General features: G+C 34.6%; 2 protein-coding genes and 3 non-coding genes across 5 annotated transcripts; 1 reads left to right on the forward strand and 4 right to left on the reverse strand.

The window, feature by feature from the left end:
* Positions 1-20,717: 20,717 nt before the first annotated feature.
* On the forward strand, positions 20,718-23,412 carry LOC107943791 (uncharacterized). Its single transcript, XM_016877596.2, has 7 exons — positions 20,718-20,860; positions 20,951-21,038; positions 21,120-21,170; positions 21,339-21,390; positions 21,921-21,979; positions 22,567-22,612; positions 23,084-23,412. Exons 2-7 carry the CDS (start codon positions 20,970-20,972, stop codon positions 23,212-23,214), a joined length of 408 nt encoding a protein of 135 aa, XP_016733085.1. The 5' UTR covers positions 20,718-20,860; positions 20,951-20,969; the 3' UTR covers positions 23,215-23,412.
* Positions 23,413-23,577: 165 nt separating this feature from the next.
* LOC107943793 (E3 ubiquitin-protein ligase SIRP1) lies at positions 23,578-24,144 on the reverse strand. Its single transcript, XM_041082110.1, has one exon. The coding sequence runs from the start codon at positions 24,142-24,144 to the stop codon at positions 23,578-23,580; it is 567 nt and encodes a 188-aa protein (XP_040938044.1).
* A 1,450-nt stretch (positions 24,145-25,594) lies between these two features.
* LOC121210407 (U2 spliceosomal RNA) lies at positions 25,595-25,790 on the reverse strand. The gene has a single exon (XR_005905520.1). It is a non-coding gene; the product is annotated as a U2 spliceosomal RNA (small nuclear RNA).
* A 23,592-nt stretch (positions 25,791-49,382) lies between these two features.
* Positions 49,383-49,578, reverse strand: LOC121210428 (U2 spliceosomal RNA). The gene has a single exon (XR_005905544.1). It is a non-coding gene; the product is annotated as a U2 spliceosomal RNA (small nuclear RNA).
* Positions 49,579-52,966: 3,388 nt separating this feature from the next.
* On the reverse strand, positions 52,967-53,162 carry LOC121210440 (U2 spliceosomal RNA). The gene has a single exon (XR_005905556.1). It is a non-coding gene; the product is annotated as a U2 spliceosomal RNA (small nuclear RNA).
* Positions 53,163-72,089: the final 18,927 nt, after the last annotated feature.

Here is a 72,089-nt window from a genome sequence, read left to right on the forward strand (position 1 = left end):
TCGAACATTCGTGCCATTTTCGCATGGCTTAAAGTTTACATGCCATAATTCAAACACAACGTACTAGCTTATACATGCCAAAATGTTCTTCTAAGCCAACTAAGAAGAAAGTACCAAAACTTGCTATCCGGTGTGATGACTTCGATGACGGCCCGACCACGCAAAAAATAGATGAGTCCAAGCAACCTATAATGGGTGACAAGGAAACATCGAGTGAGTTTATAACTCAGTAAGTCATAAGCAATGCACTACCATCTATCAATAACATTATCACAAGAGGAAACAAATGGAACGAGACAATTTACTCCATCCATACCGAACCATACCATAGTTCCTCCAACCTATCGATTCAATTTCATATCAATTCATGCATTCACATTCTAAATACTCATCAATAGGACATTGAAGCAATTTCATAAATCGATTTATTTTCGTTACAATCAAACGACTATACGGCCTTTCACCCATCCTACGATAAATTATATGTACGTGACTTCAAGTATATTTGTCACATAGGTTCGAACTTACCGAGCTCAACACCAAGTATAAGCATAGCACCTATTAGCCACGTACTCAAGACACTTACCCGATCCGCTGTCCGCGATCGACTCAATAGTGTCGCACACATAGTGTCCATAATGATTCACGAATGTATATCGAGTCCGCACACTCAGTGCTATATAATCAACTCGCACACTTAGTGCTACATAATCAAATCGCACACTTAGTGCTACATAGTCAAACTCGCACACTTAGTGCCGCATGGTCAATTCGCACACTTAGTGCATCATATTCATTTCGCACACTTAGTGCAACATAGTCAAATCGCACACTTAGTGCTGTACAATTTAATCCCGCGCACTTAGCACCAATCTCATGGTCATAAATGGTTATCCCGCACGTTTAGTGCCGAGATCAACAACTCAGTACATCTTACCTCTTTTCTTTCATTCAACAATTTCATCATCACATACGTACATGCACATATATATATATGTATATTTATTCATTCCATTCAGCATCAATACATACACATTATGACCATTTGAAATAATACCAACTACATGCTTAATGACTTACCTCGTGTTGGGTAAGACGGTTCCAACTCGACTACTCGATAACCTTTTCTTTGCCTTTGCTCGATTCACCTCCTTTAACTCCTTGAGCCAAATCAATAATTTAAAATAGTCATTAATCGACTATTCAAGTATTACTTTCAGAATAATATATATATTGATTTGACTTTCACACACATAGCTTATAGTAAGCTTTATAATAGTCAATAAATAACTCATTGGCAAATTTTCATTAATGTTTACAACAAAATCACATATTCACTACGAGCTGTTTTCCTGAGCAGTAGTCGCTAAATTGTTTATAACTGGAGCTACAAAACTCCAAATCACTAGCCGTTAATTTTCCCTGAATATAGACTCGTATATCTTCCATCCATAAAATTTCCAGAATTTTTGTCTTGGCCAATCAATACCAGATTTTTCTTAAAGTTTCCCCTGTTTCACTGTTTGACTATTCTGACCACTCTTCACTACGAATCAAATTTCTCATTTTACAAAATTCAAAATGTGTTGTATTTGATCTCATTTGAAACTAGACTCATTAAGGAGTCTAAGCATATAAATTTTATCTTATAATCATTTTTGTACAATTTATAATGATTTTCTAAAAACAGAACAGGGAATCTAGTAGTCATTTTGACTCAGCCCCACAATACTTCAAATATCTCAAGATCGGTAACTCTTTTGTTTTCATAGTTTCTTTTGTAAGAAAATAGACTCTTCAAGCTTTAATGGCATAATTCACTCAGCTTCTAATTCAACTCCTACAAATTATGGCGATTTTCCAAAATCACCTTACTGCTGCTGTCCCCAAACAGATTATTACCGAATCAAATACTAACATTAGCATTGCACCTTAATAGCTAGCTTGCCAAGCCTTAATTTAACATATTTTCATTCAATTTGGTCTAATAACGCATAAATGGGTAAATTACATTTTTACCCCTAATATTTCGCACTTTCACAATTTAGTCTTTATTCCACAAAACACAAAATACACAAAGTTTGGTCACACTCCTTAAGGGCCGAATCTTCCTAGTGCCCATATAAGTCCATACATCTCATTTATTTCACCTTTGAGTCCTTCAAAAATTTGTTTTTGTAATTTAGCCCTAACTACTCAAAATCACCAAAAACTTCAACACAAAACATATTAACCTTTTATAGCCGAAAACCATACTCACCCCCAAAATCGAAATTTCAACATGGTTTACAAAAATCACTTGATAACTCACTCAATATCAACTAAAATTTCAAAAGCTAGTACATACTTCCTTACCTTAATAGTGACTTAAAATGACCGATTGCTCATGTTACCAACAATATTCAAGATTTGAACATGGGCTAAGTAAGGGACTTAGTAACTAGCTTAATACATTCAACAATTTCCAAAAGCTACCATGCATTACATACCTTATTCAAGACTAGAAGGAGTGGCCGAATGTCTTATTTCCCCTTCCCCCTTCTTCTTAGCATTTTCGGCCAAGGATGATAAAAGATGAACAAATTTTTTTCTTTCTTCTTTAGAACATTCGGCCAAGGGGAAATGAAGAAAGATGGACACTTTTTTTTTTTTTGTTTTTCCTTCTTACTTTCACGGCAAAAGGGGAGGAAAGAAACAATTACCACCCATCCTTTCCTTTTTCCATTTCTTTATTTCCCCATCTTCTTATTATATTTTATCCTACATACCTCACTAGGCCAACATGTTCCCAACATGTTTCCACCCATAGCATGGCCGGCCACTACATATTAGGGAGGGGGAATTTGACATGCAAGTCCCCTTTTTCTTCCACATGCACTAATAGGTCCTCATGCATTGACCTATCACATTTTAAAATTTTCTCATATAAGTCCTATTGACTAAATTCACATGCAATCGACTAAATCGAAGCTTGAAATTTTCACACATTCATGATTACATATTCTAGATAATAAACATCGCATTCAAACCTTTCGGTGACTCGGTTTAGCGGTCCCGAAACCACTTCCCGACTAGGGTCAATTTTGGGCTGTCACAACTCTCCCCCACTTAAGAAATTTTCGTCCCCGAAAATCTTACCGGTAAATAGGTTTGGATATCGTTCTTTCATCGAGCTCTCGGTTTCCCAAGTAGCTTCCTCGATCCCGTGTTCGAGCCATAACGCCTTTACTTTCTGTTCGGCATCTTTAATCAAATCAACTCCGAAAATTTTACTTTCACCAAGCTCAGTCCAAAACAATGGTGTGCGGCATTTACGCCCGTACAAAGCCTCGTAAGGTGCCATCTTAATACTTGATTGAAAACTATTGTTGTAAGCGAATTCAATCAAAGGTAAATACCGTTCCCATGAACTACTAAACTCGAGGATGCAACATCTCAACATATCCTCAAGCATCTGAATTATCCGCTCGGATTGACCATCGGTTTGGGGGTGAAAAGCGGTGCTAAAATGCAGCTTGGTACCCAAAGCTTCTTGCAATTTCTTCCAAAATCGTGAGGTGAACCTCGGATCTCTATCCGACACGATAGAAATAGGTACTCCATGTAATCTCACAATCTGAGAGACATACAATTCGGCTAGTTTATCCAATGAAAGATCCGTACGCACGGGGACAAAGTGAGCCGACTTAGTCAGCCTATCAACAACAACCCAAATCGCATCCTTCTTACTTGCGGACAATGGCAGTCCGGACACAAAGTCCATTGTGACTCGGTCCCATTTCCACTCGGGTATCATGATCGGCTGAAGTAATCCTGAAGGCACTTGATGTTCCGCTTTCACCTGTTGACATATTAAACATCTCGAAACAAAGTCGGAGATGTCTCGCTTCATACCATGCCACCAAAACCGACGTTTCAAGTCGTTGTACATTTTCGTGCTCCCCGGGTGAATTGACATTCGGCTACAATGGGCTTCGTTCAGGATCATCGGAATGAGTTCCGAATTCCTTGGAACGCACAAACGACTTCTAAACCTCTAACAACCATCATCATCAATCTGAAACTCTGATTCCTTGTTCGGAACACACTCAGCTCGTTTTGCAACCAATTCACCATCGACTTTCTGAGCTTCACGAATTTGATGAGTCAATAATGGTTTGGCTTTTAATTCAGCTACTAACACATTGTCAGGTAGAACAGACAAGTGTACATTCATCGCTCGCAAAGCAAACAGTGATTTCCGGCTTAAGGCGTCCGCAACCACATTAGCCTTTCCCGGGTGGTAACCAATGACAAGCTCGTAATCTTTCAACAACTCAAGCCAACGTCTTTGTCGCAGATTCAAGTCTCGTTGAGTCATCAAATATTTGAGACTTTTGTGATCCGAAAACACATGGCACTTCTCACCAAACAAATAATGTCGCCATATTTTCAATGCAAACACAATGGCGGCTAGTTAGAGATCATGGGTTGGATAATTTCTCTCGTGTGGCTTCAATTGTCTCGATGCATAGGCCACAACTCGACCTTCTTGCATCAATACGCAACCCAACCCAAGTAGGGATGCGTCACTATAAATGACAAACTCTTTACCCGATTCGGGTTGTACCAAAATTGGAGCTTCAGTCAAATGAGTTTTTAGTTGATCGAAGCTTTTCTAACATTTCTCCGTCCATTCGAACTTAACATCCTTTTGAAGTAACTTCGTCATTGGTGTGGCCATCATCGAGAAACCTTTGACAAATCGTCGGTAATAACCGGCGAGTCCTAGAAAGCTCCGGACTTCGGTAACATTTCTCGGAGGCTTCTAGTTAAGTATGGCTGAAATTTTGCTCGGGTCAACTCGAATACCCGATGCGGATACCACATGACCTAAGAAGCTAACCTCTCTTAACCAGAACTCACACTTACTGAACTTAGCATATAACTGCTTATCCCACAAAATTTGCAACACTTGCCTCAGATGCTCAGCATGTTCGGTCTCATCTCTTGAATAGACCAAGATGTCATCAATAAACACAACTACGAACCGATCCACATACGGCCTGAAGATCCGATTCATCAAATCCATAAACACCGCAGGGGTATTAGTGAGCCCGAACGGCATCACTAAGAACTCGTAGTGACCGTACCTCGTTCTGAAAGCAGTTTTGGGTACGTCCGAATCTCGAATCCGCAACTGATAATAACCCAATCTCAAATCTATCTTTGAAAACACCGATGCTCCCTTTAATTGATCGAACAGATCATCAATACGCGGTAACGGATACTTATTCTTTATCGTCACTTTATTCAGTTGACGATAATCAATGCACAACCTCATGGTTCCGTCCTTCTTTTTCACGAACAATACTGGTGCACCCCAAGGTGAGAAACTCGGTCGAGCGAAACCTCTATCCGTCAATTCTTGCAACTGAGCTTTCAACTCTTTTAACTCGGTTAGTGCCATACGATACGGAGCGATCGAAATAGGCGTAGTTCCAGGTACAAGCTCAATACCAAACTCTACCTCCCGAACAGGTGGCAAACCCGGTAACTCTTCAGGAGAAACATCCGGGTATTCACAGACCACCGGCACCGATTCGGGTTTCTTTTCTAACTCCTTGTCATCAAGTACATACGCGAGGTATACTTCGCACCCTTTCCTTACATATTTCTGGGCCAACATTGCTGATATTACAGCTGGCAACCCCCTTAAGTCCGCAGACTCAACTCGGATTATTTCGTTATTTGCGCACCTCAAATCGATAGTCTTGCTTTTGCAATTCACAACCGCATCATGCGCGGTTAACCAATCCAAACCAAGAATAACATCAAACTCGTCGAACGTCAAAAGCATCAAATCGGCCGGAAAACAGGATTCTCGGATTATTAGAGGGCATCTCTTACACACTTTATCAACAAGTACGCATTGACCCAAAGGGTTTGATACTCGAATTACGAGCTCAGTAGACTCAACAGGTAGAGTCTTACTGGTTGCTAAGGTTTCGCATACATATGAATGAGTAGAACCAGGGTCAATCAATGCAATCACATTAGTATCAAAGAGAGTGAAGGTACCAGTGATGACGTCGGGGGAGGATGCCTCCTCTCGTGCGCGAATGGCACATGCTCTAGCAGGAGTACGGTTCTCGGCTCGATCGGCCGTATCAGAGGCCCCCTCTGACTACCACCCCTGCCTCCTAAAATTCTCGGTGGTCTACCTCTAGATGTCACTCCACTAGGTCTTGCACCTTGAATCTTATTCTTCTCATCCAGCTCCGTGCAATCTCTAATGAAGTGGTCCTTCGAACCGCATCCGTAACAGACCCTGCTAGTAGACTTGCCCCAACATTCACCTAGGTGTCGTCTTCCACATTGGGGACATTCAGGTTTCTCGTGACGATTATTGCCCACACTAGTTACCGAAGTAGCTCGGGAGCCCATCGATGGTCTTGCCCTGATGGAAATTCCCGCAGTCGCCCTCGACTTCTTAATGTCCTCCCTGAACTTCTTTACAGCTGAGAACGGAGCTTTACCCTTCGATCTCTTACGATAATCTCTAGCTTCAAATTCAGCCTTCCTCTTCTCCTTTCCAAGTTCTTCCGCCTTACAGGCTCGTTCGACTAGTGTTACGAATTCTTTTATTTCCAAAATACCCATTAGTAGCTTTAAATCTTCATTCAATCCTTCCACGAATCTTTTGCACATAGCAACCTCGTCAGCTACACACTCCCGGGCATACCTACTGAGTCTTACGAATTCATGTTCGTATTCAGATACAGTCATACGGCCTTGCTTGAGTTCCAAGAACTCCTTACGCTTCTGATCAATGAACCGTTGGCTAATAAATTTCTTCCGGAATTCCATTTGAAAGAAGTCCCAAGTTACTCGCTCGTTCGGGACTATGGAAATCAAGGTCCTCCACCAATAGTAGGCTGAGTCTCGCAACAAAGATACAGCACATTTTAGACATTCGTCGGGTGTGCATGACAATTCATCGAACACCCGAATGGTATTATCTAGCCAGAACTCGGCCCTTTCGGCATCATCAGTTACTATGGCCTTGAACTCCTCGGCCCCACGCTTCCTAATCAAGTCTACAGGTGGCTTACTCAGCCTCACAGGATCAGCGACTGATGGCATTACAGGCTCTTGGGGTGGATTATTCAAATTCGGGAATTGTTGGACAGCCGGGTTGGTTCGGGCATATTGCGCGACCCACTCATTCATCATGGTAAAGAAGGCTTGTTTAGCCCCCTCACCTTGATTATTCGCAGATGACTGAGGTTCAACAGGCGGCGTCCCTTGTGCAGGAGCAGCCGCTACGCTCTCAACGTCATCCGCTAGGGTTCTTTCTACACCGGGATCCATTTACTAATCAAAACAAAAACATTTCAACCGTCGGAAGTCATCACACATTTAAACATTAACATTCGGCATGTATAGCTAGACTCATACGGGCTATGGTAGTCCTAGAACCGACTAAACCATAGCTCTGATACCAATCAAATGTAACACCCCGAACCCGAAACCGACACCGGAGTCGGACACGAGGTGTTAACTGGCTTTAACCCCTTATAAAATTTATTTTCCAGACACAGCCCAATCTGTGTACCAGTTGTTTTAAAAATCATATCTTGAGTTTCGTAACTCGAAAATCAGTTTCGTGATTTTTCCCAGAAACTAGACTCATGTGCCCATCTATGTATGTTTTTCTAGAATTTTTGGTCGGGCCAATTGGTACAGTTTATTAGTCGAAGTCTCCCATGTTGCAGGGGTCGACTACACTGACCTTTGCCCATTACGAATTGGATATCTCACTGCACGGGGCTTCAATACTGATGCCGTTTGTTTCTATGAAAACTAGACTCAGAGAGGAATCTGTACATATATGGTACGACCCCTAATTATCTCTGGTTAATTTATTATGAATTTCCAAAGTCGGATCAGGGAATCCAGAAACCGTTCTGGCCCTGTCCCACAAAAATCTGATTATCTCTTAATATACTGCTCATATGATCTTTTCGTTACTTCCTCATGAAAACAGACTCATCGAGCTTCGATTACATAATTTATTCATCAATTAATTCCACTCCTACTATTTTTAGTGATTTTTCAATCTCATGACACTGCTGCTGCCAGCATCTGTTACGAAAGTAACTAGGTCCATTTCATGCCTACCCTTGATCCAACTCAATCGAACATTCGTGCCATTTTCGCATGGCTTAAAGTTTACATGCCATAATTCAAACACAACGTACTAGCTTATACATGCCAAAATGTTCTTCTAAGCCAACTAAGAAGAAAGTACCAAAACTTGCTATCCGGTGTGATGACTTCGATGACGGCCCGACCACGCAAAAAATAGATGAGTCCAAGCAACCTATAATGGGTGACAAGGAAACATCGAGTGAGTTTATAACTCAGTAAGTCATAAGCAATGCACTACCATCTATCAATAACATTATCACAAGAGGAAACAAATGGAACGAGACAATTTACTCCATCCATACCGAACCATACCATAGTTCCTCCAACCTATCGATTCAATTTCATATCAATTCATGCATTCACATTCTAAATACTCATCAATAGGACATTGAAGCAATTTCATAAATCGATTTATTTTCGTTACAATCAAACGACTATACGGCCTTTCACCCATCCTACGATAAATTATATGTACGTGACTTCAAGTATATTTGTCACATAGGTTCGAACTTACCGAGCTCAACACCAAGTATAAGCATAGCACCTATTAGCCACGTACTCAAGACACTTACCCGATCCGCTGTCCGCGATCGACTCAATAGTGTCGCACACATAGTGTCCATAATGATTCACGAATGTATATCGAGTCCGCACACTCAGTGCTATATAATCAACTCGCACACTTAGTGCTACATAATCAAATCGCACACTTAGTGCTACATAGTCAAACTCGCACACTTAGTGCCGCATGGTCAATTCGCACACTTAGTGCATCATATTCATTTCGCACACTTAGTGCAACATAGTCAAATCGCACACTTAGTGCTGTACAATTTAATCCCGCGCACTTAGCACCAATCTCATGGTCATAAATGGTTATCCCGCACGTTTAGTGCCGAGATCAACAACTCAGTACATCTTACCTCTTTTCTTTCATTCAACAATTTCATCATCACATACGTACATGCACATATATATATATGTATATTTATTCATTCCATTCAGCATCAATACATACACATTATGACCATTTGAAATAATACCAACTACATGCTTAATGACTTACCTCGTGTTGGGTAAGACGGTTCCAACTCGACTACTCGATAACCTTTTCTTTGCCTTTGCTCGATTCACCTCCTTTAACTCCTTGAGCCAAATCAATAATTTAAAATAGTCATTAATCGACTATTCAAGTATTACTTTCAGAATAATATATATATTGATTTGACTTTCACACACATAGCTTATAGTAAGCTTTATAATAGTCAATAAATAACTCATTGGCAAATTTTCATTAATGTTTACAACAAAATCACATATTCACTACGAGCTGTTTTCCTGAGCAGTAGTCGCTAAATTGTTTATAACTGGAGCTACAAAACTCCAAATCACTAGCCGTTAATTTTCCCTGAATATAGACTCGTATATCTTCCATCCATAAAATTTCCAGAATTTTTGTCTTGGCCAATCAATACCAGATTTTTCTTAAAGTTTCCCCTGTTTCACTGTTTGACTATTCTGACCACTCTTCACTACGAATCAAATTTCTCATTTTACAAAATTCAAAATGTGTTGTATTTGATCTCATTTGAAACTAGACTCATTAAGGAGTCTAAGCATATAAATTTTATCTTATAATCATTTTTGTACAATTTATAATGATTTTCTAAAAACAGAACAGGGAATCTAGTAGTCATTTTGACTCAGCCCCACAATACTTCAAATATCTCAAGATCGGTAACTCTTTTGTTTTCATAGTTTCTTTTGTAAGAAATAGACTCTTCAAGCTTTAATGGCATAATTCACTCAGCTTCTAATTCAACTCCTACAAATTATGGCGATTTTCCAAAATCACCTTACTGCTGCTGTCCCCAAACAGATTATTACCGAATCAAATACTAACATTAGCATTGCACCTTAATAGCTAGCTTGCCAAGCCTTAATTTAACATATTTTCATTCAATTTGGTCTAATAACGCATAAATGGGTAAATTACATTTTTACCCCTAATATTTCGCACTTTCACAATTTAGTCTTTATTCCACAAAACACAAAATACACAAAGTTTGGTCACACTCCTTAAGGGCCGAATCTTCCTAGTGCCCATATAAGTCCATACATCTCATTTATTTCACCTTTGAGTCCTTCAAAAATTTGTTTTTGTAATTTAGCCCTAACTACTCAAAATCACCAAAAACTTCAACACAAAACATATTAACCTTTTATAGCCGAAAACCATACTCACCCCCAAAATCGAAATTTCAACATGGTTTACAAAAATCACTTGATAACTCACTCAATATCAACTAAAATTTCAAAAGCTAGTACATACTTCCTTACCTTAATAGTGACTTAAAATGACCGATTGCTCATGTTACCAACAATATTCAAGATTTGAACATGGGCTAAGTAAGGGACTTAGTAACTAGCTTAATACATTCAACAATTTCCAAAAGCTACCATGCATTACATACCTTATTCAAGACTAGAAGGAGTGGCCGAATGTCTTATTTCCCCTTCCCCCTTCTTCTTAGCATTTTCGGCCAAGGATGATAAAAGATGAACAAATTTTTTTCTTTCTTCTTTAGAACATTCGGCCAAGGGGAAATGAAGAAAGATGGACACTTTTTTTTTTTTGTTTTTCCTTCTTACTTTCACGGCAAAAGGGGAGGAAAGAAACAATTACCACCCATCCTTTCCTTTTTCCATTTCTTTATTTCCCCATCTTCTTATTATATTTTATCCTACATACCTCACTAGGCCAACATGTTCCCAACATGTTTCCACCCATAGCATGGCCGGCCACTACATATTAGGGAGGGGGAATTTGACATGCAAGTCCCCTTTTTCTTCCACATGCACTAATAGGTCCTCATGCATTGACCTATCACATTTTAAAATTTTCTCATATAAGTCCTATTGACTAAATTCACATGCAATCGACTAAATCGAAGCTTGAAATTTTCACACATTCATGATTACATATTCTAGATAATAAACATCGCATTCAAACCTTTCGGTGACTCGGTTTAGCGGTCCCGAAACCACTTCCCGACTAGGGTCAATTTTGGGCTGTCACAGGAATACTCGGTCTTGGCTCATCTCTCATAAAAATTCCTGACACAGTGAATGAATGACTTTAAAGATCTCTCAACTTTTACAGTGGATGAATAGTGGATGAGTAAAAAAGATCTAGTCATGCTTCGCTTGTGGGAGTCTTGTATTTTGGATTTGTCTTACTTTTTCTTATTACCTATGTCTTCCATTTCTTGTGCCCTCTTGGACAACACAACAAACTCTTTCAACTCCAATGCTCCTAGCAACATACGAATATCTTCTTTTAGACCCTATTCAAAATGAGTACACATATCGAATTCGGTAGATACTAGCTCTCTAGCATACTTACTACGATGAACAAATTCCCATTCATATTCAACTACCCTCATTTCTCCTTACTTTAGCTCTATGAATTCCTTCTTATTTTTCTCTAAATATAATCGACTGATGTACTTCTTTCTAAATTTGGTCTCAAAGAATACCCAATCTATTCAATCTCTCAAGACTACTGATGTTAATGTTGTCCACCACTGATATGTTTCTTCTTTAAATAAAAACACAACACATTTCACGCTATCCTTGGGAAAACACATCAACTTATCAATGATTCTTTGGTGTTTTCTAGCCAATATTCAAAATTTTTTTGTGTCATCTTTTTTTTTCCTTTGAATTATTCCACTCCACATTTATGGAGTTTTTTCTATCATAGGGTAAGTCACCAGTATCTGATGAGGAATTTAAAGTCGATGTGGTGTTATCAGAGGCATTACAATAGTGGATGGGGCATTTGTTGTTGGGGAGTGGAAGGAGTAGCTCCTATAAAATGTGTGAACCATTAGTTCATCATATTCATAAAGGCGTCTCTAGCATCATTTTCAAGCCTTTGAGAAACGGGTTTACTTCTAGCAGCTCGTTGATCAAAGCGAGAGTATTACTTTCAACCTTATTGCTTACGACTTGATTAGAATCAGTTGACATAATTTACCTCTATGAGAAACAAACTCGATTAAAATCAATACGCATCACACTATCATAGACTATTGTGACATGTATTTCTAGACTCAACTTACACCACGATTTAGTCCTAGAATTGACTAAATCGTAACTCTAATACCATTAAATATAATACTTATTGTCCGATCCGATTATCGAGTCTAAGCTAAAAAATGCTACTCTAGTTATTGGAGCACCAAGCATCAAATAAACATTCAATTCATGATATTGTACACTTAGATACAAGCAAGATAGACATATGATGCAATATATAACTAATTTCAGGACGTACATAGGCTTAAGAATACTCTTATATTAGTCCACTCTCGAATTAGGACCAAATTCTAAGGTTTCAAAATGTTTGGATCGACGTCGTGACTTCATCATATCCTTATCACGATGTGGCAATCATAGTATGTCACGTCGCATGGCCAAGTTGTGATGACATGCCTACACTTGTCACAACATCACCCTCTATGATGGCAACATAACGACGTCAAAAGTCTGAGGTCGCAATGTTGCCCCTGTTTTTGGAAAAATACATATTTGCGACCTAATTCTAGAGTTGTAAATTATTTCTTTCTAAGTGTTCAATCAATATTGTAGAAAATAAGCTATTAAACCATTCTGCTGACAACCAAATCCAAGTAGAGAAGCACCTAAATCAACTTAAGATTATACGATCCAAATATTCAACGTTCAAGCTTCTTTATTTCTTAAGCCAATTAGCCATATTCAAAATACTATTATCTTCAATTCCTATCCTCAATATGAAATTTAAAGACTAAGTAATTTCCTAAACTTGATTTGAACTAACCAAATCTATTGCCAAACCATATAGCATACCTAACATTCAATTCACCATTTACAAATAATCAAGCACTCTAGCTATTTCAAATTGTTCAAATTCAAATTATAGCATACAAATAATTCATGAATAAGATCATTGCTTTCATAACATCATCTTGACCGAATTATGTCTCATTTGGTTTGTAACAGCTCGGTTTTAGCCAAATTAGAACAGTGGTTTCGGAACCAAAAATTTGAGTTCAAAAAATTATTTTAATATTATTTTTTTGGTGTTTATAGCATGTGAATATGTATGTGTGAAAGTTTCGTAATTTAATTTTATCGATTGGATGGTTAATTTGACAAAAGGAGTAAATCGCGTAAAATGCAAAAGTTGCATTCTACTTGTTTAAAATGCTTAATTGCTATGATTTATTAAATGTGAAGTATTTATGTTGTTATTAAACCATTGATAGTAGAGATGGACATTAATGGTCTTATATTTGATGATTAAATAGTTTAATTACCAAGGGTAAAATGGTAAACTATGTATTATGTATAATAAAATAAAACATAAAGCCATCTTTATGTTCATCTTTTATGGCTGAATGAAACAAAGAAGAAAGCTAAAATATGGCTTAAAATTTCGGTACATATTAAGTGATAATACTCTGGAATGACATATTTTTATGCGTTAATTATATGTTTATTTTGAGTATGATCCTACTAATTTGAGCTATTTATGGTTTTTTATCTTACAGGGACTAAATTGAAGACAAAAGGATATTTAGGGGCTAAAAGCGTGAATTTAAAGTTAAATTGGGCCAACATGCGAAGTAGTAGAAAAGTGGTGCCAAAAATACAAATTGTGGAAGATTTTGGGAGCAAAAATGAAAATGAAGAGATTTTATAGCAAAAGACTCTATTTAATTTTTAATTATATTAGGATAATTATTAAGGATTATTATTTAGATTTAGATTTAGCATTTATCTTTAATTATAATTAATTATCTTTAATTATTTGTATTCATCTTTTAAAATTTAATTAGGAATAGGCTAGGTTTCTAGTACTATAAATAGGGGATAAAGTGACACAAATTTGATCATCTTTTCCTGTAAACACTCTCCCCCCATAAAGTTTAGCCTTTTGTTCTTTCCCTATTTTTCAATAAAAATTCTATTTCCATTACATTTATTTCTTTTTCCCCAAAAATCATGAGCCACTAAACTTATCTAGCCAAAGGTTGTCGAAGATCCCCAAAAGGGTTCATGAGGCTTAGAATCCGTACTTAGCCTTCTCAACGAGTATTCATCGTTTCTCTGTATTACAGGGCTGACGCTTCTGTCCATGTCCCTTAAAAAGTGATCTTTTCATCTTGTGCAAAGACGACCGCTTTGTATGTTTTGGGAAGGTTGCACAGTCAGTTTTGTTAGCTTACTGCGTCAAAGGTTGACGAACCCAAGAGAAAAAATGGCGTGGTATTCGCCATTGAGAAGTGATGATCTAGCATAAGATAGTCCCACAAAAGCGATTGTTGGCTAGAGTCAGGTTCCGCTAAATCGTAAGTCTAAATTCTTGGAGCTGGTGGTCTTATGCGTCATCTTCCACTATAACTGGATTATTCTATTTGAGAAGGATCACCTAAAAGCTGAGGATAGAACCCAAGGCAGATTGAGGCAACCGAAGACTGGAATCTCTCCATAAGAACTCTTTTTTCCTCAACTCTATTTATCTCTATTATTTCAATTTTAATTTTCAGAATTTCAATCAAAACTTTTAATTCTGTTTTTATTTTATTTTTTCCAGATCAAATCTTTTAATTCTATTTTTTTTTATTTTTTTCAGGTACGCAGGTTTTCTTGGGACCAACTCTGTCTAGGGTTTCGAGGAACAAGCATTTGTGCAAATCCAGTCCCTGAGGATTTGACCCTACTTCCCTTATACTATTTTTTTCATTATTTTATAGGGATATGATATTTTTGGTGCTCTCAACGATTGCATCAAATTTTGATTAAGCTTTGATTGAGGTATGTTTCGAGCTCGATTTTTGATGATTTCTTTGTTTTTGTGATCGTTGCTTCGTATTCTAGCGACCCCATACCCTAATTTATGAATTGGTTGATAAATTTATGAGTTTCCATTGATGATAGCTTTATTTTTTGAATGTTGATGATGAAAAATGAATATTTGTTGATAGTTACACAAGTTTTATAAAGTGATTTTTGACAAAAAATGTCAAATAGGGATTTATTTGTGAAAATGTTAAAATGTATGGTTAAATGTGTGAATAAATGATATATATGGGCTGATATGTGCACTAGGAAAATTCGGCTAGCATGTATTTGAAAGAAATTGTGTAATTTTTGTGTATTTATGATATAGGGACTAAATTAAATAAATGTGAAAGTTTAGGGCCAAAGTGCAAATTGGCTTAAATATGTGTTTTTGGACTAAATTGAATGAATCAATGAATAAATGAGTTATTTTTGAATATATATAGATCAAGAAAGAAAGAATCCGGAATTAGATTGGGGGAAAGGCAAGCTTATCGAGTAATTTACTCATTTTACTATTTTCATACTGAAGTAAGTTTGTATGTGGTAATTTTATTATAAATGCATGTAAATGCTTTGATGTTACATAAACTGTGATTATGAGATTACGAAGATTGTTTGAATTACGAATACGACACTGCGGATGTGTTCACGATGAAATCGATAAGTGAAACGTCCTGGTTCAACCTTAGGAATAGATTAGGATTGCTAGTGACATGTCATTAGGCTATTGTGTTGGCTTCGGGCCATGATATCGGCACTATGGGTGCGAATGATACCTTGATTTGGCTACGGGCCATGGTATAGGTACTCCAGGATAAGTTACCTTGATTTGGCTATGGGCCATGGTATAAGTACTTATCGATTGTGATCCTTGAGTATCCGATTTCTAATCCGAATGGTTCAACAGGTAAAAGAATGACGTGGTTGAGAAAGAGGTTAGTATGAGGTGATACAGTTACGTACATAACCTATTTGAGTATTACAATAAGAAAGTTCAATGAGATGGTATTTAATCATGTTTTGAGACATGAGAAAGGTTTGTGTTAATGTGATGTTGATTTGGTAATGTGTATATGGTTGAATTACATTTATTTGATGAATTGAATTACTCACTTACAAGCTTACTGTGTGTTATTTGTCTATGTTTTATAGTGAAATAAAGGTAACTCGGATTCGAGAGTCATCGGGAACATCATCGCACTATCAAACACCTAAGTTTGTACTTTTGAGATATGTATATATGGTATATGACATGTATAGGCTAGTTATTGGTTGTGAATATAGCCATGAGACTTGGCTTGTAAAAGTATATGCTTTGTTTTGTATATATAGCTATGAGTATTGGCCTATTTTGGTATGTTTTGGTATAATGTGGTTATGGATTTATAAATGCTCAAATGGTTATATTTTGAGTTAAGTAAATGATCTATATAGTGTGATTGAAGTTGATAATTTGATAAATTATGTGCTTCAAAATTGTTGTTTGATGCTACAAGTATTTAAATAGGTAATTGGCATTGAATTAAGTATTGAATTTGGTTGAAATGGATATAACATGAATTGTGTATTGGATGATGATTTTGGTTGCTTATTTGTATGATGTAATGGTACCATTTGAGTTCTTGTAGGTATGCGTAAAAAGGGTGAAAAATTGGCTTTGCAAATGGTCTATTTTTGTCCACACGGTCAGGGTCACAGGCGTGTGTCTCAGTCGTATGCCACACACGATCATGCTACACAGCTGTGTGTCCCCTGGTGTTGTAATAAATTGAAGTCAGTATGCTCCACATGGCCTCACACACCGGCATGTGACTGTCCGTGTGGCACAAGTCAGTATACCCCCTAAAGGGAACACGGCCTAGCACATGGGCGTGTGACTTGGCCATGTTGCATAAGTCAGTATACCCTACAAGATTGACACGGCTTGATACACTGCCTAGCACACGGGCTTGTGTAGCCACTTCGAAAGGTACACGGGCTAGACACACGGGCGTGTGGTCGGCCGTGTGACCCAAGTTAGTATGTATGCCCTGTTTCTACACGACCTAAGACACGGGCGTGTCTACTAGCCGTGTGAGACACACGGCCTATTCATACGGGCGTGTGACCCTTATATGTTTGAAAATTTTATAAGTTTTTTAAGAATTTTGTATGTTATCGGTTTAGTCCTGAACCATTTCTAAAGCATGTTTAAGGCCTTGTAAGCCCTTATAAGGGACAATGGGATTGTGTTAAATGATGTTTGAGTAAGAATGAATGAATGTATGAATTGTGTTTGAAATGATGTGTATTGATTAGTAATACCTTGTAACCCTATTCTGATAGTGAATACGGGTGAAGGGTGTTACATGGTTTCATACCATAAGTTATAATTAAATCAACCATTATCAATATTAACATAAGACTACCAAACCCCAAAATACCCAAATACTACTAAGGGCTTTTAACTACATGCCACATAGTCTAGATTCAAAATGACTTTATAACTACCATCTCGAGATAGTGTATGCTCCTCTGCTAATTCTGCTTAGAGTTCTGCAAGGTAAAAATCTACAAGGAAAGTAAACAACCAAGGTAAGCATTAAGAATGCTTAGTAACTTCAAATAGAAACTAAATGATACCTTGATTATTAAGGCATAGTTAAATAATCTATTCAGAAACCAACTTAACTATCCTTGGCACATTATTACATAACTATACATATAACAACATCACTAATTAAATGCCTTAGTTGCATTCTAGAATCATAAATAATATCACAATTTAAACAAAGTCATGTAACAATCCATATATCAATCAAGTATAACCAAATACCATTTCATTTCCATTTCATAGTCTAATTTCTATTTTCATTCAATTGAATATTGCCCAATGGACCTATAGTAAAACAAGCTTAGATACACGAGACTAAGCTGCTTACACAACCTGACATTTATCGAGGTTACCTGTCTAGGCTAAACCTGCTATACGTATAACTCGAGAATATGCAACAAATTTTAGATCGTAATAACATGTAAAATAAAATATCTGATCAATCGCGCATATAACCCTAATGACATGCCATACGTATCTTAACATTTTACTAAGTTCACTCGAACATCATTTCCATATAAATGAAAATACCAATTCCTTTACATAATTTATTTTTTTCATTTTTGAGTTATATAATCAATTAATAGTCATATTTACATATTGTATTGATTCCATATAGCCAATATTCACATGAATTTACAATTCAATCCATTTCTAGACATATGTGTCAAATTCACTAATTCTAATCAATTCAAATATATAAACATAAATTCAAATATAATTCATACATAAAATAAAATAGAGTGGTAAGTTCTATATAAACTTACCCTAAAAATTGGGGAACAACAACCACATCCTCTTTTAAGGAAATTGATGGCAACTGGCTCAATGTTCCCGATTCTTGCAATAGCTCCTCCTCCTACATCTCCTTTGTTATTGTTGTTACCATTGCTAGTGTCTTTGTTCTTCTTTCTCTTCGCAACAATAAGGAGTGTCGAAACGAAGCTGAACCTTTCTTCCAAGCAACAAGCTTCATTGCATTCCTCGTGAAGTGCGAACATCGAGGGAAAGTAGAGTAAGATCTTTAATGAGTGAAATTAGTCTAAAAATTGCCACTGAATTTTTTAAAAATTGAAATTTCTCGCTTGAGATCGACATGTCCCGCTTCAAGTACTTAGATCTTCCTCAAAAGCTCTTTTGTTAAAAGGGTTTCCATTTTCCCTTCAAACAATCGAATTCAAAGTATGGATTTTGAAATCTTTCATAACATTTAAATATTTCTCAATCTCTCTCTATGTGACTTTAGAAACTTTCCTCTTCAAGAGGTCAAATTCAAGAGTAAAAAGACTGAACATTTTCTTTTTGAACGGTTTCTTGATTTCTCCGAATAGTGTTTCTTCTTCCATCAGAGCTTCTTTTATGTGTTGTTTCTTTTTCTAAGTTAAAATATGAGGATGAAGATGAAGTTTGAATTTTTGGATTTTTTTCAACTATTTATTTATTTTTTTCTTTTATTTTGGTTCATAATTAGTATTGAGTAAATTATATTTTAGTTCTCTAAAATAGTATGCAACACTTATAATATGGTAAATTATGCCATGTTGCATCCAATGATTGGTGCACGTGCCAAAAAAAAATGTCATGCCAAATTTCCATTAGAGCTTTTAACGGGAGTGACCAAAATTAATGAACTATATAATGTGGGTGCTTAAATTATAAACTTTTTATTTAAGGTGCCTAAAATGAGAACTTTTGATAGTTGGGTGACTATCTGTGTAGTTTACCCTTTAAAAATATTATAATAATTTAACAAGTTTTATTAAATTCCAATTTGCTATTTATATTATTTTTATTTTATTTATGTTATATATAAAGTTTTGTATTAAATTAGTGTTATGAGTTAATTGAATAGCAATATTGTTGTAATATTTTATATTATAATATCTTAAAAACCTTAATCATTTAAAAATTCATCCTATAGTATTTACTACTTTTCAAAATAATTTAAAATAAAACTCACCCAAATAAATAAATAAACAAAATCATTGACAATTTAAATTTTTTATATAATTTATGTTTATGTTTATTTATGTTAATTGTCTCCAAAATTGTTAGTTGTGATTGGCACTAAATCACATAACTTTCAATTATGTGTCATGTATCATTGATTTCATATTGATGCTACTTTTCTCATTTATAATTCTATTTAATAATTTGTTTTATAAAAAAAATTTAACACATTATTATATTCAATTATATGTCACGTCCTGTCATTTCCTCATTCACTCATATTTTATATAAATAATTATAAATTCATTTACTTAAAAATTACATTATCACATTCAAAACTTTAATCGTACTTTACAATGCGTGGCGAAAATAAAACTTAATATAAAATCTATTTAATTAATAATTATATCTAAACTATAATCTAAATTTCACTTTTATTAAAAATAAAATTTTCTTGACTATGAAGTTATGATGAATTTGTTGGATATTAAATTAAAATCACTAAAAAGAAAATTTTTAAAAAAGTTTTATCAAAATCAATTATATAAGTTAAATTAGTTTTTATATTATTCGTAAGCTTTATATTTTAAATTGATAGTTTTTAACAATCACATTATCCAAACTTTAAAATTTTAATCTCGTTTAAATAATATTTAAATTCATTAATTTATACTATTTCTAAATTCTAATTCATCAAACATCACATGTTATGTTCACTTATTATTTTCATATAATACTAAAACATATTAATGAAATTATCATTTAAGTTGAAAATGAAACTTAAAAAGTTCAAAAAATATAAAACTTAAAAATATCAAATTAAATAATATGAATTAAACCTATAGTTTAAACATACTATATGATTAATATCAAATTTTAACTAAATAAATTTATTTGAAATTTAGCTAAATAAATTTAATTGTTGCCATGTGAATGAGATTAAAATTTTAAAACTTTAAAAAATAAATTAAAATTAACCAATTTAAAAATTATACAAAATAAATTTTACCATTATTAGAAAAAGAAAGACTAATTCCACAATTTATGTGTAATAAAAGAGTAATAGCCTGATTTGACCAATTATATGTAAAGGAACTTATTAAAAGATTTCCTTTCGGATCAACTCTCGATCTCTCTTCACACATCCCCGCCGCTTACTGTGTCACAGCCTCGTAAGCCCTCTTTTGCCTTCAAGTTTCCAACAGACAGACCGGGAAATTAATTAAGGTAATTTTTGAAACCTTGAACTCAGCTTTAACATTGATTTCTACTTGAGTCATTAGGTTTTGAGTTGTATTTTTTTTTCTCTTTTTGAAGTTAGAAAAAAAGAAAAGCAATGGAAAATTCAAACCCTCTAAGAAATTTACGTTGCCATCACTGCGCTGGCCCTCTTTCCAAAGAGATGGTAATAATCTTTACGTACATCTTTATCTTTATCTTTTTCCTTGTTCTTTTTAATTTTCTTTTTTGGGGTTCTATGGTGCAGGAAACAAGTGAATGGACTGTTGCTCCACTTGTTAGGGATAGTTTTTCTATGGTAAAAACTCTCCCTCCTTTTCTCTTTTTCTTTCAATGTGGACCCTTTTTTTCGCTTTCTATTTGATCCGTTTTTGGAAATTTGGGTACTTCTGCTTCATCTTTTATTTTGAGTATTTTTATGTTTTGGAGGATGGCTTATTTTGTGTGTTTCTGATTGTTATTTTAGATTGGCTCTGCTGCTGGGGGCACTACAAGCGCATTCTATGGGTTCAACCATGGTATATGGATTTGTTTCTTCTTCTTTCACTGATTAGATATATTTCAGTTGATATGCTTTGATTTGATTATCTTGCTGTAACTTAAGTTTTTATATTACTGTCATGGGCATGGCTTCTTCAATGACTATCTTTGTGCAATGCCTTCTATGAATTGTTGCCTTTTTACAAAAAGTGCTTCCTTTTACACGACAGTAGTGTTCATGTTGCTTACGAAGAATCAATTTCCAAACAAGTTTCGGCATTTAATGTTTTCTATTGAGGTTTGTTTTTTCCTCTTTCAACTTCAAAATTGTGTCATTCTTCTACCGGACTAAACTGAAATTTGATCCTTGCTTGCTCATGGGAGTAAAAAACTCAGTTGTGCGCTGGTGCTTAAAGTTCCATGTTAAAGATTCTATTTCTGCATCTACCATTCATGGTTGTTGCTGTTTGATGTCTATTTGACATGATCAATTAAAAATTATTTTTGATGCCTTGCATTTAGAGAACTGAGTTTAGTTTGTCTTTCTGACATATGTTTCTTGGTGCAGTGATGCCAATAGTCAGGAGGTATGTAAAGGGGCCCATGTGGGTGCATTTCCTTGTTGGTGTAAGTTCTATACATGCCAAATCTCTTAATTTATCTTTTGTTTTGAATTGGATGTAATCTCCAGCCTTAGGATTGGTGCATAGTTTCAGATTTGCTAACTGAACTTATCTCTGGTCAAAAGCTTTCAATGTTGTGGAGGTTGTTCGAGGGTCCCTCAAGTGTTTTTGCCCTTCATTTGTTGAGCTTATCAATGAACTATGTTTATTACTTGGATTTGTGGCCTGAAAGTTAGTTTCACGCTGCATTTTAGACTCTTTTCCTCGATTATGATAAATGATAAGAATTAAACTGTCCTTGTTCAGTTACTGTGCCTTATTGGTAAATATACCAATTTTGATAATCGTCTGTTAGTGCTTTGGATGGGTTGTTTGTCAAGGTTGACACTTTTTCACATCCTTATGCTGCTGCCTGCATGTCAAGAACCGATTGGTTTTTGGCAGTTCCAGCTGGTTCACTACTCACCTTCCAGTCCTACATCCTTAAACATATAAGCTGAACTTTATGTTTATCATACTGCATGCTATGCTCTTGTGTTTTCATTTGATATTAAAGTGTAACACATGTAATCTGTCTTTATTTACATGCAGGCACCACCTGTGATAGTATTCTCCTCTGCTTGTGCAGGGTTGGCAGGTGAGAAAATTTCTCTTCAACGGTCATCTTATGTAATTTTTATTGAAATGATTCAGTTCTTTTGTAATGACACTATTTCATGCATAAAAAATAGGATTTTAATAATTATTTCTATGTTTTCCAGAGATTAGTTCCATATTTAAACACGAATCTGTTCCTGTCATTAGGTTGCCTAGCCAGTGGATTTGTGTTTCTTAATAGAGATGTTGACGATTATCTTTATTGTGTGCTTCAGAAGATTTCTTAATATTTGAAAATATGTTCTATGATTGTATTGGTATATCATTTGTGTAGCATTCTGGTTGCATCTGTCTTAAGTATGTATTATTTATTCATTGTCTCAATAGGATTATAATATCATTCTTGTGTTATAAGATTTGATGAACTCTTGCTTCATCGAATTATGTTTGCTTGGACTAATAGATGCCGCTTGGCGAATCTGATGGTATATTGATTGAAAAAAATCTACAGGTGGTGCTGTTCCAGCCCTAGCTCAACTAGCTTCATCGTCATACCATGCTGCATTCTCGTCTTCTTCTTCATTGCCTCCATCTTCACAGGATGATAAGATGCACAAGTCTAGGACCAACTCCACTTTATAATTATACAAATATATATAGAATCTCTTTCCACATGTTTTGCATTTCTTCTATAAGAGCCTACTGCCTTGAAATTTTGTAATCTTGGAGGACACTTTTTTGTGTTTGTAAATTGTAATATAGGTTTATGTTGATGTTTAATTCTTTTCTTTTCCTGTTATAAGTATTTTTTATGTTATATGATAAAAGGGTTTTTATGCACTTTTTTTTTTACTATCATGTTAAATATACAGTTATTGCACTTTTGCATCATAATTTAATTATGAATTTAAAAACAGGCAAACATGTCTTGGGCTGCAAAGTATACTGCAGAAAATTTTCAGGCTAATGCCACTAAAATCATCTGAATGTAAAAAAAAAAAAAAATCAAATACCATCCGTCTGAGGTGAACTTTCACTCCCTGGCATAGCCTCCGACGATGAAGCTGAAGCAGAGCCACTTTGGGAACCTGGTAAGGCCAGTAAACGATCATAAGGCAATGGATTCGGGATCCAATACTGTCTTCCGGTTCCTAGCCAGTTGCCACTTCGAACATCTACAATGCCAACTCTTCCTTCACTATCGATGGTAAGATTTGCCTCCAACCTGGAATCATCCCAAGGCAGCTGAAACCTGCATACTGGACAAGAGCTATGATGTTCCAGCCATGGGGTAATACATCCATTATGGAATTTATGTTTACATGGCATTTCTTTTGCTTCACATCCAATCTTGATATCCTCCAAACATATAGAACACTGTAAATTGTCATCCATAGTAACATTTGGCATTGCTTCAATTGCTTCTTTCAATGCCGGTGGGGTTCCATACCGGCTCAGATCGTTCTCCGAAAAATACTGTAACAAAAGGTCCCAACCATGTCCTATTAAGTAATCACCGAATGATGCTTGAGCAATCAAAGCCTCGTCATTGAATGGATCAGATAAGATCATTATGTCGTTCCTTTCTCTACCATTTTAAGGATTTTCAAGAGCTGAAGATCTTCTCCTCCTAAACAGGGCTTCAAATTCACTTCCGAATTCATCACCCAATGCATCTTGTGATGAGTTGTTATCATTAATTTGATCCCTACCAGCGATACGCAACTGCGAGCCACCTAAACTGCCAATCGAGCCGAGCAAGATTGGAGCCAAAAGGGAAAGATTGTTAACTGATGCTAAATCAATACCATTGTTGTTGGGGTAATGTCTTATGCTGGACATTTCTTCCACAAATCCGGACTCACATAAAGGGCATTTAATCGCAGGCTCTGTCGTTGGAATCACCATTTGAGAGCATATGTAACACCAATACCTACCTACCATTGTATCCCCCATCTTTCTACAGAACCTGCTTCAAATTAAAGAGAGCAATGAATGTGGTTAAAAGTAAGAACAAAGCAATAATCCTTGGGGAAGATTAACATGAAGTATTTACACACCAAGCTATGCATTTTAAAGAAAAACAAGTAAAGAATCGCATTAAGAAACTAAAATATCATTTGGAAAAAGAAAATTATAAAGAGATGATGTTTCTTTGCTACCTTCAAGATAGAGGATGAGGGAATTTAAGCATATTATGATATGGAAAAGATCATGAAATGAGTTTAATGGTTAAAAAGGGTAGACAAAGAATGGTTTGCTCTCTTCAATTTTCTTCTCTAAACCTGGTCTTAATTTTTTTAGGACATTTTTAGTTCATTACTTCTCTAACCAATCATTTCTATATGCTGCAATTGCATACTATGGTTGATGTTAAAACAAGTTTTGATTCAAAAATAGTGTTGATTGGTTTTTCTTTTTCTTGTAATTCAGCAGTTGGTTGGCTGCATTTCGCTTTCGGTAGATAAACTCAGCACCTCCTCCTACTTGGGCAAGTTCATGATTGATAATGACACATGGCAAACTTAAAAACTTCTTGAAACAAAAATCTTAGATTTCAGATGTTCTTTTAGATGTTGTAAACATATGCAACTGACCTTGACAGAAGGTTCAGGCTATCATTATTGGCAAGGGTAAATCTTATACAACACAAATGATGTCTTCAAAGCATATTCCACTCCATAACATTACATGAAACTTACAAGCCTGGTTGGAACTAAGACTACTCTAAACATTTTGGAGTCCCAAAAAGACCAAATTCGCACAACAAAGCTTACGTCCCAAAAATATTTGGTAAAAAGAAACACAATGACAGCAGTCAGGGCATTTGTAGAAGTACCCCATGGTGAGACAACCTTTTTCCTTGTATTTCAAACCTGTAGCACTATTTTAATGTGCCATATTAAACTAGAAATCCTAAAACTATAACTGAAAGAGGAACCATGGAAAGCAAGAAATAGCTTAATCCGAATCACTTGCCTTCAAATTAAAAGCAAAATAACAAAATTTCAACTTGGATAAGGTGGGGTGCGCCAGGCCTGAGCTATAGTGCAACGCTTAGGCGACGCATGAAAGCCCCAGTAGCAAGCTACTGTGGTGAGCTTTCCCCCTAAAAAAATTAATTTAATATCGTGTGAGCCAATGGCCCACGTATCAGATATTAAACTGATAAGAACAGATACTACACTTGATCTTAGCCAAAAGGCCGAGAAAGGTATGTTTGTTCCAAGCCAAGCTCGCTCTTTTTATAAGAAGTCTCCTGCTTCCTACTGTCATCCGAGCCTGATGTGGGAGAAATAGGCTTTGCTTAGCTGTGATGATTGCATAGGGTTTGTCCTCAAACCTTCCTTTCAAGGCAATGTTATTCAACAAATAATAAGGAAAATGAACAATTATTCAAGAAGCATATTTATTTAAAGTTAAACTTATTGCCTGACATTTTTGAATGAGAATGGAACATGTTAACCATCACAGCGTATATATACATGATGAAATATCAGAAATCAGCTTCTCTCCCTCTGTTGTCCAATGCGAGTTCGAACAATTAATTTTCAGTATGGTGATCTTGGCTTTGCTTAAATATCTTATAACCATGCAAGATTTGTCTCAACAATACCGTCAAAATTTGATATAAGCAAGTTAGAGAGGAATCAAGAAAGGGAGCACTTCTTCATCTAGGAAACAAACAAGCTTTGGCTTTTTGTAAGTCTCTGTCCCCTGTATATGGTTGCTGCTTTCTTGTTAGCTTTCTTAAAGTATTTACTGATTTAAAAGAATCAGGAAAGCCATTTTCTGGAAGTTGTTTATATTTCATGTGGATTTGGGCAGCAAAGTATTCATCCAAATATTCACATATTTAGTACCTCAGCAAAGTATTCTCAAACTTATTACACACACACACTCTCTCTATATTTACATATGTTGCACGCACCCTGTTCATGGACACAGATTTATACCTTGACGTGGGTCCAAGTTTGTAAACAAACTCAAAAATCAACACAAAGACGAACTTACAAACAAAAACGTACCGTCAGCATAATACCTCAACAGCCAAATATTTACTTTGAAGTTACGTGATTGCCAAATTTAGGATAATCTCTTATAAAATCATTCAAAAACAAATTCTATATCAAAATTATATTTAAATTAAAAATTGGGGTTTTTAAATATATATATAGAGAGAGAAATTTACTTACAATATTTTAAAATTAGAGTAGTTTTACCCTCTTTAATATTTTTTTGTATAATTAATATTTTAATAATTCAACATTCATATTTCACACTTCATTCATATAGATTATGCATGTCAAGTTTAGAGTAAATTAAAAACTTTTAACTATTTATTTTATATAAAAAAAACTTCAACCATTAAATATATATTAATATAGACAATCTTTTAGATCGATATGATAAAGATATCGTATCAATTCATGAATTTACATATATGATAATAATAAATATCTCAATAAATTCAACCATTAAATTATTAATATATATATTGGTACAAAAAGGAGAGAAATCCTCTAAACTTGAGCTATCCTTGGCTAAGTCCAGCCAATATTGTCATCGTGAACATGGTTTAATACTTCCTGTGATGGTTGAACAAAAGAATGAACATCTAACGGGTAAAGATAAGCCATAGTAGTTAAGCCATCCACAACTTTGTTCCCTTCTCTATATGTATGATGTACTTTAACATCCCAAAATTGTTGTAAAATCATAATAATAACCCGAAGAATCGTTGAGTGATGTCGAGCTATATTCCGAATCAACTGAGTCACAATTAAACTATCCATTTCTAGAATTATACAACGTAGACCAATATCCCATGCAAGCTTAAGGCCATCTAACGCACCCCATTGTTCTGCTTTCACAACATAAAAAAAAAGTGGCGTGTAACACAAGGACTTCTTAAGAGGTCACCATTCTAATACTACTCTTGTCCAAATGCACTTAACTCCAAAGTTTTGATGGGATTGTTATAATATTAATTGTACAAAAAATTATTAAAATGTGTAAAACTATAATTTTACACTAGTGTAAGTAAACTCCTCTCCTATGTATAATTAACTTTGTAAACAAAAAAACTAAAACTAAAAATCAAAACTAACCTCAACGGTAAAAAGTTGAAAGTCACAATTACTACAATGGCCCGTGCCAGTAATATGCCAAAAGCAACAATTATTCTAAATTGCTGACATAGTTTGAAATAAGTTTCTAAAATATATGTTGACATTATTGATATTCAATCAGGGGTAAAGCTAGAAAAATTTTTTAGGGGAGCCGGATGAAATTTTAATTTTTTATAGTTTATATCTTTATAATTTGTAAAGGATTAAATTAAATGTTTATAATTTTAGGAGGGCCAAAGTACAATTTTACATTTACTAATTTAAAATTTTAAATAAAATTTAAAGACCTAAAAAAATAATTTTACATTTTAGGGGGGGCCGAGGCCCATGCCAGCCCCATTGGCTTCGCCCCTGTATTCAATCCCGAGTTAGAACATTAGCTAATTAGATATATATTCAAAAACATGAAAAACTTAAAGTTATCCCTTGAACGAATTCTTTTTATAAATGAAAATAAAATAATTTATATATACTAGAAATCTTATTAAACGCATAAAATAATAAATTTAGAGTATAAATTTGTTATTTAAAAATAACATATAATAAATAATAAAATGTATGATTTGAAACTGATTAATAATAATACATGAAATATGTATCTTATTAAAATGAAAAAATTAGATTAAATTGTTTATCAAGGTGTTGTCATCAATATTGAGTCGGTGTCGAGTTAACTTGTAATATCAATTCAATCAAATACATTATTAATATATATATACAACTTATGGATGTACTAAAGTGTGCATAATAACATTAAAATGCATAAAATCAAAATAAAGTTTTAATTTAGTGGTAAATTAAATGTTTTATTAATACAATTGATGTGAGTTCAAATCCTACCATATCCTTATTTTATTGGTTTTTTTGAAGTGAAAAGACTAAAATACCCTCAAATAATATTACATATTTTAATTACGGGAGAACATTCCTGTTACTTCCTAACTAAGTCGGTGACTTGGTTAAAAGTAACATTGATTCAGTGAGGAGCTTAAATAATAGTATAGATAAATAAACTTTTATAGTATACTTCTCACAAATAATCACAAAAAAAAAGAGTCGATTGCGTTTTAACTCGATTGGCATGGGCATTATTACCAATGTAGGAAGACGTGGGTTAAAACGCACTGAAGCGTATTATCTTCCTATTTATGGATTGAGGAGGAGTTGCGAGTAATTCTAAATATTGTGTCAAAAAAATAGATATAATCAAGACATATAATGAGATTATTAAAAATATATATGAAAAATATAACATATAATGAAATGTAAAACATCAAGGGTCGATCTTTTTTAGAATTAAATATTGAAGGAATGTCAAGTCATTTCTTGATTCACTAAATTGACACTTGATCAACGTGGCCTAAATTTTAATAATGACGTTTGAAGATTAAAATTTAACCAAAAATTTAAAATTTGGTATATATTTTTGTTGGTCATCGTAAGATATTTCATGTATGTGATAACCTCCCTACAAAACCAAAACATTTTTCATCTCAACGAACCTAGCCAAAAAAGATTACATACTAAAAATACAAAATTAGTATTGAGTTGAATTTTTGATTATATATGAAAGTTGGTTAATTTTTGCCTTTTATGTTTATTCAGTTACAACTAGACGAAATAGCTACTTAAAAATAGTAGAAATGGACACAAAAAAATTGTTCAATTTAGTTAAAAATTTTCTTATATTACAAGGCCTTGTCGAAAAAGTAATCCAATAAGCAATCAATAAGTACAAGTGTGATTTAAGTTTAACTCACTTATACAACTGCAACCTCTCTCATATACTTCGAACTAAATTACTTTATTTAAGTTAACTCACTTATCAAGCTGCAACCTCTCTCACGAACTAAATTAATTTATTTAAGTTAACTCACTTATCAAGCTGCAACCTCTCTCATATAATTCGAACTAAATTACTTTCCCTATAAGTCTTTAGCTCTAAAATCTTTGATGTAAACTGATGAATATAATTCAATTTACTTACAATTTTGTGTTCATAAAACATTTCCTAAATTAACAAAAAGTGCTCTCTAATTTGTACCCTTAACCTAAACACAACTTTCACCATATATACAAAAAAGGCTTGTTTAATTATAATAAATAATGATCACAAATCCCACTAAAATAGCCATTTAAAAAGGTGTTCAATAAAATGTATATTTAGAAAAGATCTTGTCATCAAATTTCTAGAAGATTAAATCTTCTATTTAAGGAAACTTTGATTGTATTGAAAGACTAAATTCATTCTATACTTGTCTTGATTCTTGCATGTAAAGTCTTCATTGATTTAATGATAAAATGCCTTCAAAGATCAATAATTAAAGGTCCACTTATTTGGTCAAAACATACCAATTAAATAAGGTATGTTACAATGTTATGCTAACTTTTTCTTAAGTTGCAATTAGTATTGAAGATGACACTTATAACTTGCACTCTCTCTCCCTTTGTCATTTTTGAACAAAAACTTAGCAGCATTTCAAGTAAGGATTACCAACTCAATACTCCCCATTTAACCATATACTTAACTATGAATTTAAACCATGGAATAAACTATTAATACAAGGTAACAAAAGGTATCAACAATTAAATCACATAGTATTAAAATATCATAGAAAAGATTGGCAAGATTAAGTAATCAACAAAAGACATTCCATCAAATACCATGATTTGTAAATCACCAAAAAGTCCAAAATGAAACAAACTTCAATATCATTAAATAAAAAAAATACATCATCAATAAACAAGTTAGCTACCAACTCTCCAATTCTATGCTCCTCCGTTTGAACTTACTCTCCCTTTTTCTTTTTTCAAAAATGCCAAAAAAAGGCATTCAATTTTGTTGAGCAAACAGGTTTGTATCGATAAGCGTTAGTTCTTTGACCTTAAATCATTTTCAACTGCTGCTTATGATATTAGATGTCTTTATCAAGGCAGGCTAACTCTTTATTCAAGTATTCTAATAGCCTAACTTGGGCAATGCTCATTGGTTTGGCACATGTTGAGTCAGTTGCAATTGGGTCATCGGACTTGACCAACATTTGATTTTTTCTTTATTAAAAAAATGGGGAGTTTTGTGCAGTTAAGGGGAGAGGCATAGTTGATTTTTGGTTAGTGTTGTTGTTGAACTTGGTTGATAACTTTCTTGTTGATTTATGATGGTTGATTGTTCAACTTCTTATGTAACGCCCCAATTTTCGGGAATTCTGTGAATGTTGGCATAGGTTTAATTATGTTAGTGGGCCTCTAGAAGGCCCAAGCTTAAGATAGAACCCGACAATTTTAGTTAATTTTTGTTTCATAAGAAAAAGGGGGTGAAATTATGAAATAGGACCTATGTGAAAATGTTTGAAAATGCTATAGGCTAAATTGAAGTGGCCAAATAAATAGGAGTACAAAATAGGAGGATTTGCATAACAAACCTCCCATTTTACATGAAGTGGCCAGCCATCATGTTGTTGTAGACAAAATGTGCACTTGATATCCATAATTTATGGTACAAATTGATACAAATTGATAATGGGTTAGGTAAATGTTCCATGATAATGGGTTAGGTAAATGTTCCATGATAATGGGTTAGGTAAATGTTCCATGATGGGAATTTCATGTCTTTTGTATTAAAGAATTAAATGGATGAAATATAAAATTTTATTAAAAAAAAGGGGTGAAAAGAACAAAGTTTTGTCCATCTTTATTCATCATAGCCTAAAGTTAGAGAAGAGAAAGGAGAGGAGAAAGCTCTTGAATGTTCGGTCACTTGGGGAAGAAAATTGAAGGTAAGTTCATGGTAGTTTGCTTCTATTTTGATGTTCATAAGTTCTTCTTGATTCTACCTTAACTCTTGAAGCATATTTTGGTTTTTGGTTGTGTTGTGAGCATTTGGTCATGAATTAAAATGAAGAAAATGGTTGTTGTTTCATGTTCTTTTGATGAAAAATGGAAGATATGTGAAGTTGAGCCAAACAAATAAGCATGCATGTGCTTAGATGCTAAGGGGAAAAATCGGCTAATATGTTGTGCTTTAAAATGATGAAATGGAGATTATACTTAAGTAAAATCATAGATATGTGATGATTGATTGGTGATATACATGTTTAAAAAAAACATGCATGCAAGTTATGTGTGAAAGAGTGATTTGGTAATAAATCTGTTTGGGACAGCAGCAGTAACGTGACTTTGGAAAATCACCATAAATTGTGGGAGATGAATTAGAAGCTGAATAAATTATGTAATTAAAGCTTGTTGAGTCTAGTTTCAAATGAAATAAACGAGAACATATGTTGAATTCTGTACAATGAGAAATTTGATTCGTAATGAAGAGTGGTCAGATTAGTCAAACAGTGAAACATGCGAAACGTTAAGAAAAATCTGGTATTGATTGGCTAAACCAAAAATTCTGAAAATTTTATGGATAGAAGATATATGAGTCTATTGTCAGGTAAAATTAACGGCACTTGATTTGGAGTTTCATAGCTCCAGTTATAAATGATTTAGTGACTGTTGTTCAGGAAGACAGCTTGCAGTGAGATTATGATTATGTGGTAAACATTGACAAAAATTTGTTAATGAGTTGCTTATTGATTTCTTATAAGCTTACTATGATCTGTAGGTGTGGTTGGCCGAATATTGTAAGGGGTTAATACATAGTTCGTATTTGAATAGTTAGATTAATGTGTTAGTAATCCAATTGTAAGCAGTTCGTGTGTGGATCTCGTCAGCATATCGTCGCAAACAGGTGTGTAACTAACACCGTCTTTCTTAGTCTGGATCGGCAAAAGTCGAAAAGCTGAAATGCTGAAAACTGGTATTTTGTATATTTGCGAGTGTGCGAATGCTCGTGAGGTAAATCGATTAATGTTTTTGGTAAGTTGCAAAATTTGGACTGCAAAGTGCATGATTTCTGTGCCCTCGATATTTTTGGGCTTAATGGGCCAAAATTGAAATGATGGGCCAACGAGCCCAATTCGATAAGAACCCTCGGTACGTGATTCTGTTAGTACGTGAAAAGTAGGAATATGCATGAAAAACCCTAAAATAGACAAATTACTGAAATACCTTTAAAAGTGGAAAATTTATAGTTTTACCCCTAGTAGATAAATTACCGAAATATCCCTAGGGTTAAATTGACCTAAATGCATGTTTGACTGTTGTTATTTATTGCATGCCATGTTGTTATTATCTGATGCATGGGATTGGGATATTGATGGAGGAAGTACTGAAAGTGGCTTGTCCACGTACTGGAGGCTTTGCCTCAATTTACTTTTAACTGAGTAGCAAGGCTGCAACTGTGGAGTGTTGGGCTAGGTGGGTTGAGCTATTCCCCACATGGAGTGTAGGGCTGGTACGGGTGGAGTGTAGTGGTTGGTGGGTTGAGTAGTCTCCCCAAATGGGCTTGCATATGTTAATGATGTTGCATGTATTTTGAAATGGGCCTATGGACCATACTGTTATCTGAATAAGGGGCTAAGGCCCAGTTTATTGTAATCTGAAAAGGGCTCTGGTCCAGTACCACTGTTACCTGAATGGGCTTAGGCCCAATAGGCTTGAGCTGACTTGGGCTTTGAATGGGTTTTCCTTACACACTGAGTTTCCCCAAACTCACCCATTTTTTTTATCAACGCAGGAAATCCCCAACCATAGTGGGCTTGGAGCTGTGAGGGAATTCGGAGTGGCCACCTGCTCTGAAAGTTTGATTTTATTTTGGTGAACGGACATCCTTTTATTTACATTTGAAGTTTTGGGTTTTTAAATGTAATAAGGCCGTTTAATTATTTTTGATGGTTTTAATATGTATTACTAAGATAGGTATTACTTATTTTAACTGTTGAGATTGGATAGCTTTAGGGCGCATTTTCAAAAAAAAAACAACAATTGATTTCAAAATAACACGACAACAAGCAAAGCTTCCGCAATGAAAGTATTTTCCAAAATTAATCACTTTTCTTAAAAATGACTTAATCAAATCGGTTTCGTAGAAATATCCATGACGTTAAGGTGTGGCAATGGCGGTATGCATGTCTAGGATTGGATCCGAAGGGAGCTTGGTACTTAAGAAACCACCTCTTTTTCGGTTTCCTACCTGGAGCACAGCTTCCATTCACTTTAACCTATAATGAAATTATCTTTTAAAACACTAAGTAAGTTTTTCTAGATCAACAATATAAAATGTTTTGAACGCTTCGATGTGGCATGTCGGATCCGGTCATAACGTCTGGGCCGGGTTTGGGGTGTTACAGTGAGTGTTATCAGAGCCTAGGTTGCAACAACTCGGCTGTGGAATGGGTTTACAAAAAAATAAAGATTTTCAGAAACAAAATTTTTTTTGCGAAAGACGCGATTTTTAAAATTTAGATCTTTAGAAGGTGACATTCCGAATCTCCGGCCCAAGCCTGTAAGTATTACTCTGAACTTTTCTAAATATTCTCCTGAATTATCTGTCTATACTGAAACCCTATTAGGATACTCTAGATAGGACGATACTGAAACCATAGGAAAATTTGATAAGAGACTGAAACTGTAGCTAGACTTCGATTCTGCGAAAACAAACTCTGAATTTCTGTTTGATTCATAAAACATCTGTAATAAACACTGGAATATTAATTGATGCATAAAAATTCGTAATCAAGATAATACGATATGAGTACAAGAGGCTGTGGACGGAGCCGAGGAAGTACTCGAGCGAGATCTTCATCTTCGAGACATATACCGGCGATGGATGCTCCGGTACCACCGACAATAGAGGTAGAGTCTCATGACCGCGGTGCCGAGGATGATGCCCTGTCACAGGCAATGCTTTGTATTCTGGAAAGGGTTGCCGGGGTAAGTACGGGCAATCGAGTTCGGGGATCTATTTCTAACTGACTTCGGGCTAATAGAGCGGAGATCTTTAGGGGCGTGTCTGGTATAGCCCCGAATGTGGCGGAATATTGGTTGGAGGCCACAGAACGGATTATGGACGACTTGGACTGCTCTGTGGAGCAGAAGCTGAAGGGAGCCATATCGTTGCTGCGGGACGAGGCCTATCAATGGTGGCTCACTGTGAGGGAAGGGATCCCGGCTGATAGGGTAACTTGGGAACTGTTTAAGACGGCCTTTAAAGGGAAGTATGTTGGGGCGAGTTATGTGGACGCCCGTAGAAAAGAATTCTTGAATCTGGTGCAAGGAGGTAAAACAGTTACTGAGTACGAGGCCGAGTTTCTGAGGCTGAGCCGGTATGCCGCGGGCATAGTCGCTACGGAATATGAACGAAGTGTGCGCTTCGAGGATGGTCTTAGAGATGATCTTAGGGTGTTGATTGCTTCGCAGAGGGAGCGGGACTTTGCGGTTTTGGTGGAGAAGGCTAAGATAGCTGAAGAGGTAAAGCGTGCTGAAAAGCAGAATCGAGAGAAGGATCAGAATCGTTTTCGGAGGGATTCAGAACCCTCCAGTGGTGCTAATAGGGATGTTAAGAGAGCAAGAGTGGAGGAACCAGTTCGAGCAGTGCCGATGAATGTTGTTAGACCATCAATCTGTGGAGACTGTGGTAAGGTACATTAGGGCGAGTGTAGGAAATGCTCTGGTGCTTGTTTTCGATGTGGATCTATGGAGCATAAAGTACGGGACTGCCCTCAGAAAGCTGATCAGGTTCAAGTTGCTGAACAGAGGATTCCTCAACCCGTAAGGGGTAGACCCCAACCACTGAGAGGACGTGGACAAGGTAGGGGTGGAAATAGAAACGGTCGAGGTCGGGGGGCACCTGGCAGGGGTGTCGGAAATGCTGAAGCTCGACAGCTAGCTTTGGTGTATGCAGCTCGTCGTTGAGAGGAGGGCGACGCACCTAACGTCATAACTGGTACGTTCTTGGTTTCTGGCATGCCATATACTGCTTTGGTGGATATTGGATCTACTCATTCCTATGTTGCATGTGCCATATCTGGGTTGTTGGGTGTGCACTCTGAGAAGATGGTGAGTGGGGTATCTGTGTTAAGTCCTTTAAGTCACTCGGTTAGGGTAGACAAACTATATAGGGACGTACCCTTAGAAACTCAAGGTAAGGTTTTCCCTGAAGATCTGATGGAGTTACCGTTCGGAGAGTTTGACCTCATTTTGGGAATGGACTGGCTTGTTAAGCATAGGGTGACTTTGGATTGTGCTGCAAAACGAATGGTGTTAAGGACCACAGAGGGTGAGGAGGTTATGATGATAGGCGAGCGAAGGGATTATTTGTCCAATGTGGTGTCAGCATTAAGAGTCGAAAAGTGGATTCGGAAAGGTTATGAGACCTATTTGGCATTTGTAAGTCAGTCGGAAAGGGAGGGATTATCAGTGGATAAGGTTAGGACTGTAAAGGAGTTCCAAGATGTTTTTCCAAAGGAGCTTCCATGATTGCCTACGAACCGAGAAGTGGAGTTTGGAATTGACTTATTGCCTGGAACGGCACCAGTGTCTATCGCACCGTATAGAATGGCACCGAAGGAGTTGGTGGAGCTAAAGGCACAAATTCAAGAGTTGTTGGATAGGGGATTCATTAGGCCAAGCGTGTCTCCATGGGGAGCACCGGTGCTATTCGTGAAAAAGAAGGATGGTACAATGCAGATGTGCATTGATTATCGCCAGTTGAACAAACTGACGATTAAAAATAAGTATCCACTGCCAAGGATTGATGATCTGTTCGACCAGTTTAGAGGAGCTTCTGTATTTTCCAAGATCGACCTTCGATCTGGATATCATCAGTTAAGGGTTAAGGAGGCAGATATCCATAAGACAACATTCAAGACTCGATATGGTCATTACGAGTTTCTGGTTATGCCATTTGGACTGATGAATGCTCCTGCAGCGTTTATGGATCTGATGAATCGTGTGTTCCAACCATTTTTAGATCAGTTCATAGTCGTCTTTATTGACGATATCCTGGTATATTCTGAAACTGAAGCGAAACATGATGAGCATCTCCGTATAGTGCTGTGAGTGTTAAGGGAGAAGGACCTCTTTGCGAAGTTCAGCAAGTCTGAATTTTGGTTAAGGGAGGTAACCTTCTTAGGACGTGTGGTCTCTACCGAAGGGATTAAGGTGGACCCTCGAAAGATTGAAACAATTTTGGAGTGGAAGCCACCTAGGACGGTGTCGGAAATTCGAAGTTTCCTAGGGTTGGCAGGATACTACAGAAGGTTTGTGGAAGGTTTTTTTGTGATGGCAGCACCTCTGACAAAATTCATAAGGAAAGGAGTACCGTTTGTATGGATTGAGAAGCAGCAGGAAGCTTTTAAGAAGTTGAAGAAAGTTCTGACTGAAGCATCTGTGTTGATTCAGCCAGAGTCTGGGAAGGATTTTACTGTGTACAGTGACGCATCATATGTAGGCTTGGGCTGCGTGTTAATGTAGGAGGGTAAGGTGGTTGCATATGCATCACGACAGCTTAATCCTCATGAAGGGAACTATCTGACTCATGATTTAGAGTTGGCAGCAGTGATATTTGCACTTAAGATTTGGAGACATTACTTGTACGGAGAAAGCTGTATTATATACACAGACCACAAGAGTCTTAAGTATTTGTTGACTCAGAAGGAGCTGAACCTTAGGCAAAGGAGATGGATTGAGTTGCTTAAGGATTATGACTGTTCGATCGAGTATCACCCAGGCAAGGCTAATGTTGTAGCCGATGCTTTAAGTCGTAGAACCGTATCTGATCTGAGAGAAATGTTTGCTCGTTTGAGTCTGTATGATGATGGCAGTTTGTTGGCTAAATTGTAAGTAAGGCCAACCTGGGTGGACCAGATTAAGGAAAAGCAGTTGGAAGATAAGTCTTTGGTTGCTCATTTTCAACAAGTTAAGGAAGGGGAAACTTCTGAGTTCGGTTTAAATGGTGATGGAGTTCTGTGTTTCCGAGGAAGAATTTGTGTTCTGAAGGACTCTGATTTGAAGCAGACAATATTGAAGGAAGCTCATGGAGGACTATGTGCCATGCATCCTGGAGGGAATAAGTTGTATCACGACTTGCGAGAATTGTACTGGTGGCCTGGACTTAAGCGAGAAGTAACGGAGTTTGTAGGAAAATGTCTGACATGCCAACAAGTGAAAGCTGAGCATCAATTACCCTCTGGACTATTATAGCCGGTGAAGATACCACTTTGGAAGTGGGAGAGGGTAACCATGGACTTTGTGAGTGGGTTGCCTTTGACACCATCAAAGAAAGACTCGGTGTGGGTGATTGTGGATAGGTTGACCAAATCAGCCCATTTTATACCTGTTCGTACTAACTTTTCACTTCAAAAGTTAGCCAAGTTGTATGTGGCGGAGATTGTGCGACTTTATAGAGTTCCAGTTTCAATTATTTCTGATCAGGATCCCAGATTTACATCTCGGTTTTGGCAAAAGTTGCATGAGGCATTGGGGATGTAATTGAATTTTAGTACGGCTTTCCATCCCCAGACTGATGGTCAATCAGAAAGGGTTATTCAGATTCTGGAGGACATGTTGAGGGGATGCGTGATTGATTTTCGAGGTAGTTGGGAGGATTACTTTCCGTTGGCAGAATTTGCGCACAATAACAGTTACCAGGCGAGTATTCGGATGGCACCGTATGAAGCACTATATGGACGAAGGTGTCGTACACCTAGTTGTTGGACCGAACTAGGAGAGCGACAAGTTCTTGGACCAGAGTTGGTAGCTGATACTGAGGATAAGGTCAGAATAATTAGGGACCGGTTAAAAGAAGCATCTGATAGGCAAAAGTCGTATGCAGATTTGAAGCGTAAGGAGATTGAGTACTATGTAGGTGATATGGTCTTCTTAAAGGTTTCTCCTTGGAAGAAGATATTAAGGTTCGGTAAGAAGGGCAAGTTGAGTCCGCGGTTCATTGGGCCTTATCGGGTTTTGAAGCGAGTAGGCCCAGTGGCTTATCAGTTGGAATTGCCTCCAGAGTTAGACAGGATTCACGATGTTTTTCACGTCTCCATGTTAAGGGTTATCGTGCTGACCCTGCTCATGTCCTGCCAGTTGCAGAAATTGAAGTTCAGACTGATTTGACCTTTGAGGAGGAGCCTGTGCAAATATTGGCTCGAGATGTTAAGGTTCTCAGAAGGAAATCTGTCCCGTTAGTGAAAGTACTTTGGCGTAGTCATGGAAGGGAAGAAGTTACTTGGGAATCAGAAGAGACTATGCGTCAACAATACCCTCAACTATTTGGATCAGGTAAATTTCGAGGCCGAAATTTCTTTAAGGGGGGTAGAGTTGTAACGCCCCAATTTTCGGGAATTCTGTGAATGTTGGCATAGGTTTAATTATGTTAGTGGGCCTCTAGAAGGCCCAAGCTTAAGATAGAACCCGACAATTTTAGTTAATTTTTGTTCCATAAGAAAAAGGGGGTGAAATTATGAAATAGGACCTATGTGAAAATGTTTGAAAATGCTATAGGCTAAATTGAAGTGGCCAAATAAATAGGAGTGCAAAGTAGGAGGATTTGCATTACAAACCTCCCATTTACATGAAGTGGCCAGTATCATGTTGTTGTAGACAAAATGTGCACTTGATATCCATAATTTATGGTACAAATTGATACAAATTGATAATGGGTTAGGTAAATGTTCCATGATAATGGGTTAGGTAAATGTTTCATGATAATGGGTTAGGTAAATATTCCATGATAATGGGTTAGGTAAATGTTCCATGATGGGAATTTCATGTCTTTTGTATTAAAGAATTAAATGGATGAAATATGAAATTTTATTTTAAAAAAAGGGGTGAAAAGAACAAAGTTTTGTCCATCTTTGTTCATCATAGCCTAAAGTTAGAGAAGAGAAAGGAGAGGAGAAAGCTCTTGAATGTTCGGTCACTTGGGGAAGAAAATTGAAGGTAAGTTCATGGTAGTTTGCTTCTATCTTGATGTTCATAAGTTCTTCTTGATTCTACCTTAACTCTTGAAGCATATTTTAGTTTTTGGTTGTGTTGTGAGCATTTGGTCATGAATTAAAATGAAGGAAATGGTTGTTGTTTCATGTTCTTTTGATGAAAAATGGAAGATATGTGAAGTTGAGCCAAACAAATAAGCATGCATGTGCTTAGATGCTAAGGGGAAAAATCGGCTAATATGTTGTGCTTTAAAATGATGAAATGGAGATTATACTTAAGTAAAATCATAGATATGTGATGACTGATTGGTGATATATATGTTTAAAAAAAACATGCATGCAAGTTATGTGTGAAAGAGTGATTTGGTAATAAATCTGTTTGGGACAGCAGCAGTAACGTGACTTTGGAAAATTACCATAAATTGTGGGAGATGAATTAGAAGCTGAATAAATTATGTAATTAAATCTTGTTGAGTCTAGTTTCAAATGAAATAAACGAGAACATATGTTGAATTCTGTACAATGAGAAATTTGATTCGTAATGAAGAGTGGTCAGATTAGTCAAACAGTGAAACATGCGAAACTTTAAGAAAAATCTGGTATTGATTGGCTAAACTAAAAATTCTGAAAATTTTATGAATAAAAGATATATGAGTCTATTTTCAGGTAAAATTAACGGAACTTGATTTGGAGTTTCATAGCTCCAGTTATAAATGATTTAGTGACTGTTGTTCAGGAAGACAGCTTGCAGTGAGATTATGATTATGTGGTAAACATTGACAAAAATTTGTTAATGAGTTGCTTATTGATTTCTTATAAGCTTACTATGATCTGTAGGTGTGGTTGGCCGAATATTGTAAAGGGTTAATACGTAGTTCGTATTTGAATAGTTAGATTAATGTGTTAGTAATCCAATTGTCGGCAGTTCGTGTGTGGATCTCGTCAGCATATCGTCGCAAACAGGTATATAACTAACACCCTCTTTCTTAGTCTAGATCGGCAAAAGTCGAAAAGCCGAAATGCCGAAAACTGGTATTTTGTATATTTGCGAGTGTGCGAATGCTCGTGAGGTAAATCGATTAATGTTTTTGGTATGCTGCAAAATTTGGACTGCAAAGTGCATGATTTCTGTGCCCTCGATATTTTTGGGCTTAATGGGCCAAAATTGAAATGATGGGCCAACGGGCCCAATTCGGTAAGAACCCTCGGTACGTGATTCTGTTAGTACGTGAAAAGTAGGAATATGCATGAAAAACCTTTAAAAGTGAAAAATTTATAGTTTTACCCCTAGTAGATAAATTACCGAAATATCCCTAGGGTTAAATTGACCTAAATGCATGTTTGACTGTTGTTATTTATTGCATGCCATGTTGTTATTATCTGATGCATGGGATTGGGATATTGACGGAGGAAGTACTGAAAGTGGCTTGTGCACGTACTGGAGGCTTTGCCTCAATTTACTGTTAACTGAGTAGCAAGGCTGCAACTGTGGAGTGTTGGGCTGGGTGGGTTGAGCTATTCCCCACATGGAGTGTAGGGCTGGTACGGGTGGAGTGTAGTGGTTGGTGGGTTGAGTAGTCTCCCCAAATGGGCTTGCATATGTTATTGATGTTGCATGTATTTTGAAATGGGCCTATGGGCCATACTGTTATCTGAATAAGGGGCTAAGGCCCAGTTTATTGTAATCTGAAAAGGGCTCTGGTCCAGTACCACTGTTACCTGAATGGGCTTAGGCCCAATAGGCTTGAGCTGACTTGGGCTTTGAATGGGTTTTCCTTACACACTGAGTTTCCCCAAACTCACCCATTTTTTTCATCAACGCAGGAAATCCCCAACCATAGTGGGCTTGGAGTTGTGAGGGAATTCGGAGTGGCCACCCGTTCTGAAAGTTTGATTTTCTTCTGGTGAATTGGACATCCTTTTATTTACGTTTGAAGTTTTGGGTTTTTAAATGTAATAAGGCCGCTTAATTATTTTTGATGGTTTTAATATGTATTACTAAGATAGGTATTACTTATTTTAACTGTTGAGATTGGATAGCTTTAGGGCGCGTTGTCAAAAAAAAAACAACAACAATTGATTTCAAAATAACACGACAACAAGCAAAGCTTCCGCAATGAAAGTATTTTCCAAAATTAATCACTTTTCCTAAAAATGACTTAATCAAATCGGTTTCGTAGAAATATCCATGACGTTAAGGTGTGGCAATGGCGGTATGCATGTCTAGGATTGGATCCGAAGGGAGCTTGGTACTTAAGAAACCACCTCTTTTCCGGTTTCCTACCTGGAGCACAGCTTCCATTCACTTTAACCTATAATGAAATTATCTTTTAAAACACTAAGTAAGTTTTTCTAGATCAACAATATAAAATGTTTTGAACGCTTCGATGTGGTATGTCGGATCCGGTCATAATGTCTGGGCCGGATTTGGGGTGTTACATCTTATTTGGTTTGTACTTAATTCTAAATGGTAAGATACTCAGGGCACTTGTGCTATCTTATTGTTATGTTTACTTTTGTTAATGCTATCAGCCTTAATGCATTAATGATTGGTTTCATAGCTATTGATTAAGGGGGAATTTGTGTTATTTTCTTGCTTGAAGTAATTTGTTGTAATGTTTTTTCAGTAAAAAAATGCTAATGGGGAGAATGTTAATACACGTTGCACCATCCATCTCAACTCACTCTGCAATTGAACAATTGTGTAACTTGCATATATGTTGGCATATTTTTATTCAAGCCTTATGATTATTTTCCTTACATCTTTTTGAGGATTTTGAGTAATAATTTATTGGATTGAATTATGGTGAATATAAATCAACAAAGGACTACAAGTAAAAAAAACCTATTTAAAAAAAACCACTTTATGTATTGACCGCGTACACGTGCACATAAAACAAACGATTTTATAAAGCAAATTTAAAGTGCGGTTTTACTGTAAGCATATAGGTCAATTGTAATATTTATAGTTCAGATGAAACATGAAGTATTCCAAAGGGTCGGGCCCAAAGGAGATAGCGATTGAGTGATAAATAGCGCACACTATAGAGTCTAAACGGCTACTGGTATGATTTTATAGTACAGAAAATCATCACGAAAAAGTTTTGCTAGAAAATTAAATATGCTAATGTAGGACCAAATTGTAAAGAGTACAAAACTACGAGATTAACTAATAAATGACTAATAGTGGTTGGTTGATTTCGATGTGGTTCGCCGATCTTTGAATGAGGCACATAAATCGATTAAATTACTAATTGGCTCAATTTTATCTCTTAATCTCAATTTTACCAACTTAGATACATTAATCCGGTTTATCTCTCGATCTCACTGGTTAATTTGGGACAAATGAATTGGTGCACAACAAGACTACCTCTTGCTTTCACTTATCTAGATATTCCGTTAAGGGCGTCAATTCTTAAGCTTTTAGGTCTATTCAATTTAGTCCAAATTATTATGATTTAGTCCATTGTCCAAAAAATCAACTTTCTCACATCTCTATTTAGCTCATGCTGAAAATAAAGCCAATGGACATGGAAATGAAAAGCAAAGAAGTCATAAAAGTAAAGCTTAAGAAAAATATAAAAATGTGGATTTTTATGCAAGAAAACTTAAAGAACATGAAACTAAAAGCATTCAATAAGAAAATCTAAAACAATAAACATAAAAGGAACAAACTTTAGTTGATTTACAATAAAAGAAACTGAAATACATTAAATTAAAACTAGAAATGTCTTACAACCAAGGTACAAGGACTGAAAGTGCAAATAAACATAAACTATAGTGATAACTAACTTAATTAACACTAAGAACAAGAAAGAAGTATAAAAACATAAACTCTAAAACTAAGAAAGGAGAAGCGAAAATAAAAACCTCAGAAAAGTTACAGAAAAATTAAGAGAAAACCTAGAAAAACCAAAGTTAAAAACTAAACTAATGTGTGCCTCCTCTCTCCTCAGCCAAAAATAGTTGTTTTAGGCCGATGGCTGATGAAATTTTGTTACCAAAATTGCCCCTACAAGGGCCTTGTGTGATTGGTGCGTTGGGTGGACAAAGACTACCCTTTTTGTCAACTTTGTCCCTTCACAATATCGGTATCGTGATACCCTGGTTAGTTTCAAAATTGAGGGTTTTTTTTAGGCTGGATAGCATGATACCACTGAAGGGTGGTCTCCAATCTTCAAGTCTGTTGGAGGTATCGCAATTCCAAGGTTTAGATATTGCGATACTCTTTCCTTTGGTGTTGTTTTCGTTCGTTTTCGACCTCCAACACGTCCCTATACAATTCAACCACACATTAGGGCCCCCAATGGCACATTGGCTAAATTTGGTCACAAAAATGAGTAAAAACGAGAATTTTACATTTATTAACTTAATATCTAAAAACTATGAAAAAGACGTTGCTTTGCTTGAGAATAAACTCCTTAAGTATACCTGGAAAGCCTAATTTGTCAAATCACACTATGGCAAATCATGTATGAATTAAAGAGAGCATTTTAATTAAAGGAACTTGTATTAGGTACAATTGAATTGCAAATATTTTATTTTTTTGTTGAGTTTGTAACTTAACTTTTTAGGTGAAAATTTTAGTTGATAGTGATTTTAGTTGAAGCAGAAGAATAAAGTTGCACCTTCGTGTGTGAGTAGAACTTAAATCATGTCATGAAGTGTTGATTCATAGTGGATTACTTTTTGGGTAAGACCCCGCAAATGTAGGAATGAAAAACAACTCAACTCAAATAAATTCTTCAAGTTTGTGAATCCAATTTATTTTTATTTTTCTCAGATTTACTTATTTTCTATTTGAATTACAATATTTGAGCTTTTTAAATATAGGATTCGTACTCAATAACTTATAATAATTTTCTTATTAATTAGAACTTTTAAATCTATGACAGTTAATTATTCTAATACTTAAGACGGATGGTATGGTTGTGTATGTCAAATTATGAAGTTTATTGATATATTTAGTCTAAATGAGCCCCATTTGTGTGTTTGTTGACTTGAATCGAGTCTCTCTAGTTTTAATAAGAGAAATAATTTCAATGAGTTTACTCTTCATTACTGAAAACATAATAAAAGATTAGTTGGAAGGCGCGATGCCAGTAATTGTAACTAATTTATTAAAGAGTATTGAAATTTATCTTAGCGTCGATGATCAAAATTGAGATTTTACTTTGATTGGATTTACGTTAGATTGATTTCTCAAATTTTATTTTTAATTTTAAAAATTTTCTTATTTTATTGAAGAAATAAACTTTTTCCGATGCGTATGAATATGACCCTAGTCACTGTTATTTACCTATATTTTCTAGTAAAACTTTTATTTTTGTTGGATTTAATATCCATCATTTTGCTTAACCAAATTTCTCAAAATCGATAAAAAATAATGTAAATGAAATTCAACTTTTACATACGAAATTGCGCATTTCTGTTGGTGTTTGAAACAAAGCAAAGCAAGCAGAGTCGAAAGCTTGTGTAGCAAGCCTCGTGACTTGGTGAACAAACAAAACAGATTTGCTAAAAAAAACAAGAACAGAAATTGAAAGCAAAGAAAATGGAGCATAAAATTGAATGAAATTTAATAATTTTTCATTAAGTAAACTTTTTCTTGTGGCCATTACATATATCAGTCTTTGACTGAGCAAAATAAGTCAAATACATTACCTAATGTATACCTAATACCACTAAAATACATTGAAACTTGGTAAATAAACTTGTACAATAAAACAAAGCTGATTTTTCAGCTCAATCACCACCTAATTACATCAGTCATTTAGCAAACATAGTTCCAAGTGAATTAGAATGCAATAAATTAATCAAAGTAACAAAATGAATAAAAATGAGTGACAGTAGCATTTGGCTCGGCTGCTTCTGGTTTTGGCCTGGTCTCCTCAGTCTGCTTGCTGGTGCATGTGCTATATGCAAGGCCACTTTCTAACAATTTCCTTAAAATTTGTTCTTCTATAAGCAGTACTAAAGGATACTCGTCATATGAACAATCTTCTTTTAAGTCTCATGAAAGTTAACTCTATAACGTGACTCGGATTTGACTTATATTTCTTAACATCGAGACAAGAAATATATTATGCTGTCTAAATAAAGCGAGTGAAAGTGCCTATGTATGATATGCATCTCCTATCAGTTCAAGGGTTTCAGAAAGCTACACATAATAAAGATTATGTTTCACCAATCTTGAATTTCAATTTTCATCTCATGATATCACCAAAACTTTTTTTCTTTTTGGTCAAATTTGAGCTACTCGTGGATGTTATCTAACCAATTCAACATTCCCAACTGGTTGTTGAAAGGGTACAAACCCAATAAGTGTTGAAAATGAAGTGCTTGAGCAGGGTCAGCTTGAAACAAAGCATCTTTGAGGACTGCTTGTAAAAAAGACAGCAACATCTCACCCCTGTGAGACTCCCAAACAAGCTTGGGATAAGCTGAGGAGGAGTTGATGGAGTATGTGCATGAAGACACTCTACAGCAGGAGGGAGTATGTGCAAGAAGAAACAGGACAGTAATGAACAAAGAAACAAAGCAAGATGTAAGAAATATTTTTACTTGCTCACAAATGTGCAGCAAGGGAGCTTATGGCCGATTGCTCATTTTGCTCTCTGTTTTCTTCCTTTGCTCCTCCTCATCCCCAACAAATGGTATCATGAGCCCAAGTCTTTGAGGGCTTGTTTTTGCTTCTGCTGCTTGTTAAGAAAGGCAAGAAGCCGTTAAAGTCTGTCACCTTTGAAGGCTTCTTTTTACTTCTGCTATTTGTTAAGAAAGACAGAAGCTGCCAAAGTCTAACATCTTTTAGGGCTGCTAGCAGCAACTTACCTTTGTGAGACTATAAGTTGAAGGAGGAGTTTCAAGGACAGTTTAAATGCAAGCCCGAGTGGGTGCAAGCCGAAGAGGCGGACGGTCTAAATGCAAGCTCGAGAGGGTGCAAGCCAAAAATGGTAGACTGAAGGCAAGCAAACTATACTTGAAAGCTATTTATGCAAGAAGAAGCAGGACTGTAATAAGGAACAAGGCAAGATGTATTTTCAACCATGGCCTCATACTCAACTAAATCTGACTTACACACTTGACTATCCTAATCTTTTGTGCCAAAGATTTTTTCTTAAAATGGATTATTTCCTCCATCACAGCCTTGGTTGACAATACATCTTGCCTTGTTCCTTATTACAGTCCTGCTTCTTCTTGCATAAATAGCTTTCAAGTATAGTTTGCTTGCCTTCAGTCTACCATTTTTGGCTTGCACCCTCTCGAGCTTGCATTTAGACCGTCCGCCTCTTCGGCTTGCACCCACTCGGGCTTGCATTTAGACTGTCCTTGAAACTCCTCCTTCAACTTATAGTCTCACAAAGGTAAGTTGCTGCTAGCAGCCCTAAAAGATGTTAGACTTTGGCAGCTTCTGTCTTTCTTAACAAATAGCAGAAGTAAAAAGAAGCCTTCAAAGGTGACAGACTTTAACGGCTTCTTGCCTTTCTTAACAAGCAGCAGAAGCAAAAACAAGCCCTCAAAGACTTGGGCTCATGATACCATTTGTTGGGGATGAGGAGGAGCAAAGGAAGAAAACAGAGAGCACAGAACAATCAAGCAAGATGTAAGAAATATTTTTACTTGCTCACAAATGTGCAGCAAGGGAGCTTATGGCCGATTGCTCATTTTGCTCTCATGATACCATTTGTTGGGGATGAGGAGGAGCAAAGGAAGAAAACAGAGAGCAAAATGAGCAATCGGCCATAAGCTCCCTTGCTGCACATTTGTGAGCAAGTAAAAATATTTCTTACATCTTGCTTGATTGTTCTGTGCTCTCTGTTTTCTTCCTTTGCTCCTCCTCATCCCCAACAAATGGTATCATGAGCCCAAGTCTTTGAGGGCTTGTTTTTGCTTCTGCTGCTTGTTAAGAAAGGCAAGAAGCCGTTAAAGTCTGTCACCTTTGAAGGCTTCTTTTTACTTCTGCTATTTGTTAAGAAAGACAGAAGCTGCCAAAGTCTAACATCTTTTAGGGCTGCTAGCAGCAACTTACCTTTGTGAGACTATAAGTTGAAGGAGGAGTTTCAAGGACAGTCTAAATGCAAGCCCGAGTGGGTGCAAGCCGAAGAGGCGGACGGTCTAAATGCAAGCTCGAGAGGGTGCAAGCCAAAAATGGTAGACTGAAGGCAAGCAAACTATACTTGAAAGCTATTTATGCAAGAAGAAGCAGGACTGTAATAAGGAACAAGGCAAGATGTATTGTCAACCAAGGCTGTGATGGAGGAAATAATCCATTTTAAGAAAAAATCTTTGGCACAAAAGATTAGGATAGTCAAGTGTGTAAGTCAGATTTAGTTGAGTATGAGGCCATGGTTGAAAATAAGTTGAAAATGAAGTGCTTGAGCAGGGTCAGCTTGAAACAAAGCATTTTTGGGACTGCCAAGCTTAAAAATTGTTGAATGATTTGTATTCGCAACATGGAGCCCAAGGAGGAGTGTTGAAAATGGCCAACCATGCTGCTGTTATGTTTTTGTTGAATGCATACAGCTTGTATGCATGCTGCAGCAAGTGTGCATGTTGTAGCAACATATTTTCTATTTTAGTTGAAATGTAGTTTAGTTTCATTGAAAATGAACTTAGTTGTTGATGTTTTGATAGGTTTAGGTGATGACTGAGCTGATAATTCAGCTTATTCATGTGTACAAGCAATGTTTATCAAGTTACTAGGCTACTTAGTAGTAGTAGGTAGTATTTGGTGATGTATTTGGCTATAAATGTATTGTTTTCATACTAAATGAGTAAGCAGATCAGTTATAAAAAAATCAGATTGCTTCCTTGCTACACGTTTGTGAGCAAGTAAAACTTTGCTGCTGTTATGTTTTTGTTGAGTGCATACAGCTTGTATGCATGCTGCAGCAAGTGTGCATGTTGTAGCAACATATTTTCTATTTTAGTTGAAATGTAGTTTAGTTTCATTGAAAATGAACTTAGTTGTTGATGTTTTGATAGGTTTAGGTGATGACTGAGCTGATAATTCAGCTTATTCATGTGTACAAGCAATGTTTATCAAGTTACTAGGCTACTTAGTAGTAGTAGGTAGTATTTGGTGATGTATTTGGCTATAAATGTATTGTTTTCATACTAAATGAGTAAGCAGATCAGTTATAAAAAAATCAGATTGCTTCCTTGCTACACGTTTGTGAGCAAGTAAAACTTTTCTTGCATTTTGCTTCCTGCCTTGTTCTATTCTCTGTTTTCCTCCTCTACTGTCAAAACTTACTTCCTCCTGTGCCAATGTTCCAACAATAAGTACCTTTTACCTACATATTCTTAACAAAGAGGAGGTCTACAATTTCTTCTATACAAAGCTTCAAATTTGTGGAAGCGAATCATCAGAAATCAAGAGAAGAGTGTAGGTTTGAATTTGTTAATACAGTCCATAAAGTGCCAACACTAATTTACGTACTTCAAGCTATCTTTTCAATGCTAATATTGTTTATGAATTTGTTTATGTACTATAGTTATTGATACACGTGACTATATCTTTGGTACGTAACTCTAATTGCATTAGCACAAACTAAATTTCACCACCAAACAATATGGTGATGCTTCTTAACTGCTTAATAGTCGGGAAAAACATCTATCGGATAAAATAGTTTCAATTAGTTACTGCATTATTCATTTTACTTATTTCAACAACTATCTAATATGATAAATTTGAACAAAAAAATATGAAGTTTTGAAGTTCATAGACACATGATACTCCTGAACAATAACTAGCTGGAATATACAAATTCCATATAACTTAATGCAAATAGATTCATCACAACCGTCTTCTCAATCAAAAGCAAAATTACAAAAATTCAACTTGTATTGGGTGGGGTGCGCCAGGCCTGAGCTATAGTGCAACGCTTAGGCGACGCATGAAAGCCCCAGTAGCAAGCTACTGTGGTGAGCTTTTCCCCTAGAAAAATTAATTTAATATCGTGTGAGCCAATGGCCCACGTATCAGATATTAAACTGATAAGAACAGATACTACACTTGATCTTAGCCAAAAGGCCGAGAAAGGTATGCTTGTTCCAAGCCAAGCTCGCTCTCTTTATAGGAAGTCTCCTGCTTCCTAGTGTCATCCGAGCCTAATGTGGGAGAAATAGGCTTTGCTTAGCTGTGATGATTGAATAGGGTTTGTCCTCAAACCTTCCTTTCAAGGCAATGTTATTCAACAAATAATGAGAATATAAGGAAAATAAACAATTATTCAAGAAGCATATTTATTTGGAGTTAAACTTATTGCCTAATATTTTTGAATGAGAATGGAACACGTTAACCATCACAGCGTATATATACATGATGAAATATCAGAAATCAGCTTCTCTCCCTCTGTTGTCCAATGCGAGTTCGAACAATTAATTTTCAGTATGGTGATCTTGGCTTTGCTTAAATATCTTATAACCATGCAAGATTTGTCTATACAATACTGTCAAAGTTTAATATAAGCAAGTTAGAGAGGAATCAAGAAAGGGAGCACTTCTTCATCTAGGAAACAAACAAGCTTTGGCTTTTTGTAAGTCTCTGTCCCCTGTACATGGTTGCTGCTTTCTTGTTAGCTTTCATAAAGTATTTACTGCTTATAGAAGTATTTACTTCTTCATCTGAACACTACATTTGCAATGGTAATCATACTTGGATTCTGGCTGCTAAGTAAAGGGACTAAGAAATGGAATTGAATAGATCAACAGGGACTAAGAAAGCATCTCCATGGTATAGCACTTTAGCGATGAAACGGTTCTTAGGTTGGATGTAACAAAGGCCACATAGAGTGCGACTCTAGAACTACTAAGATCTCATTGGCCCGAGGGTGGGTGTGAGGAGGGTTTAGGTCATAAGGTGCGTAATAAATTCGAGCCAAAGATATGCCAAGAGCATTAAGTCCTGGTATTTGTTATTGACAGGAGTGACTTTTTTATCCTAGTTGATTTGATGTGTTTCCAGGCATGTCGAGTCCTGAAAAGGACATGCTTTGGGTCCTTGCAGAACTAGCAATTAACAGATACAGCGTGAATGATGGAAGTGTGAGTTGACACTTGACATACACCATGCATTGCAAAATATAGAGATTGGGGCAAACATAGGACCATTTTATTATGTCTACGCTATGTCAAGGGAGAATATTCACTACTTCCAGTCTGTTGAGTACTTTTCTCTAATCTGAGTCTCTTCTTAGTTTTCTTTACTACTATTTTTCTTGATGGAGAAGCAGTAGTCTTTTCCTTTGATCGAACCTCTTTAAGAATGATTGTAATATCCATGTTCTGATATGAAATAGGTGAAATATGTGATTGTGAAGAGAACCTTGCACCAGTAATAGGGGAGTTAGCCTGGTTTGAAGGGGAAGTAAAAGTTGTAACAGGATTATATATCATGTTCCAGTTACATGGGTGAAGACCACAAATACTATAAAAATAGAAATGAGGTTCCTTTTGCACCCCACTAAGACATGTACCGATTCAGCTTCTATGTTGTAAGGCCAAACCTCAGAAGCAGAGGGCACAATGAAATTATCTAACCAGGTTGTAGAATCATTTGGCTGGCAACCATTTGAGCTTAAGTGTTGTAAACAATATTGAAATACATTTCTAGCTGAAACAACTTCCACCAAATCAAATGTATGCCCCATTCTTAATCGTTTATATTGTTTCTCAACAATTGAGAATCTACTAGCTGATTTTGTGCACAAACATACTCTAGAGGAAGGGACCATCTTATTAGAAACTCAAACCTAGATTCAAGCTTGGTTTTCACTCGTTTTCAACCTCCAACATGTCCTTATACAATTCAACCACACATTAGGGCCCCCAATGGCACATTGGCTAAATTGGGTCACAAAAATGAGTAAAAACGAGAATTTTACATTTATTAACTTAAAATCTAAAAACTATGAAAAAGACGTTGCTTTGCTTGAGAATAAACTCCTTAAGTATACTGGGAAAGCCTAATTTGTCATATCACACTATGGCAAATCATGTATGAATTAAAGAGAGCATTTTAATTAAAGGAACTTGTATTAGGTACAATTTAATTGAAAATTTTTTATTTTTTTGTTCAGCTTGTAACTTAACTTTTTAGGAGAAAATTTTAGTTGATAGTAATTTTAGTTGAAGCAGAAGAGTAAAGTTGCACCTTGGTGTGTGAGTAGAACTTAAATCATGTCATGAAGTGTTGATTCATAGTGAATTACTTTTTGGGTAAGACCCCGCAAATGTAGGAATGAGTTTCAAATTACATGACCAATTCTTATGTCTGTCATATTGTTTTACTCTTTTAATTGTTTCTTCAGTTGCAACTTAACTTACAATTAAAAACAACTCAAATCTAATAAATTCTTCAAGTTTGTGAATCCAATTTATTTTTATTTTTCTCACATTTACTTATTTTCTATTTGAATTACAATATTTGAGCTTTTTAAATATAGGATTTCATACTCGATAACTTATAATAATTTTCTTATTAATTAGAACTTTTAAATCCATGACAGTTAATTATTCTAATATTTAAGACGGATGGTATGGTTGTGTATGTCAAATTATGAAATTTACTAATATATTTAGTCTAAATGAGCCCCATTTGTGTGTTTGTTGACTAGAATCGATTGAATCAAGTCTCTCTAGTTTTAATAAGAGAAATAATTTCAATGAGTTTACTCTTCATTACTGAAAACATAATAAAAGATTAGTTGCAAGGCGCGATGCCAATAATTGTAACTAATTTACTAAAGAGTATTGAAATTTATCTTTGCATCGATGATCAAAATTGAGATTTTACTTTGATTGGATTTAAGTTAGATTGATTTCTCAAATTTTATTTTTAATTTTAAAAATCTTATTTTATTTTATTTTATTTTATTGAAGAAATAAACTTTTTCCGATGCGTATGAATATGACCCTAGTCACTGTTATTTACCTATATATCTTTTCTAGTAAAACTTTTATTTTTGTTGGATTTAAAATCCATCATTTTGCTTAACCAAATTTCTCAAAGTCAATGTAAATGAAATTTAGCTTTTACATACGAAATTACGCATTTCCTTAAAATTTGTTCTTCTATAAGCAGTACTAAAAGATACTTGTCATATGAACAATCTCCTTTTAAGTCTCATGAAAGTTAACTCATATGAACAATCTCCTTTTAAGTCCTCATGAAAGTTAACTCTATAACGTGACTCAAATTTGACTTATATTTTCTTAACATCGAGACATGAAATATATTATGCTATCCATATACAGCGAGTGGAAGTGCCTATATATGATATGCTATCTCCTATCCTTTCAAGGTTTCAGATAGCTACACGTAATAAAAATTATATTTCACCAACCTTGAATTTCAATTTTCATCTCATGATATCACCAAAACTTTTTTTTTCTCAATCAAAACTAAAATTACAAAACTTCAACTTGGATTGGGTGGGGTGTGCCGGGCCTGAGCTATAGTGCAACGCTTAGGCGACGCATGAAAGCCCCAGGAGCAAGCTACTGTGGTGAGCTTTCCCCCTAGAAAAATTAATTTAACATCGTGTGAGCCAATGGCCCACGTATCAGATATTAAACTGATAAGAACAGATACTACACTTGATCTTAGCCAAAAGGCCGAGAAAGGTATGCCTTCTCTTGTCCAAGTCGCCTTCCTTTAAAAGCTGCTTCTCGCTTTCTCTCACGCTGACTTACTGATGTGGGATTTTAACAGAGAGATTAAGATACTGATTGTTGTGCTCCTATTCCTAATAAAGGAGAGACAGTTGGCTTTACCTGGGCCACTTAGGACTTGTTAACAGTCAAACCATAAAGAAAACAAATTTAGGATTCGGTAGATTAGGTGCCACGTATGCTCCATTATGAAGTTTGATCTCCTTTGGTAAGGAAAACTCCATTCTGAAGCTACTTGGACTGATAAAAAGACTTGGAGAAACAAACAGGTAACCTAGCTGAATTTCAGGTTTAAGAAGTTTAGTGTTTGCATGGAACAAGGTTTGTTGGCAGGAATCAGCAGCTAAACGTCTCTCAATTCATGCATTGGAATTTGGAAAGTCGGCCAGACATGGTAGAATTGTGGCACCAAAGAAATCTGACCAAGTTCAGGAAACATATATCATGATTAAACACAAATTCAACTAATTATGAAGCTTACATAATGAAATTTTTGTAGCTAGAATTAAATGAAAACCATCTATGTTGACAAGGATATTGCAATTGCGATCTCTGTAGAATTTGTTCTCAAGTCTATAATATTTAATGTATAGTTAAATTATGTCACTGGCTTCCATGTATTTCAACCCTGCTTTGCTATTATATTAACATGATGATTCAAACGATTTGCATCATAGCTAATTGGGAACGAGGTGGACAAAGGAGAAGATGCTAGAAGCAACGGAGGGGGCATGCGTTTGTGGAAGCAATATTTACGATGGAAAATGATAAACTCAACTTATGGACAACGGTGAGCCATTAATTTTATTTTATTTTTTTTATGTTTTTTAGTTTTGTTTTTTTATTTGGAATTTAATTTTAGGATTTTAGTATTTAAGGTTTAGGGTTTTAAAATTTTATAAGAATATTAAAATAATTTTTAAAATATTTTAAATTTAAAAATTATTATTGCAATCATTATTATTTAATAATTCATTATTGTCCCTCATTTTATGGAAGATATTTTCAATGAAACAAACACAACCTTAAATAAATTTATACTCCAATATAAAAACAATTGCGAAATTTAGACCTTAAATAATGCAATAACCCTTAATTCAAAATTTTAATACCTTGAAGTTCATTTTTGTTGGAAAAAAAAGTGAATTTATTTTTTTTTCTATGAGGCCCAATAACCAGTTCCGCCTTTAAATCCTGCTTAGGAATTCTCAATTGGAATTGAGCTAGAAAGAAAATATCATAATTCCATTTAACCTATATTGTTTGAATTGAATTAAATTAGTTGGTCAGATTAGTTGAATCGGAAAAATGTTGGGGTACTGATTTGGAGAGTGACTCTAACTTGATTAGATCGAGAATTAGTATGAACCAATTGAACATAATTTTTAAAATTTTCTAAAATTTAAATAATTTTTTAATCAGACTAATTGGATCAATTGAACAATTAGACCAATAAATCAGTGGCCTAATTGCTTCAACCACCAATTCAGTTTAAAAAACATTTCATTAAACTATAATGGATTGCAAAATATGAAACAACTCAATTTTAAAATTGTGAAGATTTTCAAAACACTAGCATTTTTAGAATTTATTAATTTAAAATATTAGAAAATCTAATTGCATTGCTCGGAAATAATTATTAGAATTTCATGAGTTAAATAAATAATCATAAAATAATTAATGATGTTAAAAATAAATAAATAAATAAATATAAAAATATATAATATGAATATTATTAGATTTGTAAATATTTTTAATAATATCAAATTTTAAAAAATATATTAGAATTAAATAAAAAAATTATAGTTTATAGTTTAAATTGTTTTTATTTTATAATGGGACCATGTGTTTTAGATTAAATAAGATATGTGAAATTATGAAAAACTGCTTCTATAGGTGAAATTTGAAGCAAGAATTTGAATTGCTCAAATCCCTTCTTGAAATTTCTTATAAATTTTGAAATCCTCCATTATTTTTTACTCAAAAATGTAAATTCATTTTTATAATTTTGAAAACCTTGATTGAAATAAAATTTGTCCATCAACTACCAAACACACCTTTAGATGTTAAATATATTGAAATTAAATAAAAATCATTTTTGAACTTTAAATTTTTTTTATTTTGTAGCGGGACTAGATGTTAAATGAAATAAAATTATGCAAAATATTGAAAAATTACCTCTTTAAGTGGAATTTGAAAAAAATAAATTAAGCTACTCAAATCTCTCACTTGAAATTCCTCACAAATTTTGAAATTCTTCATTATATTTATTTAAATAAGTAAATTAATTTTTTAAATTTTAAAAACCTTGATACAAATGAAATTTTACATTCAAATCTCTCCTTCAAAAACACTATTAGTGGCTTTTAATGGATTTTTCAAAGCATATTAATACTTTTATAACTATAAAAAATAATGATTTTTCCTCAAGCATATTACTTTAGTTTGTTTTAGTTTTTTTTTTTGTGTGTTCTCTACTAGACTTATCAAGGCAAGTGTGCCACTAATTTTGTTGGGAAATGTTATCAAAGGACTTTATCAAGATACAAAAATATGATGGTGAACATGAGATTGATGGTGAACGTGAAATTAACTCCAAAATAATGAAGAGGAGGATAGGCTATTATTGTTGGTTTTCATGCATTAAGAATGTAGCGGGATCTCTTAGGGTCCCTTGATTGTAGGCAATTAGTTGATCGGAGTTCATTGTCGAGAAGATATAAGTTATTGGAGATTGATCAATATAATGCATCTCTAGTTTTTTTTTGAAACTTCCAATGTCACGATTACTATCAATTATCTCCTCTATTGGGTTTTTTTATGACATTGGTATTGTGCAACAACTTTTAGTGCATTAATTGTGGTTTATACTTTATGTCATGTCTATATTTTATTTGCCGTTTAGGATTCCTATTAATGGAGTTATTTTTTTTATTCAAAAGGAAACTTCAATTATGTGTAATATATAGAAACATGAGTTACCCTAAACCCGACATAGACGTAAAGTAAACTTCAATTTAATTTTTGCAAGAAAAATAGAAAACCCAAAATAATGTCCTAAAAACAAAGTGAACAATTTGAAAGTCCGTAAAGTTTCGTAAAGTCCATGTAACACCCTAAATCCGGCCCAGACGATATGGCCGAATCTGACGTGCCACATTGAAGTTAAAAATCCATGTTTCGTTTTAGTGCTTTAAAAACCAACTTTTGTCAAGCTAACAAAGTGAATGGAAGCTGGGCACCAGGTAGGAATCCGTAACAGAGGAGGTGAGCCATGAAGGTTGCTTAAGTACCAAGCTCTTCGGTTGGATCCAATCCTAGACATGCCCACAACCATTGCCACACTTGGTTATATCGATTTGAAATTTATTTAAATGGATATCTTTGAGAAATCGGATAATCGTAACGTTGTGTTGTTTGGAAAACAAGTGTCGTTTTGAAAACGCGTCCTAAGTCTAGCCCATTTATTATCAACCAGTTTAAAGTTATTAAAAATAACATAATCCCAGAAAAGAAAGAAAATCAAGTCAAAATGACCTTATTACAACCCAAAAATAAATAATAAATAAAGCAAACTTAATGAAAACCAAACACTTATTCAAAAGCCCAAAGGCAATCACCGTGGCCACTCTGAATCCCCTCCAGCTCCAAGTCCCCAAATCAAGGCTCACCTGCAAGGTTAAGGAAAGGGGGTGAGTTTGGAAACTCAGTGTGCAACAAGCCCCTTTCAGAGCCCAAAGCAATATCAGCTTGCTAGGCCTAAGCCCAAATCCAACCTCAACATATACTGGGCCGAAGCCTTTACTGCAACCGGTATGGCCCGTAGGCCCATTTCATTATCACGAGTAATGTCAATGAAAGAATGAATGCAAGCCCAATTGGGGAGACCATCCACTACTCTCCACCCGTACCAACCAACACACCATGTGGGGAATGATTCAACCCACCCAACCAACACACCACTAGCAGCATAGCTGCTTTATCATATATCTGGAGGCCTAGCCTCTTTTAATAACTGGGGCAAAGCCCTTTTCGGTAAACTGGGGCATAAGCCCTTTTCAATAAACTGAGGCATAAGCCCTTTTGCACTTCCTCCATCCATATAAAAACCCAACCCAATGCATTTATGAATACATCATGTGCACTTCATACATATCATGTGCATATCATACATGTCATGTGCATATCATATCAATCATGTATATCATATCCCACGTATCAAATTTATAAGTAAACCCTAGGGGTATAATGGTTATTTTTACCTAGGAGCAAAACAGTCATTTTTATGCTATAAGGGTAATTCCATAATTTTACCAAATATCAAAGTTTTCCATGTTCATTAACAGTTACTAACAACTCATATGTCCTAAACAGCGATTCTGGCCCATTTTTAGCGCAACCGAGTTATTGGGCCAAAACCCCTAATGGGCCCTACTTAGCCGATTTTTTCATCTAGGCCCATTTAGCCTAAATTCCATAATGTTGTTACCAGTATTAATGTGTAATTTAATAGGTTTTCATTTTCTACCCATTTTACCCAAATGGGCCCGAAAGCCCATTGGGCCCAACTTCAGCCCCTCGAGGCCCAACTTACCGTAATGCCAAGAATCGTGCTCTTACCTGTTCCAACGTTCCCGATCATTAACTTAGCGAATCTAACTAACCAATGAGCGTTCGCTTGCTCATAAGTCCTCGAAATGCCAGAATTTCGGCATTTCGGCTTTTCGGCATTTATCGTTTTAAGCTATGAAAAAGGGTTCGTTACACACCTGTTTTGCGATATTCCTCGACGAGATCTCCTACACGATTTCTCCTATAATCAACCGTTAATAGATCAGCTCACAATAATTGAACCAAATCGAGAACCATCTAATATCAACACTTACACATTCGGCCACCCTCCATAATGGCCTTAAGAACCTTACCTTTGCCGAAATTGATGACTAGCTCTAGTCACTCCGATGATCCAAACTAATCCAAGTCGACCCTACGCCTTGCTACTCCTCCACTAAACAAACCATAAAAAGATTAAAAGAAGAACCCAATAGAGCCTATACCCCTATTCGGCCATCTCCTAAACTATAGGGGTTTCGACTTTTGTCAACAGTTACTATAGGAATCGTTTAGAGTTCGAGCACTTACCACAGTCTCTCTTCTTGAATCCGTTTATGCCTAAAAGATAAGAGAATTGACCACTAAAAAGTGAAAAGGAAAAGAGGGTTACTGGTCAACAAAGAATCGGCACCACCTAGCTTCACAAATTTCGGCTTTTGCGGTCTTTCGGCAGAAGTGGAGGTAAGGGAAAGAAACAGTAGATGAATGGAGGGAAGTAGTGAGCTGGTTTGGAAGAAGAAAAAGGAAGAAAAATGAGAGGAGAGATGGTAGATTCGGTTGAAAAAGAAAAAAGAGAGAAAAGACTACACCAAAAGTAAGAAAATGGCACAACCTAGACCCTAATGCCGAAAATCCCTAACTAAAACCCCTCTGCCGAAATCCCCTCTCTAATCCCCTCAATTCGGCTAAGCTCTATCCCCCTCTCAAATCCCTAAAATCTCTCCCCTTATCCCTCCTTAATCCATGCATTTGACTGTTTCAAACTCTCTCCCACAGAGTTCCATTCGGCTTTAAACTCTTGCATGCACAAAGCATAAAAATTAGCATCATAATTGCCATCACAGGGAATCGATCCCAGGTCTTCCCCCAACCACTTACATGCCACCTTTATAGCTCCCTAGTGGCGTCACTTAGCCACTTTACCAAAGGCTCATTTGTGATACCTTTTACCCACAAATTTTAATAAGACCACCTATCCAAGGCCCCTAACTTCTTAAGTCTAAAATTTAAAAATTCCACCGAGTTTTGGCCAACACATGGGCCTTCCATAAGCCCATTTACCTATTCAAATTATGAATTCCACAACCAAATACCAAATTTTAAAAACTTTACCAAAAATACCGAGAACTGCGAAAAACCCCGAAAATCAGGATGTTACAGTCCACGATAAAGTTTCAAACATACCCAAATTTTAACTAATTGAACCAAGCTTTGGAATCGCCACCAAATCCTAAATATGAGGATTACCTAAAAAATAATAAAGTAGACAAAGTGAGCTAGAAGCCTAGTGTGTGCCTTTGCCCACATGCAGAATTTATATCAAAACATTCTCATATGCGTTAATCAGAACTAACAGAACATATTTTCACATGTACGGAAGCATATGTCAGAACAGAATAAATCCTATCCCCATCCGCTGCACACTAACTCCGTCCCATCAATCACACCAATATATAACTATAAGAACTCGTCCATCCAATCACACCAATATGTGGTGGTATGCTACTCAAAAAATTTACAGTGGAGCTACCATATAAATATTGCAGATATACCGCTAGAAATACAGTAAAACTGTTAGAACACACTTCCTCCATTACATATCAAATCCCACCCCAATGCATCATACAATATTATCAATTTAGAAATATGACATGCTCATGGTATTACTAACATAAATTTATCATAAAACTTAACGAATTAATTAAGCATACCATGCTTACTAACATACCAATACAAAAACTTACAGTTTTATAAACTTACAGAGTGTCAAAAGATTCGATTCCATAACCTTATTCCTGGCCAGAAAAGGGCCCTATAAATAAGCCAAAATAGGGCCACACGACTATATGGACCACACGGCCCAATAAGCTAGACGGTGTGGCCCACACAGCCTACTTGATTTTCCTGTGTAATCGTACATGCCCGTATGCTCCACACGACCTGGCACACGGCTAGTCACACATCCGTGTAGTGCACAAGACCTACCTGAATTGTCTGTGTAATTGCATACACCAGTGTGGTGCACACGACCTACTTGAATTGCCAGTGTAATCGCACACGTCCGTGTAATCGCACACATCTGTGTGGTACACACAGCCGTGTGGCACAGACTGTAGTTTTGAAATTCATTTTTTCTTTTAGATTTTCAGGTTTTAATTTATTGTTTCGGGTTTGGAATACACACCTGATACTACTAGAATAAAGACACCAACGTAGCAAAGGAATCCTGAACATATCATACATATCTAGGATTAAATTGACATCAAACTAAGAATTCGAAACACAATTTCAAGGCTTAGCACTTCAGAACAGACCTTTAAAAATGGCATTCGAGTACATACCCCAGAAATAATAGTAGTCCTATAGCACCTAATTCGCTGGAGGAATGTTGTGAATCTCACGTCCTTCACTTAACCAAAACACAAATGATTATCATTGATAGATTCAAGAATATCCAAAACTTTCCAACATTTTCACAACACAAAAATGATTAAACTTTCCACCGAAAAATACACATACTCACCTATACCGAGTCGACAACGCAACCCTCTCAAACACGACACCGAAGCAACGAAAAATAAACGTAGGACAAAAAAAAATACTATCTAACTAAGTCCTACAAATCTGATTACTCTATATCCTATCCAGCCAATAGAGTTTGAATCTCACCAACAAACTACAACCATGAGCGGCACAATAGAAGAAATAGTAAAAAATATTTCCATTTACACATAGAGGAACTCAAACACGAGATCGTAAGCAAATATTCAAAGCACTCAACCACCAAACTAAACCAAATCACTTAATACAACTTTATAAATTCATACATAAGAAAGTTGGGGCGTTGCACAAAAAAACTTTTGAATTGATGAAATTATCTTTTATTGTTCATTATATTACTAAATTAACATTTAAATAATAAAATTTTAAATAAAATAATTAATTTCTCGATAATTTAAAAAAAGTTTCAAATAAAATTATAACAATATATTAAAAAAATAGTTCATTAATTAAACAAATTCATACTCATACAAAGTATTTTAATATTTAAAGAACTCTATAGTTGTTAATTAGTAGTGATTAATATGTCAATTAATTTTTAATAATTAAATATTACAATGATAAATAAATAAGCAACATATTTAATTTATTTAGGTGAACAATTATTGTAATAAATAAACAAGAAACCTATTTTTTAATTATCCTCTTATAGTATTCTTATATCATAAATATAGACAATAATGTGTGGTTTTTATTAGTGATAAATTACACTTATTATTTTAAATTAATAATTATTACTTAATTAATGTTATAGTAACATATAAATTAAAACAGAATATATCACTATAAATAGTTGCATTAGCATCCAACACTTTTAAGTAGCTTTTAAAATAATTTTGAAAAAGCTTTTTAGGATTATTTATTAGCTTTTGCTTTTATAACGAATATTATTAATATTATTAAGTTAAAAATATCTCAAAAAATTTGAGTATTAAAGTAATTGTTGTTTGAAGAAAATCATATTCAAATGCCAATAACATTGGAGAGTGATGAAAATTTAAATTAATTAATGATGAAGCAATATTATTAAATTTAATCATTTATATTTTAAATTTTATTTGTATTCAAAAAAATTTTAACTTTTTAATTTTTAGGAAACCAAATTTTAAATTGTGATGTTTAATGTTATGTGAGAAAATTCAAAGATAATATTAACAAGGAGAGACTTATATTATTAAAATAAAGGAGTAAAAAGAAACGGACTCTGGAAAGAGTAATTGCATAAAAGTATAATTACTAGGGTTATAATTATGCTCATTTATAATTGCAAGAAATTTTTATTTCTTGAACATGTTTGGTTAGTATAGTGCAATTGCATAGTAAATTTCTATGTCGTGTTTGGTAGTATAAATTATAAGTACACAACCAAATAATTTTAAATTTATTAATTCTTATAAAAAAATCTATAATTACACAAAATCCAACTTTTATTTTCTATACTATACTAAGATGATGTTAACATGATATATATATTTAGAACAACCAATATCTTCTCAACCACATTTCGAAATTCAATTATTAGATAGATTTCTTGATAAGTTTATTAATAATCATAATTAACTTGTCACTAATTTCTTATACCATTTTTAATAATTTCTTGGTTAAACTCTACTATTAGTCTCTGTGCTTTGCAAAAGTTGTTGATTTAGATCTTGTACTTTAGTTTGATCAATTTGAGACCCTGGCCTTTTTGAATATTGAAATTTAATTTTGACCCAGATAATAGTAGTTAAATCCATTTGGTTAAATTCAATTACTAGTCATACACTATGCACACAGTTGTAGATTTGGTCTATATTCTCCAACTGGGTCATTCTAAGTCATCGTATTTTTCGAATTTGAAAATTTTAGTCTTGACGCAAATGAAATTCGTTATTCAATTAATTGGACTTTTAATGCATAACATGTGAAAATAATAAGCTATTATGGCGTTACACATATGATAATATGTTTGATCATCAGATTTTAGAAATAGCAGAACTTAATGAATTTATCATTTTGATGAGGACTGAAATTTTAAAATTTAAAAAGTACAATGACTGAAAATGATCAAATTAAAGTACATGGATTAAGTCCCAACATTCACAAAGTACAAAGACTAATAGCAAAATTTAGCTTAATTTCTTCAATCTAAAAAAATATTTCTATAATTTTGTTTTTTTATAGCAAAAATCGAACTAGGGTTTTATAAAAATAAAACCGAAAAGAACAGAAAAAACAGGCCTCATGTCCAAGAGTCAAATCATAGTCCACTACAGAAATCAGTTTCAAAAAACAGCTTAAAAGAAGAGAAAGAAAAAAAATTATTAAAGAAAATCAAAGCATTAAAAGCCCATTTCCTCGAGAGAGCAGCAACCGTCCCATCACCTGTCCAGCCATAATTTTGTTTCTTTTAAATTTAATAATTTTAAAGAATACATAAATAAGAAAATAGGTATAAATTTGTCATTAGTTAATCGTTTTATTTTAGATTTAGATTTTTCAATTTTAAATTTACGAAACTATTGAAATATGATTTGAAATTTTATTACTTTTGAAATATTATATTTGTAAATTATCTTAAATAATAATAATTTATACCAATTGTAAGAAATAAAAATTTTATTAAATAATAAAACGCATATATTCGTTCAACCAAATAAAATATGCACTAAAAATTAATTAAATATTAATTAATTAATTAAAAATTAATTAATTAATTAAACAATTAATTAAACAATGTAAACAATTAATTAAAAATTTTAAAGAATTCTAAACGTTATAGAATATTATTATAATTTTTATTATTAAATAAATTATATATATTTGTAATTTTTATGCTTTTTATTTATTTAAATTTTTTTTTTGGCTTGCTGCGAATAAAGTTGGAGTTTTAGATTTTAATGAATTAAGTTTAGGTATTATCATATGTAAATATTATATGTGAATTCTCTCTTAAATTATTTTAGAATGACTTATTCTAATCTAGGTGTAGATACTTGAAAGCCATAATAGTTTATCATTATGTTTTTCATCTTTTGTAGGTAATGCATGAGATCACCTGCATGCCCTCTAACAAAATCTCATGGAAGAAGACACTCGATTAATCACTTTCATGCGGTCATTTTCAACCAACATTAGTAACGATGGTCCCAGCTTGGACTTTTCCAAGGGCTAGAGCGTCACTCACTCGATTTTGTTGGAGTTTCGCAAGGGCTCGACGTCACTCAGTCGATTTTGTTGGACTTTTGCAAGGGCTCGAATGTCGAGCGGGAGTGTATTGAGGTTCGCGCGATATATGGACATTTTATTCGACCTTTCACACTATATACACAGATTGAAAAACCCTTCTCTTTTTTTTTCTTTAAAATTTTAACAATCAAGCAACTTTCCAACACTTGATACTACTGGAATAAAACACCAATGCAGCAAAGAAATCCTGAATAGATCATACACATCTAAGATTAAATTGACATCAAACTACGAATCCGAAACACAAGTTCAAGGCTTAGCAATTAAGAACAGTCCCTTAAAAATGACATTGAAGTACGTACCCCATAAATAACAGCAGTCCTATAGCACCTAATTCGTCGGAGGAATGTTGTGAATCTCACATCCTTCACCTAACCAGAACGCGAACGATTATCATTGATAGATTCAAGAATATCCAAAACCTTCCAACATTTTCACAACACAAAAACAATTAAATTTACCACCGGAAAATACACGTACTCACCTGTACCGAGTTGGCAACACAACCCTCTCAAACACGGTACTGAAGCAACGAAAAATAAACATGTCACAAAAAAATACTATCTAACTAAAGTCCTTCAAATCTGATTACTCTATATCCTATCCAGCCACTAGAGTTCGAATCTTACCAACAAACTACTACCATGAGTGACACAGAAGAAGAAATAGTAAAAATATTTCCATTTACATATACAAGGACTCAAACACAAGACCATAAGCAAATATGCAAAGTGCTTAACTACCAAACTAAACCAAATTACTTGATATAATTTTATAAATTCATACATAAGAAAGTTGGGGTGTTATAGAGAAAAACTTTTGAATTGATGAAATTATCTTTTATTGTTCATTATATTACTAAATTAACATTTAAATAATAAAATTTTAAATAAAATAATTAATTTCTCAATAATTAAAAAATGTTTCAAATAAAATTATAACAATATATTAAAAAAAACAGTTCATTAATTAAACAAATTCATACTCATACAAAGTATTTTAATATTTAAGGAACTCTATAGTTGTTAATTAGTAATGATTAATATGTCAATTAATTTTTAATAATTAAATATTACAATGAAATAAAATTATGCAAAATATTGAAAAACTACCTCTTTAAGTGGAATTTGAAAAAAAATAAATTGAGAAACTCAAATGTGTCACTTGAAAGTCCTCACAAATTTTAAAATTCTTCATTATATTTATTTAAATAAGTAAATTAATTTTTTAAATTTTAAAAACCTTGATACAAATGAAATTTTGCATTCAAATCTCTCCTTCAAAAACACTATTAGTGGCTTTTAATGGATTTTTTTAAAGCATATTAATACTTTTACAACTACAAAAAATAATGATTTTTCCCGAAGCATATTTTTAGTTTGTTTTAGTTTTTTTTTTGTGTGTGTGTTCTCTATTAGACTTATCAAGGCAAGTGTGCTATTAATTTTGTTGGGAAATGTTATCAGAGGACTTTATCAAGATACAGAAATATGATGGTGAACATGAGATTGATGGTGAACGTGAAATTAACTCCAAAATAATGAAGAGGAGGATAGGCCATTATTGTTGGTTTTCATGCATCAAGAATGTAGCGGGATCTCTTAGGGTCTTTTGATTGTAGGCAATTAGTTGATCGGAGTTCATTGTCGAAGAGATCTAAGTTATTAGCGATTGATCAATATAATGCATCTCTAGTTTTTTTTTGAAACTTCCAATGTCACGATTACTATCAATTATCTCCTCTATTGGGTTTTTTTTTGACATTGGTATTGTGCAACAACTTTTATGCATTAATTGTGGTCTGTACTTTATGTCATGTCTATATTTTCTCTGTCGTTTAGGATTCCTATTAATGGAGTTATTTTTTTTATTCAAATGGAAACTTCAATTATGTGTAATATATAGAAACACGAGTTACCCCAAACCTTACATAGACATTACGATAAAATTATGAAAGTTACATCGACATTTAAAACCTTCCATTTATTTTCAAGCAAAACTTAGCTTTGAATAAGAAATCATGTAAAACGGAATTTTATAGTTGTCACCTTAGCAATATTTTTGTTACAAAAAATGTGTGAGAATACGTCTTGATAATTTTTTTTTTATTAATGATTCTTAAACAAAACCATACCACTTTAAACACTCTATTCATAAATCACCTTTTATGGTTTCAAATATTTGAGGGGAAAATTTTTTAGAGTTATTATTAAAACTTAATTTAATAATTTGTCCAATTAATTTAGGTTATTATTTTTGAAAACATTAATCTTCATAAATTATGTCAACTTTTCAAAATACCAATTAATAATTTAATTTTTGCAAGAAAAATAGAAAACCCAAAATAATGTCCTAAAAACAAAGTAAACAATTTGAAAGTCCGTAAAGTTCTGTAAAGTCCATGATAAAGTTTCAAACATACCCAAATTTTAACTAATTGAACCAAGCTTTGGAATGGCCACCAAATCCTAAATATGAGGATTACCTAAAAAATAATAAAGTAGACAAAGTGAGCTAGAAGCCTAGTGTGTGCCTTTGCCCACATGCAGAATTTATATCAAAACATTCTCATATGCATTAATCAGAACTAACAGAACATATTTTCACATGTACGGAAGCAATGTCAGAACAGAATAAATTCTATCCCCATCCGCTACACACTAACTCCGTCCCACCAATCACACCAAAATATAACTACAAGAACCTATCCATCCAATCACACCAATATGTGGTGGTATGCTACTCAGAAAATTTGCAGTTGAGCTACCATATAAATATTGCGGATATACCGCTAGAAATACAGTAAAACTGTTAGAACACACTTCCTCCATTACATATCAAATCCCACCCCAATGCATCATACAATCTTATCAATTCAGAAATATGACATGCTCATGGTATTACTAACATAGATTTATCCTAAAACTTAACGAATTAATTAAGCATACCATGCTTACTAACATACCAATACATATAAATTAAAACAGAATATATCACTATAAATAGTTGCATTAGCATCCAACACTTTTAAGTAGCTTTTAAAATAATTTTGAAAAAGCTTTTTAGGATTATTTATTAGCTTTTGCTTTTATAACGAATATTATTAATATTATTAAGTTAAAAATATCTAAAAAAATTGAGTATTAAAGTAATTATTCTTTGAAGAAAATCATATTCAAATGCCAATAACATTGGAGAGTGATGAAAGTTTAAATTAATTAATGATGAAGCAATATTATTAAATTTAATCATTTATATTTTAAATTTTATTTGTATTCAAAAAAATTTTAACTTTTTAATTTTTAGGAAACCAAATTTTAAATTGTGATGTTTAATGTTATGTGAAAAAATTCAAAGATAATATTAACAAGGAGAGACTTATATTATTAAAATAAAGGAGTAAAAAGAAACGGACTCTGGAAAGAGTAATTGCATAAAAGTATAATTACTAGCGTTATAATTATGCTCATTTATAATTGCAAGAAATTTTTATTTCTTGAACATGTTTGGTTAGTATAGTGCAATTGCATAGTAAATTTCTATGTCGTGTTTGGTAGTATAAATTATAAGTACACAACCAAATAATTTTAAATTTATTAATTCTTATAAAAAAATCTATAATTACACAAAATCCAACTTTTATTTTCTATACTATACTAAGATGATGTTAACATGATATATATATTTAGAACAACCAATATCTTCTCAACCACATTTCGAAATTCAATTATTAGATAGATTTCTTGATAAGTTTATTAATAATCATAATTAACTTGTCACTAATTTCTTATACCATTTTTAATAATTTCTTGGTTAAACTCTACTATTAGTCTCTGTGCTTTGCAAAAGTTGTTGATTTAGATCTTGTACTTTAGTTTGATCAATTTGAGACCCTGGCCTTTTTGAATATTGAAATTTAATTTTGACCCAGATAATAGTAGTTAAATCCATTTGGTTAAATTCAATTACTAGTCATACACTATGCACACAGTTGTAGATTTGGTCTATATTCTCCAACTGGGTCTTTCTAAGTCCTCGTATTTTTCGAATTTGAAAATTTTAGTCTTGACGCAAATGAAATTCGTTATTCAATTAATTGGACTTTTAATGCATAACATGTGAAAATAATAAGCTATTATGGCATTACACATATGATAATATGTTTGATGCATCAGATTTTAGAAATAGTAGAACTTAATGAATTTATCATTTTGATGAGGACTGAAATTTTAAAATTTAAAAAGTACAAGGACTGAAAATGATCAAATTAAAGTACATGGATTAAATCCCAACATTCACAAAGTACAAAGACTAATAGCAAAATTTAGCTTAATTTCTTCAATCTAAAAAAATATTTCTATAATTTTGTTTTTTTTTATAGCAAAAATCGAGCTAGGGTTTTATAAAAATAAAACCGAAAAGAACAGAAAAAATAGGCCTCATGTCCAAGAGTCAAATCATAGCCCACTACAGAAATCAGTTTCAAAAAACAGCTTAAAAGAAGAGAAAGAAAAAAACATTATTAATGTAACGCCCCAATTTTCGGGAATTCTGTGAATGTTGGCAAAATTTCATGCTTTAATTTTGTCATTTGTGAGTGAAATTATGAAATAGGACCTATGTGAAAATGTTTGAAAATGCTATAAGCTAAATTGAAGTGGCCAAATAAATAGGAGTGCAAAATAGGAGGATTTGCATGACAAACCTCCCATTTTACATGAAGTGGCCAGCCATCATGTTGTTGTAGACAATATGAGCACTTGATATCCATAATTCATGGTACAAATTGATAATGGGTTAGGTAAATGTTCCATGATAATGGATTAGGTAAATATTCCATGATAATGGGTTAGGTAAATGTTCCATGATAATGGTTTAGGTAAATGTTCCATGATGGGCATTTCATGTCTTTTGTATTAAAGAATTAAATGGATGAAATATGAAATTTTATTAAAAGAAAAAGGGGTGAAAAGAACAAAGTTTTGTCCATCTTTGTTCATCATAGCCTAAAGTTAGAGAAGAGAAAGGAGAGGAGAAAGCTCTTGAATGTTTGGTCACTTGGGGAAGAAAATTAAAGGTAAGTTCATGGTAGTTTGCTTCTATCTTGATGTTCATGAGTTCTTCTTGGTTCTACCTTAACTCTTGAAGCATATTTTGGTTTTTGGTTGTGTTGTGAGCATTTGGTCATGAATTAAAATGAAGGAAATGGTTGTTGTTTCATGTTCTTTTGATGAAAAATGGAAGATATGTGAAGTTGAGCCAAACAAATGAGCATGCATGTGCCTTAGATGCTAAAGGGAAAAATCGGCTAACATGTTGTACTTTAAAATGATGAAATGAAGATTATGCTTAAGTAAAAATCATAGATATGTGATGATTGATTGGTGATATACATGTTTAAATAACATGCATGCAAGATAGGTGTATTAAAGAGTGATTTGGTAATAAATCTGCTTGGGACAGCAGCAGTAACGTGACTTTGGAAAATCACCATAAATTGTGGGAGATGAATTAGAAGCTGAATAAATTATGTAATTAAAGATTAATGAGTCTAGTTTCAAATGAAATAAACTAGAACATATTTTGAATTCTGTACAATGAGAAATTTGATTTGTAATGAAGAGTGGTCAGATTAGTCAAACAGTGAAACATGGGAAAATTTAAGAAAACTCTGGTATTTATTGGCCATACCAAAAATTCTGAAAATTTTATGGATAGAAGATATATGAGTCTATTTTTAGGGAAAATTAACGGCACTTGATTTGGAGTTTCGTAGCTCCAGTTATAAATGATTTAGTGACTATTGCTCAGGAAGACAACTTGCAGTGAAATTATGATTATGTGGTAAACATTGACAAAAATTTGTTAATGAGTTGCTTATTGATTTCTTATAAGCTTACTATGATCTGTAGGTGTGGTTGGCCGAATATCGTAAGGGGTTAATACGTAGTTTGTATTTGAATAGTTAGATTAACGTGTTAGTAATCCAATTGTAGGCGGTTCGTGTGTGGATCTCGTCAGCATATCGTCGCAAATAGGTGTATAACTAACACCCTCTTTCTTAGTCTGGATCGGCAAAAGTCGAAAAGCTGAAATGCCGAAAATCGGTATTTTGTAGATTTGCGAGTGTACGAATGCTCGTGAGGTAAATCGATTAATGTTTTTGGTAAGTTGCAAAATTTAGACTGCAAAGTGCATGATTTCTGTGCCCTAGATATTTTTGGGCTTAATGGGCCAAAATTGGAATGATGGGCCAATGGGCCCAATTCGGTAAGAACCCTCGGTACGTGATTCTGTAGTACGTGAAAGGTAGGAATATGCATGAAAAACCCTAAAATAGATAAATTACTGAAATACCTTTAAAAGTAGAAAATTTACAGTTTTACCCCTAGGAGATAAATTATCGAAATACCCCTAGGGTTAAATTGACTTAAATGCATGTTTGACTGTTGTTATTTACTGCATGCCATGTTGTTATTATCTGATGCATGGGATTGGGATATTGACGGAGGAAGTACTGAAAGTGGCTTGTCCACGTACTGGAGGCTCTGCCTCAATTTACTGTTAACTGAGCAGCAAGGCTGCAACTGTGGAGTGTTGGGCTGGGTGGGTTGAGCTATTCCCCACATGGAGTGTAGGGCTGGTACGGGTGGAGTGTAGTGGTTGGTGGGTTGAGTAGTCTCCCCAAATGGGCTTGCATATGTTATTGATGTTGCATGTATTTTGAAATGGGCCTATGGGCCATACTATTATCTGAATAAGGGGCTAAGGCCTAGTTTATTGTAATCTGAAAAGGGCTCTGGTCCAGTACCACTGTTACCTGAATGGGCTTAGGCCTAATAGGCTTGAGCTGACTTGGGCTTTGAATGGGTTTTCCTTACACACTGAGTTTCCCTAAACTCACCCTTTTATTTTCATCCACGCAGGAAATCCCCAACCATAGTGGGCTTGGAGCTGTGAGGGAATTCGGAGTGGGCACCCTTTCTGAAAGTTTGGTTTTCTTCTGGTGAATTGGACATCCTATTATTTACATTGAGGTTTGGGTTTTTAAATGTAATAAGGCCGCTTAATTATTTTTGATGGTTTTAATATGTATTACTAAGATAGGTTTTACTTATTTTAACTGTTGAAATTGGATAGCTTTAGGGCGCGTTTTCAAAAAAAAAAACAACAATTGATTTCAAAATAACACGACAACAAGCAAAGCTTCCGCAATGAAAGTATTTTCCAAAATTAATCACTTTTCCTAAAAATGACCTAATCAAACCGGTTTCCTAGAAATATCCATGACGTTAAGGTGTGGCAATGGCGGTATGCATGTCTAGGATTGGATCCGAAGGGAGCTTGGTACTTAAGCAGTCCGATGGACTCACCACCTCTTTTTCGGTTTCCTACCTGGTGCACAGCTTCCATTCACTTTAACCTATAATGAAATTATCTTTTAAAACACTAAGTAAGTTTTTTTGGATCAACAATATAAAATGTTTTGAACGCTTCGATGTGGCATGTCGGATCCAGTCTTAACATCTAGGCCTAGTTTGGGGTGCTATATTTAGTGGTATCAGAGCCTAGGTTGCGACAACTCGGCTGTGGAATGGGTTTACAAAAACAAAGATTTTTGAAAGTAAAAATTTTATAAAGAATGCGAAAAACTCGATTTTCAAAATTTAGATCTTTAGAAGGTGACATTCCGAATCTCCGGCCCAAGCCTGTAAGTATTATTCTGATTTTTTTTTAAATATTTTCCTGAATTATCTGTCTGTACTGAAACCCTATTAGGATACTCTAGATAGGATGATATTGAAACCATAGGAAAATCTGATAAGAGACTGAAACTGTAGCTAGACTTCGATTCTGCGAAAACAAACTCTGAACTACTGTCTGATTCATAAAACATCTGTAATAAACACTGGAATATTAATTGATGCATAAAAATTTGTAATCAAGATAATACGATATGAGTACAAGAGGCCGTGGACAGAGCCGAGGAAATGCTCGAGCGAGATCTTCGTCTTCGAGACATATGCCGGCGGTGGATGCACCGGTACCACCGGTAACAGAGGTAGAGTCTCATGACCGCGATGCTGGGGATGATGCCCTGTCACAGGAAATGCTTCGTGTTCTTGAAAGGGTTGCTGGGGCAAGTGCGGGCAATGGAGTTCAGGGATCTATTTCTGAATGACTTCGGGCCAACGGAGCGGAGATCTTTAGGGGCGTGTCTGGTATCGCCTCGAATGTGGCAGAATATTGATTGGAG

This window comes from Gossypium hirsutum, chromosome A11 (genome assembly GCF_007990345.1).
Source record: "Gossypium hirsutum isolate 1008001.06 chromosome A11, Gossypium_hirsutum_v2.1, whole genome shotgun sequence".
Taxonomy (NCBI): domain Eukaryota; kingdom Viridiplantae; phylum Streptophyta; class Magnoliopsida; order Malvales; family Malvaceae; genus Gossypium; species Gossypium hirsutum.

Coding starts and splice junctions, on each gene's coding strand:
- LOC107943791 (XM_016877596.2), top strand. CDS start 20,970: ATGGAAAATTCAAACCCTCTAAGAAATTTACGTTGCCATCACTGCGCT. Junction 21,039..21,119: donor GCCCTCTTTCCAAAGAGATG/GTAATAATCTTT, acceptor TCTATGGTGCAG/GAAACAAGTGAATGGACTGT. Junction 21,391..21,920: donor ATTCTATGGGTTCAACCATG/GTATATGGATTT, acceptor TTCTTGGTGCAG/TGATGCCAATAGTCAGGAGG.
- LOC107943793 (XM_041082110.1), bottom strand. CDS start 24,144: ATGATCTTATCTGATCCATTCAATGACGAGGCTTTGATTGCTCAAGCA.